This window comes from Pholis gunnellus (assembly GCF_910591455.1).
Source record: "Pholis gunnellus genome assembly, chromosome: 18".
NCBI lineage: Eukaryota > Metazoa > Chordata > Actinopteri > Perciformes > Pholidae > Pholis > Pholis gunnellus.
This window is the reverse complement of record NC_136545.1, coordinates 16339882-16411683: the sequence shown is the minus strand read 5'-3', so window position 1 is coordinate 16411683 and position 71802 is coordinate 16339882. Positions and strand designations below refer to the sequence as shown.

The 71802-nt window shown below is 44.8% G+C and overlaps 2 protein-coding genes across 8 annotated transcripts; one reads left to right on the top strand and one right to left on the bottom strand.

Moving 5' to 3' along the window:
• The first annotated feature begins 29478 nt into the window (after positions 1-29478).
• rapgef1b (Rap guanine nucleotide exchange factor (GEF) 1b) lies at positions 29479-66358 on the top strand. 7 transcript variants are annotated; one of them, XM_079179375.1, is made up of 27 exons: positions 29479-29721; positions 47266-47411; positions 48037-48215; positions 49757-49913; positions 50001-50089; positions 50168-50323; positions 50984-51034; positions 51585-51699; positions 51793-51979; positions 52482-53003; positions 53834-54036; positions 56256-56417; positions 58376-58528; positions 59052-59144; positions 60089-60174; positions 60600-60705; positions 61434-61509; positions 61899-61986; positions 62629-62718; positions 63264-63449; positions 63801-63885; positions 63980-64074; positions 64169-64247; positions 64340-64441; positions 64570-64667; positions 64757-64885; positions 65144-66358. In XM_079179375.1, the coding sequence occupies exons 1-27, from the start codon at positions 29694-29696 to the stop codon at positions 65292-65294; spliced, it is 3612 nt and encodes a 1203-aa protein (XP_079035501.1). In that variant the 5' UTR covers positions 29479-29693; the 3' UTR covers positions 65295-66358. The 7 variants fall into 7 exon arrangements, with proteins under 7 accessions (XP_079035501.1, XP_079035502.1, XP_079035500.1 ...); XM_079179376.1 differs by having other exon boundaries at positions 50165-50323; positions 51796-51979; XM_079179374.1 differs by having other exon boundaries at positions 50165-50323.
• Positions 66355-69083, bottom strand: uck1 (uridine-cytidine kinase 1). Its single transcript, XM_079179381.1, has 7 exons — positions 68912-69083; positions 68299-68458; positions 67840-67936; positions 67592-67734; positions 67419-67513; positions 67282-67330; positions 66355-67194 (listed from the first exon to the last, which is right to left on the bottom strand). The coding sequence occupies exons 1-7, from the start codon at positions 68999-69001 to the stop codon at positions 67001-67003; spliced, it is 828 nt and encodes a 275-aa protein (XP_079035507.1). The 5' UTR covers positions 69002-69083; the 3' UTR covers positions 66355-67000.
• Positions 69084-71802: the final 2719 nt, after the last annotated feature.

Here is a 71802-nt window from a genome sequence, read left to right as displayed (position 1 = left end):
TTGAACATCATTCAAAAGCAAAGCAGAGTTTGTCAAACCTGTCAAACACAAACGCACACTAAGGAGCTCTTGAGTAACATGTTTTTAATGAAGCAGAGGCCATTTAAGATTTATGAAAGAGTTTTACATCCCAACTACAATGGACTGTCATTACACTGGAATTCAAAATGGTTGCATCATCTCTTAGGAAATGATTTGGACTTGGAATTGTGGAGACGATGCATTGAATTCCCTGGTGATTATAAAGTGGAGGTTTTATACGTGCTCAGAACTATTGCAAAACTTTTAGATCTTGTGACATGAAAAGGAAGAAAACTTTAAAAGAAATTTGACATTTTACCGAAAAATAAAGAGTGTCAAGTGTGCTAAGTCCGGTGTACATTTACATAATGAGTCAATGTTGTGTGTTAGTGAGTCATGACCGTCTAGTCAGTGTAGTGCCCACTGGAAAATCCAGAGATTAGAACATAGATGGTCAAAGTGTCCTTGGAAGTATCGACTGGATTACAACGTATCACTGATCTAATCCCGCTGTTTCTCACTGGAGGGAGTCTGCCAATAACATAAGAAGAAATAATGGCCTGTTTAGCACATGAAACCAGCAACCTGTGGGCAGTTTCATTTGTACTATAAATATATCACGCTGGCTTTGAGAAATGCTTTTGTGGATGTCTTCTTTGGGTTGCCTTCGTTTGAGGCTAAAACAGCTGTTGATGCGTTTTTGCTCCGTAATTGTTTGCCTTATGCCGAAGAGTTGCTTTTTAACCACACGTTCACAGAGACAACGGGCTGCGTTGTGGAAAGAATTCTTCACATACTCGTGTATCAAACTACTATTGTGAGTATAGAACTTCCGGAGCATAGTTGTCACTGTGCATGCAATTATGCATTGTACAGATGTGTATAAGTGCGGAAGTTGCCTTGTAAATAGCAGTGGGAAAGACACAACAGAAACCTTCTTCAAAGTTGACATTGGAAGGTAAAGTATTGTATAAAGTGGACAGTGTGTTTTTATGTTCTCGGGCTCCTCTGCACCTGTTTCAGAGAATAGACAGTTGATTTTACCGGCTGTATGCTGAACAAAATTCTCCCTTCAGTTGTTCAGCTTATACATAATGCTTTTTTTCTTCCTCTCGTTTGTTGCAAGTAAAAATCTTGCTTTCTCTCTGTCAGCCCTAAACCAAATAACAACCATTTAACAAGTGGGCGTTTGTTGTCAGTTTTCCTAAGCAGATACGTCCTTGCATTAGCTGTCAGACTGTCTGATATATAGAGAGAGAGAGAGAGAAATAACTTGTGAGTGCCTTTACCCCTAAGATGTACTGAGGAGAGACCAGAGTAAACAGAAATGCTCCGTGACAGCTTATATTTGCGCACAAGGATGGCGAAGACTATGGCTAAGGGAACATTACATCATGCTCATGGACTTTCCATCTGTCATTCTTTGGGGAAAGAGGGAGCACGCTATGCTTCAGGCCCAGAGTTTGAATTACAGCAGTGCTAAAATCCTCATGCTGGCTGGTGGATCAAAACCAGATCCTTGTCTAAAGACTAAGGGGAGTGGTCTACCTCTTTTATTGTGATATGAAATACATAAATCCAAGCAAAACAGTTTTAAGGATCCCCCCTGCCCTTTTTCCTTTTAAAATGCTCCTGTCCATTTCCAGCTGGTGTCGTTTATCTCTGGATATAAGTGTTATAGTATGCGTGTATAATCCCACCATTGTGCAGATTAATGTTTGCAAGCTACATTGTGTGTAGAAAGAAGGGAAAAGCAAGTGAGAGAGAGAGAGAGAGAGAGGGAGAGAGATGCAGGGGGAGCACACAAAAAAACAACACTATCAAAGGAGGGCTTCAAAGACTATCAGCTGCGTCTCCTGGGTAATTTGGGATCCTGCATTCTTTCGACTTCAAAGGGCCGCTGTGTGTTGGAATACTGCAAGTGGGAGAGTGAGAGGGGGGGAGACGAAGGGGTTGAAGAAGGGGGGGGGGGGGGGAGAGAGAATCTGATTCCTCTAATAAATGCTGACACTAGGCCTGTTTGATATTAGATTCAGGGAACAGTTTGATTTGTTATCGCCTTTGAAACTCTACGGACGTCCTTCAGAGAGGCGGGCTGACTATCACCACACCCCGAGTGCAGGAGAGGAGACCAGGGAGCGCCAGGCTGATGGGACAATTGTCCAGCTATAAAGATGAGCATTAAGGAGCTATTGATTAGGAGTCTCTCTGTCTGACTCTTTGTCTGTCTCTCTGTTGAGACCCATTCGGCACACACCGATATGTCTACAACATCTCAAAACATTACAAGCAGCCGATAAATTTCATTAGAGGCTGATGTTGAAGCTGAAGCAACGTGGTTCTGTACAGTGTGACTCAGCAGTTCTAATTCACTTCTCTCATAGTTATGGCTCGAAAGACATATCAGTGAACTTATAGTTAAGATAAAACTTCAATAACCGAGCGATCTTCACATTTATGAAGACATACCGTCAGGTTGGGGGGAGAGAAATTGAGTTAAAATACGAAATATTCAGTGGTCTCGGGAGATTTTACTGACCACGCAGAGCTGTTAGTGAACAGCAGGGAGGAACATTTTGATACCCACCGCAGACTGCAGGTGAAGGGAGGAAGAGGAAACTCTCAGGGGTTGTCAGAATATCAGGATAGTTCACAGCTGCAGCTTTGCATATTGGCATACTTTTAGGAAGTTTTCTCGGAGTGGATCTATGCTTGCAGTTTGGAGGTACTTTGGTGCAATGGAAACTTACAGTCCACCATTCAGTATTCCTGACAAGACATTGAGTTGGGGAGGATGTGGAAATGTGTTTGTCGAGTAAGGGTTAAGACACATGACGTGTCCCAAGTGACCCGACATGAGCCCTTACAGTCTGATGGCTGACTGTGGAAATGGGTGGTTGTCCTCACAGGAAAAGATCATGTAAATTTTGGCTTTTATCCGTTAGGATCAAAGGTGGACGATGTTAGTAGTGCAGTCAAATCTGGCCGTTGGTGTGGAAGGATGGGGCAGCAAATTGTGTGAATCGGTTTCTTTAAACGACGACTATCGCACCCAAGATACCTTAACTAAGTTTTTTTTTCTTAGTCATTTTCGTGCCAAGACCGAACCAAACTATAATGACGAGGACTTGTTGGCCAAGATCTCTTCAATGCAACAAGCTACCAACATCTTATCCTTTCCAAACCGTACTGTTTTGGCTTTGGTTTGGCTTTTGATTTTAAGAACTGCACAGCAATCCTTTAACAGCTTCCATTACATCTGCCTTCATATTTGCTTACACCACCAATGTCAAACTACAGCATGCGCTCTCTGGGCTTCCTGCTTGTGTCTTTACCGAGGGTACACACAAGCTTGGTAGAAGGGCCTTTATGTGGGCAGCTCCATCTGCTTGGACTGAACTATAAAAAAAATATTTCAAACACAAAGTCACAGACGAGTGAAAAGTGTAAATGTATAGTTTTTTACTTCTTTTCCTCTCTTTTTCCTACTCTGTCAGACTAAATGTGAAATTAAAAAATGAATGTGTGTGTGTCTGTGTGTACACCTACTTAAAGTCTGTCAGAGGAATAAGAGCATTGTACTGGAAGCCAGTCTTCCCTAGTTGAGAGTTGATACGAGGAACTTTTAAAACCAACCAACCTGGCTGTTAGCTTTGAACTCAACTAAGGACATCAAGTAAACTCTGCAACTTAGATGCCTTATAAATGAAAAGACAGGTCTGTTGATGCCTTCTGGATTGTAGTGATGACCACCAAACCTAAAATCCCTCCCTCTAAAATGTCCTGGTTTTCAACTGTGCAGCTTTAGAATGTAATAACATGACAAAAGAAAACTTCTTTACTTTGTTTGTTAATACTAAACTTGAACATCAGAATCTCGTATCTCGATTCATGCGGTGATTTTAATCAGCTTGCAAAACACATTTGGAATAAATCAACTGTGTATGTGAATTAATAGATGTGGTTACACAACACACATCCATACCTTTTATTTCAACCTGCACTTTTTCACATATCTTCCCCTCCACACACACACACGCAAACTCACAGATGCACATCAAAGACACCTGCAGTGTCATATACTTTCCTCATATCCGCAGAATCCACTGACTCAGGGGAGGATCGTGGTATTTGATTATTCTGCAGGGTGATTGATGTATCGTACACCACCGTGGTTTGCACGCATATGAAAGCATGCATCGCCATTGATCTATTGATGCATGGGATCGTGTAATGAATATGCAAAACGTCGGTGCACTGCCGTGCATCCGAGCAATCGGCTCTGGAAGAGATCTCCAAGTCACAGGTGTTTTTGGTTCCCGCTGTCCAGTCCGGACACTCGAGGATGTAAATGAGATGTAATGAGTACATCAGTACTAGCACTCCTGTATCTGAGCCAGCTGAGAAACACCCCAGCACGCCACCCCCAAATCTTTTGCCCCTCCCCATCCTTTTCCATCTCTCTATCCGCTCATTAGTGCTGGGTTTGGAACAAAGAGCCATCTGGAAATGGCTACCTGCCAGCTCAGGTGGGCCTTTACACAGAAAAGACTCTTCAACATCTGTCTACCAGGATCAAAGACATTTCTGTTTACCCCCTAAACTCCCCCTCTCGCTTTCTCCCTCCTTCCCTCCTTCCCTCCTTCCCTATACCTCTCACTTAATTCTACTGCCAAAACTTCCCATACATTAGATAGGAAGCAGGCTAAATGCAGCACCCTCCTCCCCCTTCATGTCTCTCTCCGCCTCTTTGTCACTCCACGGCTCTTCTCTTTGCCCTCGGGGGGTCATGCATTCTCCCAGACTGCTTTGTTTTTGTTTGGAGCCTTTTTTAGATAATTGTTTCCCTGTATGTATAATGAGGGAGACATGAGTTCTGGAATTTATCCGTGCTTTGCATCTCAACAGACACTTGACAAATATATCCAACTTCTTTGTTTAATTAGGATCTACTCCTCCTGGCCTTGAGTTGCAGGTGCAAACACGTAGAGGAGAAACAATCTCTTCTGGATGCTCATAGAAAGTTTTCACTTCAGCAGCTAAAAGTAGTGCTGGCATTTTTTTATGGGTGGTTGTCCAAGGTATCACAATGTCCACTAAGATCAATAAACATGCTGAGCTATACGTGCAGACCGTAAAAAAAAAAGAAAAAAAAAGGGTCCGCTAGATTTACAGCTTGTAATCAGATGCAGATGGGTCCCCAGTCCCTCAGTGAGGACAGCTCATGGAAAGTATTGATGTATTTTTTTTTGTGTCATCCACTTTCAGAGAAATGATGCGGGCTGCTCTCGCCATAGGTAGCCCCCTCCGTGGTTATGAGATGGTGTATTCAGCTGGCCTGGCCCTGTAGATACAGGGGATCAGGGGAAGTGTTATCCTTTAAGCCAGGTGCCGCTGTTCAACACAGCCGCTTCCTGCTGACTGAAACACTTCCCTTGCACGCTTCTGTCTGCCTGTCTGACTGTGCTCTCGCAGGCTCAATGTGTGTGTGTGTGAAGAGGTTACTTACTCTGTCTAAGCTGTGAGTGTGTGTACAGTACGAATGTGGTGGGAGTGTTTGAGCAGACTTTCTGGAAGCCAGTTGAAAAACTGCTGGTGTTGCTGCGTTTCCGTTTGAAGCCCTTTGCACTCAGAACTAATAAAGATTGATCAGTCTTCCGTTCGAGATCAATGGCGACGCTATTTTAGTTATGCCTGTTTGCAAGGAGGCATTCTGATCAATGACGGAGCTATTTTTTCTGTCGAGGGCAGGGCCCACTTTACTTCAGGCAGAATGCTAAAAAAAATGTAAAAAAGGGTTGTCTGATGGAGCGTTCAAGGCCACAGAAGCTTCAGCAGCTCGGCTCGACTTCTCCCTCCTCTCCCCCGAATAGTCTCCTAGTGTTGATGGTGAATTCATTTTGAGAGATTTCGCATGCTCTGTGTCACATTACCAGCAGGGACAATTACATCACTGTCAGATTACAACGTGCCACCCGCTGTACTGCCAGATTATAAAAACACTTCCAGGAAACCCTAAGTGTTGCATGCGGCCCCTCTCCCATCCCGTTCTCGTCTCTTTCTTCTTCACCTCTCCCTACCCCTCACCCTCCTCCAGCAGAGCTTTTTCTCCTGCATGGACTTGGAGCTGGATGGGGGGGGGGGGGGGGGTTGGTCATTGTCCATTTTTCAAGCATCATGTTCAGCCCACTGGGGCGTAATAACAAGGCTGTAGACTGCAGGTAGCTACCGGCTGAGCTCACCCGCCGCTAGATTCACTCTGACAGGTGAGTTCACAGCCCCGTGGCGGGTCACGGCACCCAGCAGGGAGGCAAAAGGCGCGTGGGTGGAGCAGCTCAACCTCGTAGGAACTACCTCTGCACTGCAGCCCGAGTGGAGCAAGATGGTTAATGACAAAACATCTCATGGGTTACGGTGGGTCTTTCTGCCGGATAGAAATGAGAAGATGCGACCACTACGCTCAGCTGGTGCAAGCTGCAAAGGCCAGATAGTCACCGGAGCCACTATTAAGAGAGAGCTCATTTTGTTTTAATAATGATAATGACTCGCATTAAAGGTATGCCCTCATAACACAAGAATGAACCATACCATAAAAGAAGTGGGAGTCATCTAATGAGTTTGAACCATCCTGTGTGGGACCGTCATTCAGAGCATATTAGAATTATTAATCTAGCATGCTTTTTTTTTTTTCTTGATAGATCTACATTCTCATTTTAACTGATGTTCCTCTGCGTGCTGTAACTTCAATACAAGACATCACACATGAGGTACAAGCTGCTTTTACGTGTGTAAATATGATTTTGTCGGTTTAATTTGTACAGAAGGGGTCTTTAATCATTCATGACCCGGGGGAAGCCGAGGCCTTCTGGTCCTAACAAGCTACGGGTAGTACTAAAAGTAGGCTGGATTTTAGGGTCACATTAACATGTGTTTGCCAGCAGGAGCCCTGCAGTACAGTGACCGAGTTTCAGCTCATCGACGGAGCAGAAGAGTCGCGGCATCTCCCATCCTAGTTTTATCATCCTCTTTCCCCAGTGACAGTTGGGTTTTTCTCCATTTTTTTTATGGGATAGATGACTGAAATGAAACAGGAGTCAAGTCAAAAATGGCTTCCATTTAAACTTTGCAGGGATTCAATAGTGCTCTGCAGAACACTGTGTGTGCGTGTGTGCGTGTGTGTGTGCATGCGTGTGCGTGTGCGCGCCACGTTTTCCACCTTCAGAGTGCTTTTATTTGTTTCACTCAGGTGCAAAACACACCATGGGGAAACCACACCCCTACATGCACACACACACACACACACAAACCTCCCTACTCCAACTTATCCCAGCTCCACCGCTGCAACTCAGCAAATGTGGCGGGCAGGGTTTAATTTTCTGGCCCCCCGCCTCAGCCCCAGCCTCATGCATTTTTCATCACCGCCATCCTGTTCCCACCCAGCCACTGCTGCTGCACAATGGTATTGATTGGCGATTAAGCCATCAAACTGTTATAAAGAGGTTAATATTTTAAAGCTGTTACACTTTTCCACCGGCCTTACATTAATGCCTACCCTCTAGTACAGTTTCAGGGGGTTTTAAGAGTTTCCGCTCTTATGCCAGGTCAGGTTATGAATGTTTGATGTTATGCAGACTGCTGTGTACGCTTACTCCAGCTCTGAGGTGGTGTGTTCGATCAGCTGACTGTGCCAAAGGTCGAGAGGGAACAGTGTCAGTCAGCAGGGAGACTTGGTAGGGTCACACTCTGCTTACCCCACATATGGGATATGTCTAGTTGTTGACCAATTTGCTTATGGTAATTCTAATAGATCTCTGGAGGCCGCCTGGCAATATTGAGGGTTCAGCGTTAATTGTGACCACTGGGCAAAGAATCTGCAGTCTCATCCTATTCTAGCAACTGATGAGCATCTTGAGTTATTTTTAGGTGTTAATCCAGAGCTTTTTTTCCCCTCTCCTGTAACTAATCCATGTACATATCCCTAATACCTCTGGTATACCAGCGTTATGATTTCTTGGAACAAAATTGGTAAAAGTAACTATTTGATGGTGCTGAAAATCAGAAGTTCTGTAAATGTGAGAAAGGTGAAAATTAAAGGACCATATCAATATACATATATTTATATTTATATATATATATATATATATATATATATTTGAATTATGGTAGATACGGCGCTGGATACTTGCGTGCGGTAGTAAAAACACAAGCAGCAACCCAAGAAAAACACAGTGAAAAGAATAATGCATATTTTAGTATACACATTACAGTATGTACAGTTCAACAACTTCTCTGAACAGGAAGATTTTTTTAAACATGGTGCTACATTGCCACAGGGGGCGATAAAACAATCTGGTTTATTATGATGGAGTACATTTTTTAAACAAGACGGGAACACGCAGAACCACCAGCACAGCGTGGTCCTGTTGAGGGAGTGAAACAGGGGGTCTTGAGGGGGGACGTGAACAATGACAAGGGTGGAACGAGGTGAGAATGGACAGGAGGCGTCATGGGTGTTAGTCAGTCCAGCAGGATTCACACCCGCAGGTCTCAGGACGAGAGGGTAAGAATGTCAGCAAGGCAGGGACAAGGTCGCAGGATGTAGGGGAGTGTTGAAAGAAAGCAACTCTCTACTATTGTGCAGACGAAATGCTCAGAGCGCATTCTTTAACTTTGACTTAAAGCCAAGGTTGTGCACTGAAAGGCACAGATTTCACCTGTTACATGTCCCGGACTGACACAACGACTCAACGTCCACAAGCCCAACTCCAGTCGGTTACAGATATGCTATTGCTCCGCGCATCAATCATTTACTCGCTCCGCTCGACGGTGCAGACAAGTGACTCCTTTCATAAGAGAGGTCCTCTCCATTACTGCCAGTCAGTTTGCTCTGTTTAAGTCCTTATGGTGCTCTCCTCCAGGGCAGAGCTGAATAACACGCTTGAGCAGTGTCCCAATCACTGTGATCACCTGTGACAAACCGCACCGGGGCCCAATCAATACAGCGCTCTCCCGGGGGCCGAGGATTTAATGTAACTCTGCTACCCTGTGTGTGTGTGTGTGTGCGTGTGTGTGTGTGTGTGTTTGTGTGTGTGTGTGTGTGTGTCGCAGCACCAATACAGCTCTAGTTAAACGTTTGAAGCTCACAATATTAAAAAGGTGAACATCTGGCTGCTTATATGCGATGAGGAGGAAAGATATCACCCCTTACCTGAAAGACTAATCAGAGAGGAAGAAATAAAAATGATAGAATGAATGTGAAACAATGACTGAAGTAAAAAAAAGAGTCAAGTAGAGAAAGTTAGAGAGGCACAAATGAAGGCAGTGTGTGGGAGATACAGGCAGTGGGGGGGAAGCGCAGAGCTCAGTCGGTGTCTCCTGAGGGAGAGTGTTCACAGCTATATTAATAAAACACAGAGGGGGTAGTTAGAGAAGCTTTGTTTGTCTTGGGCTAAATTAACACCCCCTTACCATCATAATAGTCATGTCATTATAGGAGGATTGTAGAAGAGCCTGAAGAGTGTTCGTGTCATTGTTTTTCCTCCCACTTAATGAGCCGGGTTCAATCCCTGCAAATAAATGAGCGGATGAGACTATAGAGTCGTTAGTGAGGTACAGAGTTTGAGGTTTCACTGTTAATACTTTGGTATAAAAGTAAGTTACAGCCACAAATAACCACACAGACACACACACACACACACACACACACGTATAAATCGTACCAGCTGTTCAGTGTCTCCATTAATCAGTTGTGAGCTGTGTTTTTTTCTTTGACTCGTCCGCTGCATTTTGTTGCAGGTCTTTGTTCCCTTCTTTCTCTGCGTCTCCTCTTCCTCCACCTCCCTCCCGGCTCTTCTTGAACCTCCTGCTGCGGTTGCCTCCAAACACCATCCACCCACCGCCACTACCCCGATGCCTGCAAGAGTTCGTCCCTCATTATCGGTTCGTACCGCACCCCAACCAACCTTCCCACCCAGCGTGGTGTCATGGCTTCTGTACAGCATTGTCTCATTATCTCAGTAGACACCATGAGGCAGGGCATTATGAGACTTCAGACACTTCCCCTCGGTTTGAGGGCCGAGGGCTACGGTTGATTAAGACGGACCAAAGGTTTCCTGTGGCCACATCATTGCAGCCAAACTACACGCTGAACACTCTTTTCTGTTTTTGTTCATGCGTCCTTGTTCATACGTTTGTCATGAACCCTCATCTGCAACTTAGTATTAGTATAAAAAGAGCGAGCAGTCAAAATGAACAAACAGTTGTTCTTAGCAGTAAGCTCCGGTTCTGCCGAGTAAAGTCAGTGCGGAACTGTCTTAAAACGTGCATTATTTCTACTGACCAGCAGGGGGCGACTCCTCTGGTTGCAAAAAGAAGTTTGATTTTATGGAAGTCTTTGAGAAAATGACTCTACTTCCCACTTGATTTATTACCTCTGTAAACATTGTAAACATGAGTTTATGGTCTCAATCGCTAGTTTTGAGTCTTCTTCAATAAAACATGATGTTCATTTAGTAAATGCACATCCAGTTAAGAGTCAAATAGACCATGAGGCAGAGTATGCTTTAGGGCGGGCTTACATGTGATTGACCGGTCACTGTCGCTACCAGAGACGTATACGCCGTCTCTACGTCACCCCTTTGCATTCCAAATATTTTAATTTACAGCGACGACTGTAATCCAAGATGGCGACGGTGAAATCATCAAACTCACGGCTTCAAAACGGCAGTCCACAAACCAATTGGTGTTGTCACGACGACTACGTCCACTTCTTATGTATCTCATATCGGAAAGTCCATTACATTTAACAGCGTCACCTGCAGAATTCAGTGACCTACTCAGGCCAAGGAATGGGAAAAATAACGAGTGCCTTGTCACCTTAGGGTTGTATGGTCACCGAAATGAAGAAGAAATGTAAATATGAAAAATGTCAGTTATATTATTCTGTAATTTGAATAGAGTCAAACAGGATAATATCATCATAATTATGAAGTTTAATTTATATCGGGGTTTCAAACTCAAAATTGCTTTAAAGTAATGACATTTACAATCCATGAGTGAATAATTTAGGCTTGGATAACCGCAGACTAAGCACATCACTGATTTCTCACTTCTGAATTATTCGTGAATCGTGTTCGTATCTAAGAGAAAATTCAAAATACCAGAAAATGCGACGAGGTCTCCTAAATCTGTCGTACGAGCCACTTAAGAATGAATCTGTCCGTACGAATGGTTCTTGCATGAGGCCCGTCGTCTGAAAGTTCTATGACCAAAAGCACAAAGGACTCAAACAAGGACAATTAAACAAGAGGTAGAAGAAAGTCTAAATAGACATACATAGAAATAGATTTGATGCTTGAGTGGTTACATTGTTTTTACAAGAACTCCTGTAGTTGGCAATTTGCAAGCACTTTGCCACCATGTCATTTCTGTTTGTTTCAAAGCTCCAGTCACTACACAAATGGCTTTGCTTCAACATTAACATGAGGTAACACTGGCTTGATTTGCCCTGTGTTGTTAAAAGAAGCCCTGGGTTTTAAGCTGAACAAATGTCAAGGCAAATTGCTCATAAAGCTGACATCATCTTGCTTGCATCAGATGACATCTGTGACACTGAATGAATTCATTCATATTAACAGATGGTGCTTAGGTGACACCAATAAGCAATGTAACAGCGAGGTGTGCTGGACACAAATCTGAAATGAAATCCTCCATATTATCTAATTAGATTTTGTAATAACCTCTGGTTATTGATCAGGAAAAGTGTTTTTTCCCAGAATACTTTAACTTGTTTAAGTTCTTTCCTTCCCATCTCCTGTGCAAACTCTCTGAAAGATGCTGCGTGACCAAATTATCCAAAGATAATTGCGTGGAAGCAGGTTTGTCATAAATAAATCATCTCTCTCCATCTCCTTGATGTATGGGTTTAAATGCACTTGGCTCTCCATCTCCTCCTTGAGTCATCTCTCCAAATTCCTTCTGTCTTCCCGGAGCTCCAAAAAGCAACACGTGACGTCCGTGTAACTGTCGGGCCTGTTTTCTTGCTTTTAGGATGGGGGTGGCGCGGCGGAGGAGCGGGCCTGGCGAGGACACAGCGCTGAGAAGGAGGAGGAAGGAGGGGGGTTGTCTGTCCTAGGAGACAGATGGCGCGGGGGGCTGGTCCATGATGGGCTGGTGCTGGACGGGCTCCATGTGCTGTAGTGGGTAACTGGGGGCCCAGGGTGGAACGTAGGCGGCACTCTGATCCTAAGCGCCACAGTAGTCCTCAGGCACAGGAGTCCACTTCCCCCGCCCATCTGTTCCTTCCATCGCAGCTATGGCAAGCGTTTCTGTACACACACAAATATACGCAGGCGAACATACACATGCGTTCGCATGCACACACTTACGTCAGACACTGCCCCCCCCCCCCTGTTAATATGCAGCTTTGAGTTCAGTTACAGTGCACAGCCAGCTCTTCCCCCCCCCAACATTCCTCCTCCCCGTCTTATAAAATTAGCCCCAAGGTTTGACTGGATCCCACCAGCCTCCACTCCCATTTCATGTCACACCAAATCTGTTAAACTCTCCCACTTGACCATTTGTGTAATCCTACATAATATTATAATACTCCCACACATACTTGTCAATGGCCGATGACCTTTGCTAATCCTTGCACCGGGGATTTAATTGCTCCACTGTCACCTGTGTGGGGGGGTGTAAGGGTGGAGGAGAGCAGGTAGATCCACAGACTGGGAGCCAGAAGCCAGAAGGTGAAGAAAGATTGGCGACGTTGTAAACAGCAGAAAAACATGTTGCCATAAGGTCTGTAATGTATGCCGCAGGACGATGCGTTCCTGTGACTAACCCATGTCCCCGGAGATTTTATTTATTTTTTTTTCTCAAATCATAAATGTTTTCACAATCAGTCTGGTTATAAACATGCTAACACACGTGCAGCACCCGGAGCGATAATGACTTGAATGGGAAGGTGACATCAGAGTCACGGTCAAAAGGCTGTTGATGAGTCAAGGTCAGGTGGAGGCAGAGTACAAGATGCTTTTTTCCCCCCCCGTTTTCTTTTTGCCACCTGGAATACTTGTGATCATCAAATGATGCACCACGCTTTTAAACGTTTGTATCTGTCCTCTGAGAGGGGAAAATGTGCAATGATAGTAGATGTGAGAAGTGATCTTTTTTTTATTTTATTAATTGCCTTCCTCTGGTTCTTCCTGTTCCAGATTACACTGATTGGACGGCAGGGAAATCCCCCTCAACAGGTTTTCGCACTATTGAGGTTCAACAAAAACACAATCGTGTTCATTACTACAGTCCAGGCATGTGGCGTGTACATATGTCTCAAACTCCAAACAGAAGGGGCCAAGAAAGATTTTGCTGTGAAGTGACACGGAACGGCATTGCAGAAGAAGAGGGCGCAACAGGATGACATAGTTAAGAGTGCCAGTAAAACCTCAAATGGTGGAAAGCTATGTAGGAAACGCAATGGAAATATGGCATTTATGATTATTTCATGCGTTACAGTCTCCTCTTCGCTCCACTCAGGTCTGATGCGTTTGTCTGCCGCCATTTTTCATCGCTTCAGTGGAGTGCCAGCTAAAGCAATATTAATGTCACATGCATCATGCGCACCGTGTATTGTTAAATTGATCTGTTTCCATTGCACTTTGTCGCAATTTTACTTTTATTGATACACCAACTTTTTCACAGATTTTTCTCAAAATGTTTCATTTGTATGAGGGAGATTATGCTATTTCTTCTTGTTACATTCTGCACTTTAAGCAAACCAGACTGCATGAGATATGCCTAATTCTTTATAAATAGTAACATTATTTAAGATAAATGAACAACTAGTAACACATTTTACGCCAGTTTCAGTTCAGTAGAAGCATAAACGACCACCAAGACGATTGTGATCCGATCACTCAAACCTCTTTGTTGAGGTGGTCTGGACCTCATATCCTTTGCAGTGTAAACATTAATATACATCATGATGTGTCCCTGATAAGGACGTAACAGGAAAATATGCCATTGATGCCGCGTCTCTCTTTTTGTTTCTTGGATATAGACAATGGATAAACCCAATATGTAGTGTTTTTATTTCTTATTCTTCTTTTATTTTCCAGCAGAGTAGGCACGGGAAGTGCATTGCTGCCTCCCGACGGTTAAAAAATAACGCATTTAGTCTTTGCAAGCGGAAATCTATGTCTTTGTTTACACATAGAGTGGTGAGATCTGATCACAAGTGGTCGCTCGAGACGCATCCTAATGCCGAGTGTGAACTGACGTACTTAGAGCTGTCCACTCGTGATCGGATCACCCAAGACGCATGTTAATGCCCAGAGTAAACAGGGCATATGAAATTCCACTGAGCGCCGGGCTTGACATGCTTTTAGTGAGAGGCCCTTAGCCAGCTGTCTGAATGCCAGTTAGGGAAACATTAGACCTTAAATATTAATGCAGTAATATGGCATTGTTGGAATGCTTACTGAGCTGTGGGCTCCAGGCCTGCTGGGTTATTTGTCCCGCTCCAGAAAGCTCACAGAGCTTACACGGTGCAGAGTGTGGCCTCTTCAGCCGATAAGAAAGAAAAAGCACCACCTTTTTATAACATGGAAATGGGATCATGATGCTGGTGTATCCGTTTGTTTAGCCCAAGATAAGTCTCTAATGTTCTCTTTCTTCTGCAAAAAGCGTGTGGACTTCCAGCACATTATCTAGTTTTCTTTTGTAAGTGCTAAATTCTACCAAAACCCAAATGAAATGTGGCTATTTTCTCAGAATCCAATTGAGATTTGTACAATTAGAAACAGGTGCGAAATGCATGAAGCTCAGTAGTCAAAGCAGCCCTCCCCTCCTCTTTCTCTCTCTCTGTGTGAATCTTCCAGCAACAGATGGCCGATGGAGAAATCAGCAACACATTTATTTTCTCTGTCCTTTATTTGAACAAAACTGTGTCATAATTGGATGGCTACCCGAACACACATATTTTAGTATATATTGATTCTGTTCCAGCGGAGATATTTTCATCTTGCATCTTTTGGTGAACTGAATGTACGTGCCTTTGGGAATGAGTCGCTTTTTCGCCAGCAACAGTTTTTTTTTAAGATTTATTTTTTGTGTAACCGAAAGAAATATGCAAATGTGCGTAAAATGCGACCACGAACACACAAAACGTACAGATACACACAGCCTCTCAGTGCTCTGTGCTTTACTGCTTGTAGTGTATTAAGTTGACCTTGGAGACACCCAATGGTGCTTTAGCTAGAGCTGGCAATGATGGCTGAAACTCTGCAGGGAATAAGAAAATGAGAATACAGAAGGAAAAACTAAACGATATGCTAACAACTTGGAGTATAACTTCAATGTTTTTTGGTCAAATATGTGTGTGAATAAGTGTGTGAGTGTCTGTGTGTAAGGAGGTTGTGTTGGAGCTCGACATGAAGACTGCCTGTGAAGAAATGTAAATCTAAAATTGGTGATGGAACGCTGGCGCAGGCTCACAGCCGAGAAAGAGCTTCTGTGGGTAGAGTGGAAAGGTCGGGACACGGGGGGGCGAGGGTGGGGTTAGGGGGCGCATGCGGCGAGAGGGGGTCAATGATGTGAATTCCATCGATCGCAGGCTTCCTGACAAGTGTTCAGTGATTTCCTGTCCCTGGCAGAAATATTGTGCTTGTTAATCCATTTGAGTCAGGGCAGCAAGGGGGGCTCAGTCAAAGAGGCAGAGAGAGTCTGTGTGTTTGCCTGAGTGTGTGTGTGTGTAGGTAGGTGTGTGTGTGTGTGTGTGCTGCTGCTTGGAAATGGTGGAGAGGGGGGGTCAATGCAAACAGGATGCTAATGAGCCTGTGCTAATCAATGTGTGCTTAATCAGCTATTCAGCTCTTAGTGGCCACGGGAAGGATAGAGGAGGGGAGCGGAGGGAGCGGTGAGAGAGTGTTGGGAGAGTGTTGGGAGGAGTTCATGAGAAAGTGCAAGCCCAACCTCTGATTCACTCCCTTTCTTGAGAACATAGGTTCTCAGGAATTCCTTGGTGAATGCAGATTTACTTTCCTTCCAACAGTAGAGCAGCCAGTGTGTTGTTGGTTGCTCCGATCCTTCACTCCTTCGGAAAGTAGCTTAATGATATTCAGCGTAAAAGATGGTGACGTCGTGATTCGTGGCTGTTAAACGTACATATTATCTAATATATGTTTTAGAGAGGAAGCACTTATAAGCCCTTTTCCCACTCGACAAAAAAAATCCCTCTAGCATCTGGTTTTTGTAGGAATGCTTACAATCGACAGTCATTCCCCAGACAAATGGAGTGCTGGAGGGATGAGATGGAATGTAGGTTTGTTGGCCAATCCGGAAATTAGCTTTTTTTTACATAACGTTTGCAGCTGTGCATTGCTTTAGCGCGAAAAACTACTACATCTGTTCATTACACTTTTACTCATTTTGGTTTTGGTATCGCTCTTACTAAAGTCCCGTGCCCACCGCCTCGACATATATATATCTATCGTGTTTAGTGCGCGGATAATAAGAACCACATACGCCGTTCAGCCTCGCTCCCAGTTTTGTCCAGGGGCCGCTCGCAGTTTTGCAGCGAAAAAGAGTCGTCTGTAAAACTGTTAAAAGAATCATTGTAATGATCACTCATTCATTTTGGAAGGTTGTACTACACCTACACGACTTGTCAAAAGCCTGTTTCTTACCAACAGATCACACTTTTCTTTCATAAAGAATCAATGACATAGTACATAATGCTCTAGTTCATAAACTTTCATTATTTAATCCGCTCCCATAGGACATTTTCTCACTTTCTTTTTTTCTTTTTTCCAGCGTGTTGCTTTCGAGAGTTATGCATTAATCCTGTTCTTTACCCACTCAGAAAAAGGCCACAACTCAATCAGTCTCCCGTCCTCGAGAACAGCGGCCTTTAAAAAATGACTCCATACCCTGAGTTGACAGCCCAAAGATGGGAAGAGAGGAATTAATCTCACAGAAAGACCCAGAATAAAAAATGGGAGGCGGGGGGAGGGGGGGATAAACTAGAAAAGAAGGTTGGGTAGGGTGCGTAAACAAGCTGTGCGTTTGGCGAATGTGGGGGCAGCCGCTCACAAATTGTACACAAATGCTACAGCACAGGGTCCGCGCACACATACGCACACCCACACATCCGGTATGTGTGAAGATGAGGGGGGGAAGGGGAGCAGGGATCAATACACATTACGGTCTAATCTGTATCGCAGTTGCAGGGTTTTGGGGGACCTTATGAAGTGTCAACAAGTTGTGATTTCAACCGGAGCTGGCCCCGGGAAATGGGACCACTGCATTTGGTTGTTAACATTCTATAAACAGGCCAGGTCAGTTGCAGACACTGTGGCGTCTACTTCCAAACAGTTAACAAAGGGACACATTATTCGGCTACTTTTACTGGCTGACACGCATAGGATGGGACCTGAGGGCAGCAAACAGCTGTAGGGCGGGGAGATCCGTTGAAGTATAGTGAGAATCGGGAAAGCAAAGAGAGAGAGAAAGAGAAAAGTGTTAATTCCTGGCAGAGGTCCATATCGATGCGCCTATGGAGTGTGTTAGTGCATTTGCGTCGGTGTGTGTGAACTGTATCGGAATTTGGAAGAAGAACAGAAGCGGAGAGGGAGGCAGATTGAGGAGAAATAAAAAAGGAGAGACGTATAGATCGCAGAGGAGACCTATCTCTGAGGCCGTCCATTGTGAATCGCAACTGCCAGTAAATTCATCACATCACAGCGCACAACACTCCTCGTTTTACTTCATTGCTCCTCTTGATCATTCCCTCCATTCGTCCTGTGAGACAGCAGCATGTACAGGGCGAGGCCCAATTGATTTACTGTTCTGAAAAATACGCATTAACATGCCTTACAGTTGTCACATACTAAATCCGTGACTGTAATTTAAATGGCTCAAGTCTGATGTTGTGTCATTTGGCTTGTGTGGAGAATGTTTGATAAGGCTACATCATTACCCCCCCCCCCCCCCCCCCCCCCCCCCCCCCCCCCCCTCTATATCCATCCATATCTATCTATGCATCTATTCGGGTAAATGAGCAATGGCTCTCGTTTGAGCCGGAAAGCCGAGCTGTCATTAGTCCGTCTTCAAATACACCCACTAGCTCTAATGATGCAAAAACATGCCTGGCTATGCCTGAGCACGAGCTGTTTGAAGAGTATGAAAAAAAAAAGAATCAAATAAAAAAGATTTGAAGAAAGATGGCTGTAGCAGTGTGTATGTCTTAGGGTGGAAGTAGTATTTCACCACTGAGATATGGGGAAGGATGATGAGATCTTTCCGTGGGGCGGTGATACGCACGTCGGTGTGTGTGTGTGTGTGTGTGTGTGTGTGTGTGTGTGTTTTATTTTCATTTTAAAGAGGAATGGGCTTTTAACATGCAACTCAGAGTCTGTCTGTCTGTCATCCATGCTTTGATGTCCTGCTGCTTCTGTAGCCTTTGAGAGGGCTTGGGTATCATTAAGCACTTCCAATGAGTCCCACGTAGAAAGATGACTGGATCCCAAAAGTGTTTCATCATCAATAAAAAGGAGTCTGCCTCGCCTTCAACCGGGGACTTCAATCAGCTTTAATTCATTTGTTTGTCCATAAATAACCTGCCTGTGATTAGCAAAATGATATTCTTTTAGCATTGTTAGAAAACCGATCGCCGGCCTCTCCTGTTCTTCGGAGCTGCTTCACCACAGCAATGTCTGGCGTGTGGCCTGTAATGATGTGCACGTATTCGTCGTATGTGAGTGATATGAGGCTAATATGCGGAGAGCTAATATATGCCTGTCACCAGCAAAGGAGAGCATGAGCATTCCGGAGTGCACCGCGTGCTGAATTTTGAACGAGGGGGGAAGACATTAAATATTCTTTTTGATTGCATATCCAGCTGCATATTCTCAGAGAGGGGTTTTGCTTTTAACTGAATGTGCTGTGCTGTACACAAGCACTTTGCAGTTTAACAAATATTTTTCCCCTGGCAATGTCTCAGCCCAATGGTGGTTTAGTACTTAATCCTCCCCAACAAATTCAACTACTAGATTCACCCATGGGTGGGCGGGGGTCTGCCGCATCTACAAAGGGAATTATTGACATTATTAAGCTGTGTACAGTAGAAAAGGCTTTTTGTATCATAAACAAATGTATGGTTTTCAATCCCTTTAAAGCCCTCTGTAGGCTATAACTTAGCACATAATGATGAAAGTGACCTTGCTCCGGAGAGTTGGGTGGGCAGGTTTTACAAATGTAGCTGGGAATACTTCGGGGAATACTAATGTTAGTTGAGGCAACATCTTCTTATAGTAGTTCTTACCCCCACGTCTGCCCCAGAATCAAGGGTCTTTTTTGAAAAGGCCCATCTTCTCATCTCTGGCTGTGTTTTGAAAGCTCATTAATAAGACCAGATATCAAAGAGCGGGGCAGCCGGCCTGTGAGCTGGACACTGTGGGCTATTTCCATCTATTTATCACTCATATACGGCCGTTTTGGCTCTCACTGGAGGTGATCTGCATCCAGATCGCACCACCAACTTTCCTCTGTAATCCTGCCAGTTTGGTGACATCCATCAGCAGCCGTGCACTAAGAGTTCTCCGAAGTGAATGCCTGTTTCCAACAAATGCTGGCCTGCACATGAAAGGCTTGTTCACAAGTTTGTGTGAAACAAACAGCTTTAACCTTGTTGGACTAAAATGCAGAGGCAGTGCAAATTTCTTTACATGTGTGATACATTCAAAAGGACTTTCATAGTTTCAGATGTTATGAAATGTTGAAATGGCTTTAGGATTATTCTTTGATTTAGATTATTGTGTTTATATATTGTTATCACTTTGTCCCTTCTTTACTTTTTCTTACCGTGTATCTGCATTTCTCCAAGGCCAGTGGTTTTAAGGTTCTGATACGACATTATGCAACATTTGTGCCATTAATATAGCAACAATGGAGGAAAGTCAAACGAAAATGTTAAATCTGCCACGGAGAAGATTTATTTGAGCCTGTTCTGATTTGATAAACATAATTTAACATATTATTATTAATATGAATTTGAAGCATCGCCAGTTGCCCGTTTCTTGGGTGGTAATTTTGTGCCACTACTGTTGAACTGTATAGCATCTCCCAGAAAGGTGTTTCTGTTATTTAGCCTACCCTCATCGATATAAGTGGTGTGGACAAAATAATAGAAACACAATACAATTCAACAGCACCACAAACTGCAGCCTCCAAACTAATCATACAGTTTGTTTGTTGTTTGTAGATTGCATTAGTTTTAGCTCAGGGTACCTAATAAACAGGCAACTATATACACGTGTATACGGTGTAAACTCCACACCACCAGTTTCCTAATTTGCAGTCTTTATCCAAGACACGATAACATAAGCCTAAAGACATCAGTTATTTTTTGTCAGACCTGGCAAAGCACCTCCAGAGATAACAGTTGCATAAGACGTAATGCAACTGTTATCACAGGCTCGTAACTGGTAAACTCAATTTGATGTGTAAGATCAATGCAGGCCGCGTGGCTGTGTTTCCTGTCTGCGTTTTCACCTGGAGCAGCTTTGTGGATGATCGTTCCCTCGTCCCCGGGCAAGATGCCCGGGTGGGTACTTGATCAGCTGAGGGCAAAGAGAGCAGGACAAACAACACACTTCCCGTCTCAACCTTTTCCCTGCTTTTGTAGTCTACAGACAAACACACCTGCGTGGGTTCAAACACAAATGTTCATTCACTTGCATACAAAGGTTGACCTCGGAGAGCCCTGAGCGGGTGATGAGCGGGATGAGCAGGTGATCCGTCTCTCCGCTTTTACACTTTGACATTGCACAACCAAGTCGAACAATAAGACTGTGGATCCAAATCTCTTGGTGCAACTCTCTTCCTCCTCAATGCACAGACTGGCGAACACATGCAGCATTTATAAGCGTTAAAACCTTTCTACTCCTTGTGGCTTATAGTGTCCATATCACACAGGACAAGAGTAGTAGACAAGTGTGAGAACATGCACGAAGCGGACGTCTAAAGGGAGTCTGTGATGGATGAGCCATAAGGGACATTGTGTGACAGACAGCGTCACACTGTAGTGACCTCTCGACACATATACATTATACATGACACACCTGCACACCGCGTGCAGCCTTTTCACTCGTACATTCGTGTCATAAACATACCAGAACAGCGCAGTGACCCGTTCCCTGGAGCAAGCGTTTTTTTTTTTCAGCTCTCACAAGCGGTCCGAACATTTCTGCCTTTGAAGGCCTGTCTCAGCCTTTCCTTGCCTACGCTTGGTACCAGGCTTCTGTTGAAAGCATCACTCTAACTCACTGATTTATACTTCAGAGAGACTGAGTGGGAGAGGAAAAGGGGAGTGAGTATGTGTCTGATTCTGGTGTGTTATCGTGGGCATCGGCCGCCTGTGCGCTTTGCTGCAGGAGAGTGGGATGTTCCATTGCAGGTTGCAGTTTATTTTTTTTTTTGCCAATTAAACAGACACTAATATCTGCCACAGCGCCTGAGCTGAGCGGCTCAGGGGGTTCCAGGTTGCTATCTTCGCAGTGTGCAGAGCAAACTAGGTTACTCCGTCTACATAAAAAAAAAAGTTGATTTCAGCACATCAGAGCAAAAGCAGCCCGGAACACCCCAATAGCTGTCGTTGGAGCTCAACAGATGTAGCTTCCTTCGCTAAATCAGCTCCTGGAAAGTTGTCAACACAGCTCTGCCAGAACTGCTGCTTCTCTTCCTCTTGTTGTAGTTGTCTTTTTTCCTCTTCGCTTCGGCGTTTAGTGTTTGCTGACTGACTGTGGGGGAGATAATGAGGAGGGTGTTCTTTCTTTTTGTCCCCACGTTCTTCTTTTGCTCTGCCTCACACGTTCATACTTCACAGACTTACTATACAGTATGTTTGTGTAGCGTACGTGTCTGTGAGTGTGAATGTGTGTGCAGGTGTATAGGGCTGGGGGGGGTGTAGTATAAATAGTTTTTTGATGCACCGTAGTGTCATGATAATATTCAACATTTTGCATGAAGAAACTCTTTTTCATCTACTTTTAAGGACCCTGTTGAGATTATTAGATTTATTTCAAGGGATTTATTTATAAAATTGTAATTAAAAAAAGATATACTAATCTTAACACTGTTTGAAGTTTAAACACTTTCTTAAAACAGTATTCATAGTTGTTGTTTTTTTTTTGGTAGCAGCAGAACAAGCTGTACTTTTTAAAGCTGATACGATTAGCGTGTTTGTAAACTGTTGCTTATTTTCTAATCCAGTTGACACAGAACAACACAAGCAGTCATTTGAAGTCGTGTTTCTGTCGGACCAATGTATGTATGATCATTATTTACTCCTTTGGCTCCGTTCTGTCCTCCACCAACTCTAGAGTTGAATATCTGTCCCTCTATATGCTAAACGACAAGCAACACCTTTCACATTACACATGTGAACAACTAACTGTTCATATAAAGAGTTGAGATCAAATAACAGTACTTTATTCAACATGATATCAATATACTATAGATACATAAATAAAATATACACACAGCGAATGAAGTCAAAGCCTAAAAATAGTAATAAGACAAATAATGTTGCTCATGAGCATGGAGATATGAAGTATTACTGAAATATTAAAATAAAAACACTATTCTTATAATAATAATTAGCTTCTTCCTTTGATATGGTGTTGCAAACCTTTGAGTGTTCTTCTCTTATCAGCCAGCTTTTCTAATTACACATGAATCTTATGTTAAAATGTCCTTAACGGGTCGCATGTAAATAAATATGCATTTAAAGTAAATATTAGAGGTCAGATTGACAAGGTTGAGCTCAAGGTTAAAAGAGGTCATGTGAAAAGGTGATTTAACCTCGAGGAATCAATGACAGACTGTGACACTATTTAAGTCCCGTGCTACAAGGTTTGGTCCTCAGTGCATCCTGTTTGTTCTCCCTCTGTACATTTGGGTTTCTTCTCGATACCCTGGCTTCTTCCCACAGCCCACAGACATACAATCAGGTGGATTAGAGATTCTAAATTTCCCACAGGAACGAATGGGAGAGTGTGTGTGTGTTTATCTGTCAATCTGTGTTAGCTCTGTGGTAGACTGGCAACATGTCCAGGGCTTTCCCTGCCTTCTGCAGAGTGTGTGCTGGTTTTCGGATCCACCCCGTCCCCATTATTATTAGCCTGGAAAGAAATAGGCTAAGTTAGAGGAGACGGCACTACTTTTATTTCCTGAGGAGCGAAAATGTATGTCAAAGTAGTTTAGTGAAATGTTAAAATTGCCTGAGAGTCGTTCACTGCAAGCAATAAGTGTGTGTGTTTGCATGTGTGTGTGTAGGTAAGTAGGGCAGTTCTACATTAATAATGGGCTGTCACATTGAATTTTTTTTAGGCAGTGAGAGCAACAGGACCTGACTTAAACTGTGTCCTACTTCCGCTCTGTATACTAATACAATTTTCACTACGTATTAAACTTCATACTGTACTGTTTTGGCAGTTAATGCTCAAGGAATTCATGCACTTTGCTGTTTTGTGTTAACATTGATACAGAACCTGAGCCAACAAACATCAATCAAACAATGATTTTGGAACATTGCTGCCAATTTACATTTTGGAAACTTAACAAAGAGAAAGCAAAATGTTTTTTTTTACAAACAATTAATATGTATTTAATATTCATGGGGCCTTCTCACCACCATCCAGAATTTCAGTTTTTCCAGCTGATACTCGATAATGAAGCGTATTTAGCATTCATACTGACATCTTTCAGAATAATGCTGTCCTCTTACTGGTGTGAACGCACCACAAACTGAAGCCCGGTTAGAAGTGATATGAAGCGTGGAATTGGGGCACAGCTTTGCTCTCAGCATGCGACAGGCTGGGCTAGACCTGAAAAATGCAAAGAAAAAGTCCTGCTTTCATTTTCCATTGTAGCACCTCATGTATTTATGAATGAGCACACTCTCTGGACCATACTGTACATATACACCGACAAATTCCAGCAGCAATGCACATTAAAGACGCACCTACATTTGACTTTCAGTGTGTACGCTTTTTTTAAAGCGTCACAGTTTGATTAATCTGTAATCATTAGTTATGGGTAAAATAACGCGTGGGCTTCTGTCACCTCTTTCACTTTAACCACAAACTTCCTCATCTTCTTTTGGCCAAGTCGCTGTCAGGCAGCTTTAGCTTTGGGCCACACAATCCTAATTCAATTACTCACAGCCTCAATCACTGATCCTGTTAAACGGCCCTGGTGTGGATTGTATGTTGGAGCGCGAGGCAGCCGACTGCGGGACTTGTTAGGCCAGCAGTACAGTAACCCCCTCACCCAGGAGCTGGCATGAACTTAAGTGTGACACCCACGGACCAGACCAGTTCATAATGACATGCTGCTGTCAAAACTGGGCAGGACTAGTGTGAATAGACGATGACGCATCCCGGTCAGCTTCCATATCCACTGATCACACCTACCAGTACAACTGACCAGCCAAACACACTGAGATAGTGCGATGAGTTGTGTGAAGAGGAAGTCACCCAGAGGGCAGATTTCACAGAGTGGGATTTGAAACACACACAACAAAAAGGGTGCGTTGATGAAAATGTTAATGTTACTACATTAAAACCTAACCATGAAGCATGCACAGGGAAGCTCCTGAAGAAGAATAAACACATGAGTGATGTTAGACGAGGAAAAAAAACATTTAGGTGTCACTGAAGCCTCAAACACTCCTTAAATGCCTCAGACCTGCTGAGCAGAATAAAGGAAAGGATGAACACTGACATTTAGTCCTCTATAAATGGAAGTAGAAAGTGGAAAGGAAGCTGAGGCTTACTGCTAAAATGATAATCTAAAGAAGTGTAATTGTTCTCGGTGTCACTACATCACAGGGTTGGCCTATACACCCCGATGCTCTTTGCTACACCCAGAGCCTTGAGCTCACCTCTGCGACTGAGGGCGCCTGCAGACCCCATGGGACTCCGGCGGCTAATGGCGGTGGAGGTGCGAGATGGGGAGTGGTCGGGTCTCACTGTGCACCCCTGTGGCCAGTCTCATTTCATGCTCTTTGACCCTCTTTAGCCTGGCCCCGGAGTTAAATGTCAGTCGGGAGCACTGGAAGGACTGGCACAGTGGAGCGGAGGGTCCCACCACGAAGAGTGGCTGACCCCGCCGTTTGAAAAGCGCCTCGAGGAATAGAGAGGAGGGAGAAAGACGGAGACCGAGTTTAGAGAATGAGACCTTCACTGTCATGGTGATAGGACGGAGCGTTCTTGAAAGGCAAGCAGCTGTGCTTTCCTAAAAGCCAGGGCCGCCGCCCTGTAGCGCTCCAAAGAGCAGCACAACAATGCCTGTCTCAGCACATAAATAATTCCTACTGTATGTGTATGCATGCACAAATGTGTGCAGCAAGAGTGTGTGCACCCTCATACATAAAACCTACCTTATATACGTATATGGTGGTTTATATGTTTAAGATTTGTGTTTGTATATACACTTTTTTATTTCCTGTGTGTATTGGGAAGAGCATGCAGCTCTGTTTGTGTTTCCACAGCTCCTGTCAACGACCCCCTTGTCTAATTTCCCCGACCTTGTCAACACGTGTCTCCATGTGTTTGTTTGTGGCAGTGACAGAGTGCTCTATTCTCGTGCAGCATTGAGTAGGTTATGACCTAGACATCTTGTCCTCTTCGTCCAACGCCCATCTTCACTCCACACTGACTTGCGTCCGACCCCCGTATTGATACGTCCGGGCCGTCCATCTTAATTCCACCATGAAAAAGGCTCACTTGAAAAATCCCTCAATTGTAATGTTAACAAAAGGGGGCAAAGATAGAGGACCCCGATTGTTGTGGAGGTATTTTTTTCCCCTCCTTCTCAGATAAATGTATTCAGTCGTTTAAGCCCTGCTGATCCCCTCCCTCTTTCCCCAACTCAGATGTGAGACAGACGGAGTGGCCTGACCGCTGGCCAAGGTTAACAGAGCCTTAAACTGTGTTTGAGCTCTGCATCACACGCCCACCACCGCCCGAGATCAAACGCCGCTCTTCTCCCAGCTCCCACTGTCAACTCTCGGCTAACAAAACTGTCTCGCTTCTCCTCTCTCTGCCCTCTCCGCCGTGAACCGTGCCTGGCCCGCAGCAGACCAGACTCTAAGCCCAGTGTGAAACTTCCCAGTCCAAACCAGTATGAGGCTTCCCACATAAATTAAACATTTCGATCCTGAATATTTGAGCCTGGTGATTGATTGAAGCTTGTTTTTAAATAATCTCTGTCAATTTAGAATAGTTAGAACAGCAGTGTGAATATGTAGTCCATATGTCTGTTATTGACTTTCCTTGAAGACCTTGCCTCTCATCTAAATCCCTTTTCTCAGCTCAACTTTATTGTTTCAGTGAATGTCATCAAGAAAAACAGCAATTACATTACATTGGGCTCAAATTACATTTGATCAGCACTCCCTCTCCCCGCCCATACGTTTCGACAATAAACCACCACAGGGTGCATAAAGCCGAGCAGCAGGATACAAAAAACGATAAGTAGCTCATGAGCACCACTCTGTGGCACAAGGTATAATGGCAGCGGTTGCTCTGTGCTTTTCTATGCAGCCATTAGATAGCAGCATAGAGCTTCAGTGCATGACCATGATACCTGTGTGGCCTGAATGACACAATTTGATTAGCAAAAGTGATGGATGTCAATCTTTTTTTTCCCTTCTTTTTTTTTTTACAATCTTACAATTGTGTCAGTGACCTTTGAGTATAGGCTCATTCACATTGCACTACTGGCTCTCTGAATGTTGCCTATCGAGGAATGCTAAGAAACTCCAAACAGAGCTGCTCTGGATTCGTGGTGAGACTAATCCTGTCCTGACAAGTCTGCCGCTGCTCAGGAGCTCATTGTCTTCCCTGTGTGACTTTATCATAGCCTCAAGGAAGGTATTTCCACTCCTTCCCCTCCACCACTCACGCCCACACATTCTCACCAGTGCACACACACACACACACACAGACACATAGAGAAGGCACTTCGCACTTGTTATACGGGTGTGGCTTCTGCTGTGCAAGCACAAGGGCGCGGGCATAATGACAGCCAGTGCAAATATGAACCCTTGACTCCTGAGGCCTCGGATTGATAACTGATTAAATAAGGTTGATGATGAGGTAAGCTGCACCAGGCTCCAAAGAAGTATTCAACAACATATGCGATGAACCCCTTATCTCAGTATTTTCTTGATACCTCTGCTTTCGCGAGCGCATCTCAAGCGTACGAGCTGACCCAGATCACTCAGAGAATGTAGATCCTTTCAGTCAGATCAATTATTCATAAAAAGATGACAGGGCATGCTTGCTTCGTCTCGATATGCCTGAGACATAATCTAGACGGTTGCTCCTTAATGGCCCAGGATAATGTGCAGCACTAAACAGGCAAAAGCCGTAGTCAGCAGTTTACTGAAATCGGGGTTAAACCAGAAGCCATCCTCCCCCCTGCTCCTCTGCTTCACTCCTTTAAGTTTCCTGTCCTAACAACAAGTTGTAGTAGAGGAATGATGAATAGGAGAATAACTAAAAGATGGATGTAGCCAAGGGCTCAGTATGTCCAACAGGGGGCTCTGTGCTCCCATTTAAGAGTACATGGGCAAAGTCAAACTAGAAATGAACCATATATTTACAGATAAGATTATTTTTCATCGTAATAACAGTAAACGCAACTAACCTTTATTTAATCACAATGTTTAAGGTGTCCATAAGTTACAATAAGTGAAGGATTCACACCTCATTGAGCCGGTCTGTCTGTGGCAGATTATTTATCGCTGAACTCTTTCAGTTGATTTGTGGAGATCAGGTGGAGGAAAAATGAATAGAATATAGTTCTGCTTTCAATCACAACAGTTGGAGCTGATGCTAATATGGCCAATGATGATGCATCAAACACACATCAGGGGTTTCCTGCAGTGCTTTAGGAGGTGGTGGCTGGAGCTCAGGTATAGAGCCTTTAACCACAAGGTTGGTAGTTTGATCCCCGGGTCCTACTGTTTGTATGTCAAAGTGTTCGGGAGCGAGACATTAAACTCTGAGTTGCTCCCACAAAACACTCTTTGAGTAAAGACATTTTATGTTAAAAGAGCAGAGGTTTGCCTATTGTTCATGCATCTACTGACTAAACTGGTCACTGATCGCATCGAACACTTTCCTCAGGGAAACCCTGCACATACTGAGGATTATGATGGAGCACAACATTATGAGCCAACATGTTAGGGAAATGTCTAAGAGTCTCATGCTGTTTTATCAGGGTAAGTACTGAATGAAGAAATACCTTGACCTGACCTGACAAAGGAATACATTTGCACAAAAGTAGACTAGCCTTGATGCTAACCTGTGAAAGGCAGCCGTGAAGGACAAGAACAACTGTACGGACCAAAATACCCATTCTTAGAAAGAAGATGTCACTTAACGTTGCCAGGAAAATGTTACACAGACATTAGGCATTTTCTGTGGAAAGATGATGTTAGAAAGGAATATATACACCAACAGTACGGTCAGAGGAACAACCAAAGATACAGTGTGATTACAAACAAAAAACACGTTCTTTATTTAATCAGTCACAGACTGATACAAAATGTGTTTACTGTGAAGGATATTAATGCTTTAAGTTGCTGAAGTCACCTTTTCAAACCAGCATTGATGAGCATCCATTTAGTTTAAATATATTTAGAGTCTGTTACAGTTTATTTTCTGAACAGCCAACAGTTTCTGTCATTTCAGTGTTGCCTCGTGCTGCTGAGATCGATGACGAGGTCAGAAATGATCGTGTGATGTCATGGACTACAGCTTAACTGGGTCATACTATAACAGCCTCCCAAGCTTTCCTACAGTGGTTTCTACTTGTTTCTCCAAATATATGTATCTATCATCTGACAGTAGCTGAAGCACTCAAAATACTTTGATGTTGCTTACTGGTGCCTCTCTGCACCAATATATGTCAACATAGATAAATCAAGTCAGTTTCGATAGATAGATTAATGCTAGCACACGTTTTATTCCTAACTTGTCTAATGTATTTTATTACTATTATTGTTTTATTTTAGGACAGGATGTTTACCCTTTTTATTTATTTGATTGTCTGATTTTATTGCCTGAACTGTTTTAATGCCGGTTCTACCTTCTAATGGACTTTGAAAAGTGCTGGATAAATAAAGTTCATAATTATTATGTGCACAACTTGCCCCTGCAGGCTCCACGTTAATCCTCCACAAATGCACCGCACCGCCACTTAGCCCTGAAAACAGACCAACAACTCAAAGTTACATGCACATTGAAACACGCCCATCCTCTTGTTGACAGCTTGATGTGGCTAATTCCTCCCGCCAGGGGGCGCTGCGCTACTGGATGAGGGCTCCCTGCCCGACTCTAGGTTCAAGACATTACCAATGTGTGTGTATGGTGTGTATCCAGTGAAAAATACCCGGAGACGGACAGAGACCGTTTTTTAGACCGTACCAATGTGTGTGGCTTATAAATATGTTATATTAACCCCAGCGGAATCATCTCATGGACACAACAGTGTGTCGACAATGAGGGAATAATCGGAGGAGACAAAAACGGCGAGGCTCGTCTGTCGCTTAACGTTTTGTTGAACTGCGAGTGGGATCACAGCTGCTGGCTACGAAAATGTCGGGAAAAATAGAGAGCAAGCAAGGTAAGTCCTGTCCGGCTAGACTCCACCACACCGATGCACCTCGGGATATATATGTATAACGGTATTCCTCACGCGGGACGCGTATGTATCAAACGTGGGGGTCTATGGACCAACTAAACGGGGGTCCAGACAACGTTTGGACGTTGGGTGTAAATGGTGGTTTAATTGGGCCTCATGGATTGTTCTTTTCTCGGCTATCCAGTGAAAATAAAGCAGCACCGTATCTGCTAGCTGGTATTAGCTACAGTTTAGTCAATGGAACGAATGGCTCATGCTGAATAGAGATAACTAGCTGGTTAACTGGTCGGTTAATGGTCAATGGTGTTACTACAGCAATGTGGCGAGACAGATGTACCGTTTCAATGTGTTATCATCCTATAACGTTAGCTCACTTCACCGGCATTTCACAATCCTCTCTCTCAGCTCCTCGGTCGTAAATAAACCCTGGTTTGATTGTTTGGAAGCTAACATTCAAAGAAAAAATCTCGGCTTTTCACAAGGGAAGACATGTTTTAACATAATTTGTATTAATGAGGATATGGTGTTTTATAATTCCTTCTTTTTAGTTGCCAAATGGCTTACTAACATTTAAAAAAAACGGGGTTGTAACGGTAGCTAGCAATAGCTAGCCCAAATGTTAGCCTTTCACTAGCTACCGCTAGCTACGTTGTTACCTAGTACACTTGAGTTGAAACGCGTTCACGCCCAAGACTTTCGTGCGTATTTGTGTTTGTGTTGATTTCAACATTGTGCACGTGGCGGTTTTTTTCTTCTTCGTTGCTTTGGCCCATGTTGTGTATGTCTACACACGCCGTTAATTGTGTATGCAGCTTTAAAGACATAAAAAAAGAAGAGAGCAATGGATATGAGAGGAAATGGGGTGGTCTCGGGTATGCCTTTGGAAGGAAACTTTATACCGCGGGCTACACTTGCATCCCACTCCACCAGCTGTCTCTATGCTTTGCTCCACATACAGTCCTGTCCAGTGATGCCTGCAGTAAATGGACACACACACATACACACATACACACAGAGACAGACACACAGCTCCCAGTAACAGGCAGGGAGGGAGTGTCATCCACCACTAGCTCAGTCATTCTTCATAGGCGTAAAAGTTTCCGATTCCTTTCCTGTCTCGCAGACAGATGACTACATATGGTCACAGCTAAATGAAAACTCAGGGGGCAATGTAGCTTTTGTCGATAGTGGTTCAACAGTTAGTTAAAAGCGAAGGATAATAGTCACTGTGAGCCCAATCCATCACCTCTCTCTCACGCGGACCTGCCCCCCCCCCCAAGGCTTCCTAGTTGGGTTGACCAGGTCATTTTGTTGGCCTGCATTCTGCTCTCGTTCCACATGTTCCCATCGATCCCAAATATGTACCCAGAGGACGCGCTATGCTGGATGCCAGTGAAATGGAAAGAGGGGCCCAAGGCTGGGGACTCATGGTAGCACTGTAAAGCTGTGGCATAGCTTCAGTGTCAGCTTGTTAAGCCTCAGAGAGAGAGGGAGAGGGAGAATGTGTGTGAGGATTGGAGGAAAAAAAAAAAAAAGATGGTGTTAAAAGGAGGCTGTTGTCTATGTGGGCTTAGGCTGTGGAGACTCTCGACAGACAGGGGAACCAGTTTTAGACCGCGACAGAAGGAGATTAATTCCCTGGAGCTTCGAGGAGCAAATTTAAAAAAGGGAAAAGATTTGGCTGAAGTGAAATAAAGTTCAAGCCTGTAAGTAGGGATTCCTGCACATGGATATAGTCATGGGTTAAGGTTTAAATAGTTGGCGTTGTATGATGCAAATGGTTACCATAGGACGCAGAGCAAGCAGGACTATCAATGTGACACGGACGCCAAGCTCCAGCAGCAGGAGACTTATGGCCAGCATTTCTTCCAAAGCCCCCATGGAGACCGGGGGTCCTGCTGTCACCGACTTGTCCTCCTCTTTGGGGCGTAAACACTGTTGTTCACTTCCACTTGTGTGCAGCTTAGTTTAGGATGTCATCACCTGGAGGATCACGTGGGTGGTTCTCGTGTCTGTTTCGACACTGAACCCCCCAGTCCTTTCTGTACGCACCCACATGACCTCATCGCTCAGGCAGCCCAAACTGTAATCCATAAACAGATCCAGAGGCTGAGGGAGCTGGCGGGGAGACAGACAAAGCCATCCCATTTTGTTGTGCAAATTCACACTCGGTGCACTGTGGGGGACTTGCTTGAATGGACTCTTGGAAAAAGTGTCTGTGAAGTGAATTGGATTGTAAAAAGAATAGGATACAGGTACTCAAACCTGAGGTGTTAAACCTGCTTGTAAAACTGGTTTGGGTGTCCGTATTATTGTATATGAAAGACAAATACTTTCTGCTCATTATCTCTGATGTTCCATATCTTGTTGTAAATACTTTGCTTAACTCCCACCCGAGCCGCTATCCAAGTTCAGACTCTGCTCGGCTCTCGGGCTTTGTATTTCTGCAGTGGCTTGTGAATGCTTCCTGAAATGAGTAAAATAGCTCATTGTTTAGTATGTGTTTTTGTCCAACGTAATGCTTTTAATTGCCTAGACGCCCTGGAATGATTCCACCGTTGCTGTTATAAGTCGCAGTGAGTCATTTAATGCAACACCCCTGAAACGTGCTGCGACACAGAATCTAAGTTAAGCAAACACGGCGAGCTTCACGACGTAGGATAAGCCCTGAGTCCAGTCTTCAGGAAAACATCGCGGTGGAAGAATACAGTGGAGATGCACGTCTGATGTGACTTGACTTTTTAACGCTGTGTGTCCTGCGTATGAACTCTTCATTAACATGAATAATTCTAAAATGTAATGGCTTGACTGCAACTTTTAACAATTATAGCCAGAATATGTGCACTATATATAATATTATACACTATTAAATGTGTTGTATTCTGAAGATGGAAGCTCAGATTGGTGCCCTCTTCCATACTGTGTCGCAAAAAAAGTTACTGTGGCCCTATTATTTGGGATATTCATAAACCTGTGTGTTATGCATGGAGGTTGTGCTCACATTTGCCACTTGGTAGGAGGCTAGTGTTGTTTTTCTATCTCTGTCAAACTGTGACTGCAAGAAACCCCCCCATGAACACATTACTAACAGAATCGAGGCTTAATTGAGACTTTATGTTTGTATTATTGCACATTTTTGCAGTTGCAAAACGTGTGTGTGTCCTAATGTTCACCACAGAGACTGGGATTGTGACACCGCTCTGGCATGTTGGTAACAAAGTCGTGGGAGTATCACAATGTTTTATTATTAGCCTCCTCTCTCGCTGGACATTCAGTGGTAGTAGCCGGCCACAGCGGAACTGATCCATCAGTTCCTTATTTTAGACTCTCCCCCCCCCCCCCCCCCTGCATAGTGGAGGAGGGTGTATCTGTGTATTTTCCTTTGAAAGGGTTCAGCTGTAATAGTTTACTCTCAAGCATTCCTAGCGTTAACACTGGAGTGTAACTCATTTTGATGGCTTGGTGTTTGCTAAGTGGTGACTGCATCACTTCAGACTCTGCATATCTTCTTCTTCTTCTGATGGACAGAAATAGCCCCGCGTGCCTTATAGTCACCAGAACTCTGAGCAAGAGCTAATGTAGCCGTGATTACAAAAGGCTTCCCTGGATGATTAGGTTCACGCACATCGCTGATGAGTGATCCCGCTGTTGCACAGGGCGAGCTTTGCCTCTTGGGTTTGACGTGCTGCAATTTTGAGGTTTGATGGCAGAAAGCATTTCAACCTCCCTCTCCCACAGAATGAGAGGCTTGCTGTTCCCATATAGGTTTAGCTGTGTTGTAATTAGTGTGTGTGCTGTGCATGGGAAAGCAAAAGAGGGAGGGAGTAGAGCTTAGGGAGAGAAAGAAAGAGAGGAGGAGGAAGGTAAAGCATTGATGGGAATCGAATCTCTGCGCAGAGAGAATAAGGGGGAGAAGACCAAGGATATCAGTGAGCGATGGAAGGCCGTGTCTGTGAAGGCAATCGGGTTTTCGCTGCATGAATATTGTCACGGCCGTTGTGCCCTCAGCGTCTTCCCCCGCGGAGCTGAAGACGCCGGTACTCTGAGCTCTCATGTGTGATTCGATACGACTTCCAATCACGGGTCGTATCCGTCTCTCTCTACCTGCACGTGTGCTGAGCTCTTGAGACTTTTATGAGACGATGCTTCGCTTGATTTCTCCGCTGTGTGTCGGCCTTCGTGCCAGAGAGCGGCTCATTTACTCCCGCAGGTGGCCCGCTCGGTTCCTTGTAACACTTCAGTACATCTACCGCTCCAGATAACTGTGGGTCGGACCACCGAGGCCACCTCGCTCTGACGCTCTTTGAGGGGGATTATGTGATTCCAGACATATTTACAAAAAAAGTAATTATTTGATAAAAAACCGGCTCAGGAAAAGCAGAGCACTTTTTCAGTCCCGCTCGCCTTCTCTCCGTTTGCTATTTGTGGACGTTTCCTCTGGAGTGTGTCTGACTCAAGAGAGGCTGATCATGCGGGGTCAGTCAGTTTGTGACTAACTCTCAGCAGCGCTATTGAGCGATTTTGGTGTGAAAATGCCAGCCTGACCAGCAAGTCCTCACTGTACACAGAAAGTGTAACCACCAGTATCACCTCAGGACTAGTAGCTGTGTGTGGACTCGGGCCTCTTGGATGGGCAATATAAACTGGAGGAGCCAGGCCTCCTCGGAGGACACGGACTCCTCTCTACAGGGGGATCTAGACGAGGACTCAGGTAAAGACACACAAATATATATATATATATATATATATATATATATATATATATATATACCAAAAAGGTAAAAGATTTGGCATTTTGTTTGGCCATTTAAATGATATCAATGAAGAAACTGGATATATCTTTTTATATAATCTGTGTTTTTCCACATTTCACACAGCACAGAGCCTAAACAAGTCAGAAGAACAGGCTTTTTTTTTGTACAATGTAAATGAACAGGCCAGACAGAGAAGAGACTCTACTTCCTGCTATAAATTATTCTCCAGCACAGGGCTCTGTAACAGCAGTGGCTGCGTACAGAAGTTTCATTGCGTGCACACACTATGTATTTATTCAGCATTTTTCTTTTGTGTGAAATAAATGCATACTTGCATCGCTTGCTGGGGATGTGTACTCCTTTTGTTTTCAGGCCGCTGGAGCCCGTTTTTGTTTGGAGCTGTAATGTAAAATGGGCCTCGCTGGCAGGATGAAATGCAGGGGACATTCCTCGCTGTGCTTTTTGTGTCGTGTGGCTTTATAGAAGGTGCTCATTTGCTCCGCTCAAGTCTTGGGTGGACCCAGCCTGATGGAGGCTGCTCTGCAGGGGCCACATCCTTCCATCGCTGGCTGCCTCTCCGCCTTATCACCTCCACAGCTTGTTGACAGAAGCCATAGCTCCCTTAGTCTTCATGCCCAGGTGCTGCGGTCTTAATCCAGTTACACAATACTAAAAAAAAAAACTGGTATTGGTTAGACTGTGGGGCCGTAATCTTGGCATCTTAAATCCAACCTGCCTGCCTTGCTTCACCGTGGCAGCCGAGTCGAGGTTAGCGCCGTTTGATTGGCTAATAATAATAAATCTGTGCATTTCAGTCCAGAGTCGGCGTGCGTGTGTGTGTGCGTGTGTGCGTGTGTGTGCGTGTGCGTGTGTGTGTGTGTGTGTGTGTGTGTGTGTGTGTGTGTGTGTGTGTGTGTGTGTGTGTGTGTGTGTGTGTGTGTGTGTGTGTGTGTGTGTGTGTGTGTGTGTGTGTGTGTGTGTGTGTGTTATCCGTCTACCCTGACCTGCCCCGTCTCTGTAACTTACTGCACGGCGCTGCAGACGAGGAGGTCTCACTTAAGCCCCGGCTGAGCTGCCCGTGCTGCGGGGATGATACTTGAGGTTTTCAACCACACGCAGTGTGAGGATCACCAAGAGGATGAGTCCACTTTCCAATCTCACAGAAGCATAATCAGCTGATCCCAATCCCAGTGCAGATTTACACATTTTGTTAAACTGCAGAATATCTCAGGAAGCAGCTGCTTTAAACTAATCACACACTCTCCGGTGTCTCTTCATATAAATACATACTGCTTAGACATCCAAACCCAAAGGCTCCACAGCATGTGGTCCTTCTGATCCAGTTCAATAAATCTAAATGACCAATACGATATCGTAGTGATTTTAAGTCCTGGACATGTTGAGTGTGTTTGTCTTGTTTTCCCGTAACAACTTAATTGCATCACTTGAATGCACCACGTGGTAAAAGCTTAAAGTAATCCTTTTTTTCTAAAACTAGAACCACTAGTGAATCTCATGAGTCCTGTCACGTTTCCTCTCAGTTCTTGTTTCAATCGAGTTCATGTTTCAGCATCGGGTTTTCCCAACATTTCGCGCAGAGCTCCAATTTATCGGATACATCCATACATTATACAACAGAGCCCGTTATTGGAATTTCAAGTCTTGCCATTTAATGCACTTGCTGATGCCCATTTTCCAATTTCCTCCGAGGCCAAAGTGAGCAGCAGGGAGAGAATCGGCCAGAGTGGTCTCGGTGCGACTGAGATTAACTATCTCAATGGCTGGGCAGATCCTGGAAAGGGGGGGTTTATGTCAAGTCATTGCCTCTTGTGTGGAGTGCGTCAAATCATTCAGACCCCTTGGGTGGCATGGCATGGGTCAGGGAGCTGGCATACAATGAAGGGGATGTCACACAGTTACTGCCAGTTTCCGATGCCAGTCTAAATCAGGAGTGGAGAGACAGAAGTTGACATTGCTTGCAAACAAGTTGCTGTTGTTGTCCAGGCAGATGTGGGCACGTATGTGTGTATGTGCGCTTGTCTGGGTACATGAATGATGCTGAATCGTTGGTTTGATATATTTTTTAACAGTATATGACTTTCATGGAGACACACACAATGTTTATTCCGTCAGAAATTAGTGTATCTACCTTCACTGACCCACTTCTTCTTGGCTGTTCCTCCTCATGCAACCTTGAATGAGTGTTTTTGGTATAGTAATAATGCAACACTGTGGCTTTATGAGCTCCTGCTATCAGTAAACTTTGGTCTGAGGAGATCAAACAGAAGATATATCCTCTTAAGACTTCATTCATTCTCACTTTTTGCTCTGCACATATCTTGAATTTAAAGAATTAAAGAATTTCTGATGTTACCAAACGTGACTTAAGTCCGGTTGAGGAAACGCATGCTCGGGCTGTTTACTTGACATCTTTTCATTGTAACCAGCCACGACTGGTGTGAGCCCATCGCAAGATGGTCTCTGGTTCATTCTGTAAACTTCATTATTGTCTAAATATCTTTATTATTATAGTTGTGAGGCAACACATATCGGACATCTACTTGGCACAAGCCATTATAACCAACATATTGTATTCGGGCAAACAAATGACATAGGACGTTGCAAATACCCGATCATCAAAATGCGTTTCTTTATAGACCTGTCCTTAATGATCACTTCAGTAACGTCATGCAATCTGACTTTGTCTTCATTAAAACATAGAAGTGAGCCAGCTCCAACACACAGAGTTGATGATTTTATGTATTTTTGGATTGCATTAAGTTTAAATGTAGATTCACACACGTGTTGGAGTCTTTAAGCGTAAACTTTAAGCTGTAATATAAAGCTAAATGTTGTCGGGTCCATCGTTGTCGTTCAGTACGTCTGCTGCAGTGAGTGAGCACTCGGAGGACAAAACAGAGAACAATCAATATACAGCAGGAAGATGATATGCCATCTTTTTTTAAATTCATTTTTCCACAGTAAGAGTACGATGTCTATATTTGTATTCGTCTCAGATTTAGCTTTAAGGAGGTATTGTCGAGAGCTGGTCCCAACTGATCCTCGACAATAGAGCTCTTGCGGTCTTCGTCTTTTTAAACTCTCATGTCAAGTTCCTCCCGACTTCCTGTCCTGCTTCAACACACTGTTCCATGTCAAAACCACCAAAGGAACACAATCTTTTAGCCGCTTTGTGACCTTTTTCATAAACAATAGACTCCGCTCAGATGAGACATACCAGTGTTTTACATGACTACTGTAAATATAAAGATAGTAATACAGTGAAAAGTTTTTAATGAGACGTTTACAACAATCAGGATATGGAATATGAAATTCCAGACGTATTCCTACAACAGCAGAGAGTGAAACACTGTGTGCGTGATGAGTAAAATAATTCAAAAAAAGAAACTAAAGTTATTTTAGTGTGCGTTTGGATTAATCATCGCTGACGCAGCGTAAACAACCGCTGCCTAATTATAAGCGAACGTGCGAGTCTCCTCCTCCAGTGGTGGACACATCTGTCACCCGAGCCTATTTATAAAGAGGCCGTGAAACAATGCAAAGCGAGAATGAGTGTGTATCATTCAACATCTGTCCGTCAGTCTTGTCCGAACGCAGTGTGCGTGCACAAAGTGTCAAGAGGATGACAAGTGGCCCGCTGTATAGACAAGATGGGCTTTGTGCAGCACTCCAACGCGGGGGAGAGCGGTACCACTCCTCGCTGCTCGAGGCCCTTTACTGACAAGAACGCTGCTGCCGATGTGTCTCTGTGTCTGCGTCTGTCTCGTACTGTGTGGAAGTGATTGGTTCTCTTGTGGCTGTTTGTCTGCGTGTCGGATCATTCTCCCATCTCGAGTGCTTTTATAGTTTGCCGTTTGCGATGCACTCTCTTGCCAAACAGCTGCCGTTCACCGAGATCTCTGGATTCATCTTCAGTAGATCACAGTTGTTGTTTTGTTTTTTTAAAGCTGTCGCAGTGTGTCTCTGTTCTGGTGCCGCTTGATGTTACAGATACTGACAAGCAGGGTATTTATAGCACTTTTGTGGTTCTTCAGTCTATTGGTTTCACCCAAGGTGAACCTGCTGCCTGTCTGTCTCTGCTGAAACACTGTTGAGAAAGCGAGCTAAATGGAAGTCTACGAAACGCCGTAAACCAGGTCGACTGAAGGATCCGACTGCTTTGAGTTTCAGTCGGGCGGTTGCGTGGCGCAGTGAGCTTCTCTGTCTTGTTTGAGTTTCAGTGCACTGTGTTCTTAAGCCTTTGCCTATTTAGGTGAGGTGAGGTGTTAACAGTGGATTTGTAGAGGTTCTGAGTCCAGGCTGCTCTGGGCTGTGAAGTCCGTCCAGAAAACAGGGAGCGGCTCTCAACGAGGGAGGCGAGGGACGGGAAATAGTGTCGGTGGCCTCGGCGTCGGGGGGGAAGGAACAGGAGGGGTCCCCAGGACTGTGTGTGTGTGTGTGTGTGTGTGATTTCCCGCTTTCAACACTCTCATTCACATGTGCTTGCCCTGTCCTGTCCAATATAATGGTGCATATTTATTTCACTGTCTGCAGCCTCCTTCATTCCATACACCAGGAGCTTTCACAACCTCGGATTCCAAATATAGCTGAGAAAAAGGGGGTTACTCCTAACACTCATTTTCATTATTAATTAAGATTAGGATTATTTTCTCAATTACTGGATTGCATCTTCAAAACGTGTGGAAAAAAGCTTCTAGCCATCGGCTCAGCCGTCGCCATGTTGAGAGCCGTGTAGAGACATTCCCTCAATCAAAGATATCACCGAAATACGAATGTTTAGCTACTTAACTAATTGTTCCATCGCTCTATGGCTCTAATCACAATCATAAAAACATATGTATCCTGTAACCCCTGTTCTCTGATAACATGTGTGAATGTGTTTTTGTTAAAATTATTTTTAACAACCACAACTCTGCATGGGGCAGTGTGCTGAGGTCTGCTCTGGTCTTCACTCAAACATTTTATTATCACCTCAATGACGAGGATACTAATTCTTTTGGTGAACTATTTTAGAACCAAGATGCAGTAAATTAGCCTATGTCGGCTTCGGGGATGTGAGCATTATTTGCAGATATCGAGAGATTTCACACACTCAAGTTAATGTGTTTAAAAGCCTCCTGCTCGTGGGCCGTGGACTATTTTCTTTTTTTGTAGTCGATGTTGTTGAAAACCCGGCCCTGTGGCATCCCCTCCGCAACCTTTCACTTTTGGGTGAATAGTTTCGAGGCACTCTTTGTTGACTCATTTGTTACTGTTTGGGGATGCTGATGTGCATTGTGTGCTTGTCTGTTGTACATGTGTGTGTGTGTCTGTACACAGGACAATTGAGTGACCTAGACCTCGGGGCTCCCTCCACAGCTTTCAGTACAACACTGAACTGCTGTGCCAAGTGCTCCCATCAACTAGTTCCATTAGCTCGTCCAGTGCCCACTATGAGACCGCAACCCGTATTGAATCCATACAGAACAAGTTACATCTCCTGCCAGAGAGTGGGGATTATCTGAATACGGACAGTCACAGCCCACAGTCAATGCAGTGCGGTACAATGCAATAATGTAGGCCATGTGCTTATTGGAACACTGAAGCTGCCTCATACAGGATAACTAATATAATGCTCTTAATTTAGTTGCGATTACACACGCACTAACATAAAAGGAAGGGCGTGAAAGAGTGGCCATCAAAAATCAGTGAAGCAGAGGAATGGATGAGTAATAGTTAAAGTAGCTTGGGGGTGGGGCTTAATATGGGAACTGAGCCACCAGTTGTGAACACAGTGACGTGCAAATGTCATCAACCACATGAAAATTATATCTCTGCTCAGAGAGATCTGTGGAAGAAGATCGTTTGCTTCCGAGTAAAAGCGAGGGGGAACTGAGGCCTAGAGACTTGTAGATGTTTCTGCCGCCACACGATGCACGGGCCAAATGGTCCCATCCTCATCCAAAACACCCACACCATCTTCACAGCTTTGTCGCCGTACAGAGCTCTGCATCCGAGTCACACCGGGTGTCTTATGGGATTAAAAGAAAGGCACCGATCTGATCGAGCAGCTCCTATTCCAAAGAAAATGAAAGATCAGTAATTAAACTGTTTGACCAGAGCAGTTCATGGAATGACTCACTTTGGATCTAAGACTGCGATAATATTCCAAATGACTTCCTGGAAAGACAAAACCTTTGAACACAACCGCAGCAACCAAAGTCAGCTTCCCTGTTGTACTGCAGAGCGTCCTGTTTATTTCTACTGCCCGTGCATTAATACTTAACCTGTCCACTACTTGACAGTGTGCTGGAACACACACTTCCTTTAAAAAATAACAGATATATTATCGACACAGTTAACTATTTGCTTGTGTTTACAAGAGTTTCCTGGAATTTAAGATCCCCCTGTCTGTATTGGTGAACATAAAAAGCAGCGAATAATTCATCGAAAATTCACGATCAGCTGTGAGGAGACACCATTCCTCCTGCTGGAAAGGAAAATGTCAGTGAAAGAGACAGCTTCACTCTCATAGTGTTCTCACTGACCCACTACTGCACATCATCCATCGCATCTCTTCTGCAAGCTGTGTAGTTGTGGTTATAACCTCAGTAGCCTTGAGTTTATTTGAAGCTATGTTATGAATACAACACAGTATGTTTCTTTATTCCCCTCACTGTTCTGCCTCAAACCCTGTCATGTTGCTCCAAGAGTCTATAACCTTGTGACTTGGTGCTCGCAAAACATCGCTCTAAGGCACAGTTTTACTGCTGTACGTGACAGAAGATTCAGATAATAGATCGAGCATCGTCGGATCGCTGTGTGAAAACACACACTTCATTTCAGCGGGCCGCTTTAAACCGAAGCGAGGCTCATAAATGGTGCATTTGTCCCGTAAATGCCACTGAAGATGTGACGGACATATTGGGATGTGACGTGTCTGACTCCAGCCATTCATCCTGAGTAATAAGAACACAAATAGCCAGACTCAAGAAAGCAATGTGTGTCCCCAAGAGATGAGGCTGGATTGTGTTGCTATGGGCCTCTGCATGCTGCTTTAGTTATTATGTCTTAATGCAGATAATTCTAGTTTCTTTTTGAGATGCGTCACACAGTATTGAGAGAGGATACTTTGATGAGATTGGGAATCAGAAGTCATCGCATGTTGAATGTTATCCCCCCCCCTTTTTTTTTAATGAGCTTTCCAAAATGGTGAGAAAGTTGATTGAGGGTACTTTTTGATATTGTTTTTAATCTCCTGACTCATCGCGGGTAATGATGTCTTTTTCACAGAACCGGAGTTTCCCCGTATCAACGCTTTCTCAATCATCAGACTCTCGGTCTCACCTCTGTGGTGAGATCTGAGAGCAGATGTCGCGCTCAAAGAAAAGAGTCTTCACTGTCTTTCATTCACAGCTTTGAAGGATCTGGTTTTTCTGTTTTTTTCTCGTATGGATCCGGGTTATAGATCGCCTGTGTAGTGTTAGCCATGGTGGACCGTGGCCGTCTGTTCCCATGCAACCCAGCCCCACACATTGATATCTGCTCCGGATCGTTGACCCGTGGTCGGTGGGGCTGCTTTACCAGTCATTACCATACTGAAGGGACATGTTTGTGTAAGTTATTCATCGCGTAAAATATTGACCGAGATGGATTTCTATTCAAGCGGAGATCAGGAACAGACGAAAGGCCAGACGAGAATTTAAATAATGATAACAAACAAGCCAACGACAAAACTTTAAGTGTGAAAAGCAAATCTGTGTTTCTCATTTTGAAATGTAATTATATAATAGTGAGCTATTTTCTATTACTGCAGCAGCGCATTCATCTCAATCAGCCCCCTTCAGTTAGTAATGACTAATGTTTTATTGTAGTCCCTGATGTAATTACACAGAGTCAAAAATGATTTTGCCCATTATGTTTATTTTAGGACTTCAGAAGTCATCGGGAAGCGAGCGGCTGGAAGAAGTCCCGTATTCGTATGTGTCATTTTGCGTTGACAATTTGATTTGCCACATGAAATCCTTTCTTCTGCGTCTCCTCCGTTGAGTGAAACACAATAGACGGTAAGTGTGCCGAGCACTTAGCGTCCTTTACTGACTCGGTGAATAGACTGGAGGCTCTCGGTCTTGCTGTGGCTCGCAGCGGGAAGACCGTAAAAACCCACCGCTGGACTTCTTTCCTCCATTACTCCTGAAACCGAGCGTGAAGCAGGGGCCACGTTCCGTACCGGGGGCCTCCCTCTCCTCCCTGCCATCCTTTTGGCAGGAGTCTGGCTCCCTCAGCCCGCTGAGGGACACGGAGGAGGATTCCTATTGTAAAATGAACACACCCAGCAGGAAGCCAACCACTACAATGGGGGGGGGGGGATAAATAATTCACAGAGCACTTAACTATTTCCTGTTGAATTTTTCTCCATTTTCCTCCCCGCTGTTCATCTCGCCTGCCTCGGGCCTACATTCCACACTCTTGCTCTGCAGCAGGTCTCGCCTGTGGAGATAAGATACCTGGCGCTGCACCTTTTTTTTTGTTGCGGTTTTGTTTTACAGTGTAGCCGACAGTAATTCACTCACCGTGTTGTTGTTTTTATTGCCAAATAAGGCGTCATTGCAGGCAAGGTTGCTTATAAACAATGCACTGTCTATTTACATGCATCCTAGGGGAGGAGGAGGAGGAGGAGGAGGAGGGGGGGGGGGGGGGGGGTTCGCAATTTTTTTGGGAAGTTCTACTTCTAAGTGTGTCAAGAGTGGAGGGATTCTGTTTTAAAAAAGCACCGCTTATAGCCAATGCTTGGAATCAATCTGCACCCGTGTTAATCTCCATCCTATATACAGTATGTCTACATATTCATAGATTTTCATTCTCTCAGTCGAGAGCAGGAGCAGATTACATTTAATTTAGGTGGGGGGTTCATTCATTCTCCACACGTCAGCTCAACCAATGCTAACTGCTGTTGCCATCTTCTATCTTGCGCGTTGCTTGCACACTTTCATTGAGCAGTCCTCACTGAGTTCAGCGGGAGGTGACAGCTGTGTGTGTGTGTGTGTGTGTGTGTCACCTTACGCACAGCCTCCCCTGTATCCCTCCACCCAGTTCACATCCTATAGTGGGTTGTGTGGGGCGGGGGGGGGGGCTACGACCAGCTGTCCTGTATAGATCACACCTGTACTCAACAAGAAGCAGATCAATCTGCCCGCCTGTCAGCTCTTCAGACAGATCTGGACCAGCTCGTATGTCACCGGTCATCAGTTGTGCTGCAGGGGGATCCTGTTGTTTCCCACGGAAAATATTCAACTGTATGTGCTCTGTCCAATGTGTTTGAACAGGCAGCGTTGTGTTCATCTAATATGGGAAGCTAAATGTGTGGGTCATTGCATTGTTTAGGTACAAATCAGTTGAAGCAAAGCACACATGGAAATGTAGCTCCAACGAGTTGGCGTGTAAATCCAAGGTTTTGACTAAAACTACATGTATATGGATATTTTTGTCGATTAAACTACAACCAATCAGGCACCATCTATATCAACCTCATGCTCACAGAGGCTGTCCTATAAATAGAAGAGAACACACACTGTTTACACTAATAAAACATAGTTTATTAGAAGGCAGAAAGCCTCGAAGGTGTGCGAAAGCTTTATTTATTCATTACATCTTTTGAAAACACAATCAAATGTTTCTTATGCCAAAAGACATAATAAACATTTTTATAGTTAGTATTAATTTACTCTGGCAACCATGCTGAAGACCAGAGAGGCATACAAATCCCTGTAATATGACTTTATACTTCTTAGTGATACTGATTTAGAAGTATGAAACCCTGCATTGGTCGGATTTCTATGAAAGACACTAAATGTACTGCGATGGCTGTTATTGATATGTAACCCTTCTGCTCAACAGAATATTTTGGGGTCTGTGGGGGCCCACAGTTGATGAGAAACGATGTGTGTTATTGTGTGAAGACACTTTGAGCCTGAAGGCTCCTGGGGACTCCACCACACCACAGTTGTGAGAACCCTCCCAGGCTTTGTTCAAGAGTGTTTGTTTAAAATGTCCCCACGGCCTTTCAAAGCAGCAAATGTATTTAAGCAATTAAAAGTCTCCAAAAGATGTTTACTTGCTAAATCTTTCACTATTTATTGTCAACAATCTGATTTTAAAGATTCATAGCATCATGAAAAATGTCACTGACTTTTTTTTTTTTTTTGCCAATTTAAAACAAATACGAATTGTTTATCATGTGTTTTATTGCCTCATTAACTGCAGAACTATAAACCCATCAGACTGTACTCTGAGGTTGCAGTGTAACAAAGAGGCTCATGAGAAATGTGTGTGCGTGTGCGTGTGTGTGTGTGTGTGTGTGTGTTCAGTTCTCTTGGGAGTGAAATCTAACCCTTTATGGAAGTGTAACCACACTCAGCTGTTCATCAGGCCGGCTCTGCTGCTGTATTGTGTTTTAAATGGAGCGGGGAAGAAATGTAGGAGGCACGAGCAGGAATCAACAAGGGAAGAAAGTTATGAATGATCTGGTCCATTCTGGTAATATTGTATCAGAAGTACCAATCTTCCTCTATGTACTACTACTACTCTAAAAGCAGTTTCAAGGCAGTACGAACCCAGATATTGGCTCTGGAGAATAAAAATGTGTATGAAACTGTTTAGGAGGCAGAAAGGGATGTTGTTGGCTGGGCATGATGTTTTCACTGTGAGGTTTCTTTCAGTCTCCTTCGACTAGTGAGATCCAGTGGAATAGACATTACAAGCAATGACATCACCGCGTCGTAAAGGGTGGACGTCGAGAGGCGTACGTGACTACAACAGAGGAATTCACTGTGTTTTCTCTCTCTTTCACCGTGTTCATTTCTTTCTGTGGATGATGTCATTTCCATGCTGAACCAGACTTCCAGTGAACTCTCGAGGAGGAGGAGGAGGGTGGCTGCTTTCTGTTCTCAGAACTGAAGAGAGAGAGAGGAAGGGAGGTGGTAAAAAAAAATGAATAGGGAGCAGAGGAGACCTGGAACCGGTCCAGCGTGCATGATAAACAGCCGAGCCGTGGCGGGGTGCTGCGATGGCGTCTCGGGGACCAGCTGTATCGATCTTGGCGGTGACTCATTGTGCTGATGTCACGCTGCTCCTCAACTCTGGGGCTGCAGCTGTAAACTCACACATGGTCCTTCTGGGCCCGTTCAAGCTGGGATTGAGCGAGCGGGTCGGAGCGTATCGTGACGTCGGCCACAGGCCTTGCACTCGTGCCAGGAATAGGACAGGCAAACAAGGTCAAACGGATTGGATTATGTGAGCCTAAATTCATACAGAGGCTGCTGTGCGATCGGAGAGCACGCGGCCCAATACCACACTCTGCAGTAAAAAGTGAAACCTGGCCAGGATAGCATCCTGACTTGTGGCAAAACTGGCTAACACAGGTATGTGTGTAGCCTCAGGGTGCAAAAAAAAAATAAAAAATCACACACTGTCAGCCCTAGCTGTGCTATTCAGGCTCTATCACTGTGTCTAGTCACTTGTCTGACTCTGATAAACTCAAAACACTTCTGCCATCTCCCACAATCCTCCCTGGCTGACTAGCTGATGTTTTATCTGGTTACAGATACCTTGAATGAAGAGGACCATGTCTGTTACATGGCGGCTCTGCCTTTTGTAGTGACATAACTGGGCTACGGATGAAATTCACAAAAACTCGATATTTGTCTAACATTTAGAGTTATCTTTTACTGTAACAAAGCTGACATTTAGGCCTATGTCATGCTTGTGTAAGTGCTCTGACTTGTTGGAATGTTAGGAAGGAGGTCAGTAAATGCAGATTAAAGGTGACACGGCACGGGTAATGCGATCCACGTCCAGTAACTCGGTACTTTATTGAATCAGCCGTGCACCATCGGTGACTTACCAACGCCCGCTGAACGGCCAGCTTTGATTAAGTTTTGCCCAGCATAAGATTTTTTTTTGTGGACACCGTGTAAAGCAGCAGCCTGAGGGGGTCAAAGCCTGCCTCATCCACATGCATTTGCATCGGAAGGAAACGCCACTGGAAGCGTTCTCATCAACATTTTTAATGAGACACACACCATCCTCGTCCTTGGCTGCCTCAGCAAACTTTGGCTTTTGCTCGGAGTAAGGGATGATGGGGATTAGGGGCGGAGGGGGGGGGGGGGGGGGAGAGATAGCGGTAGGGTGGATGTGTGCGCCGCATGCGGATCGATGGTGCAGATGAAAGCGCCGAGCGGCTGGAAGTCTAGTTGGTGGTGTTTTGGCCGCTGCCGCTTGCTATTCGTCATTCAGTGTTTTTACGCTGATGGCCGTGGAATGTTGGATCCCGCTGTAGTCGAGCTGAGGGGAGATCACACCAGATAGAGGTGTCATTTAGTCACCGATAACCCTCTCTGCAGTGAACAAGTGGAAACCTGCCAGATTGCGCTGCTTTCATGACTCTTCTCTCAACGATGTACCATAAAGCACTTTTCCCCTCAACCCTAACTAAAGTGTTTTATTGTGACCCCGCTCTTTGGCTCTGTCCTTGTCTCCCTTTGCGTGCTCTCACATGTGTGTGTGCACGCATCCGTGCACATAATTGACTGCTGGAAGAGGCTCTATGACTGCGCCTGTCCAGCAGATTTATTGTTGGCAGCAGGAAGAGCAGATGAAATGCTCCGTTAGTAATATTTCTCTCCTTTTTTTTAAAGATAAAGACACAGCATCTTGCAACCTCTCCTCCTCGACTGACCACTCAACTTTCTCTTGCTCTCCCTCTTGTCCGTAGACTCGCAGCGGTCCCATTTGTCCTCGTTCACCATGAAGCTGATGGACAAGTTCCACTCTCCCAAGATCAAGAGGACTCCATCCAAGAAGGGCAAGCAACTGCAGCCCGAGCCAGCAGCCAAGAGTGCCGAGAAACCTGCAAACAAGGTGTGTGTGTGTGTGTTCAGGTGCCAGAAAAAATGTGTGTATTGTGGGAAATGCATCTCTTTCCCACCTTTTTTTCCCGTGTGTTTGTTTGTGAAACGATTTGTTTCCTGCTTAATGTTTTGTGCTCTCCATACTCCATTGTGTCTTGTGTGTCTGCGCGGGTTTCCCTGCTGGTTCCCACAGCTTCCCAGTCGCTGTGGCGGCTGGCTGCGCTTCAGCAGGTGTCTAAACCTATAAAGACATGAATGGAACTGGGCCGCTTCCTGAATGAACTCCTCCACTCCCTCTTAAGGCTTTCGGTGTAAAGAGTATATTCCCTAGCAGCCCTGCTGCGAAAAGAATAGAGAAGCTGAAAGAGCCCGTTGCTGTAGTACCAAAAAATGGCTCCAAGCCACATCACTTGATAGATGGTTCTTTGAACAGCATGCAAACTATGGTAATAATAGAACCACGGTATGAAGACCAGACTGTGGTGACGGTCCAAATAATAGATAGGTTAAGTATTTCACTGCGTACTCCATTTTATGTTTTAAAAAGCTTGTAAAATGTTCAGCGTCATCATGAAGTATCTGTGTAGTGCAATTCTGAAATAGTGTTCTGTGTTATTGCTTCTCTTTGTTTGTAGAAGGTCAGCCGGCTGGAGGAGCATGAGAAGGAGGTGGTCAGTGCCCTGCGCTACTTCAAGACAATCGTGGACAAGATGGTCGTGGAGAAGAAGGTGCTTGAGATGCTTCCAGGCTCGGCCAGCAAGGTGCTCGAAGCCATCCTGCCTCTGGTTCAGGTAGACACCCGGATACAGCACAGGTGAGTTTGTTTGTTTTTATAGAAAAAAACCTCTTGCTTCCTGACTGCTACCCTTTTCCTGCTATCGATCTTCGCAATGCACCATTTCTCAATGAATTCTTGTCATTGCTGCCTGTTGACGTAACTCATAACGTAGTTGGTATGCATGCAGGACACGTTAGAACCGGCATGATGTAGACTACCACTGGCCTAGCAGCTCGTGAAGATTGACGGCATGTTGACATCAAAGCTTCCCGGACTTGATGCCTGAAGCCTTTAAAATTACGCTCATGTATCGCTCAGTGTTCATGTGGCACGCTATCAGAAGTGTTACCTTCAGATATATTAACCGATAGTGATAGTGTTAGTTTTACTCTCTGCGTTTAGTAAACCCTTTCTGCGAAACGTAACCTTAGCTGCAGTTCTTTTTGGGATTGTCAAGACATGTTAGAACTTCTTTGTCTTTGTGCCTTTCCCCATCCGTCAGTGTGGAGGTCAGAGGTGACAGATTTTGTCTCTCGCAGCCCTGTGTTTAGAAGCGATTGATGGATTGTTGCTGCAACATTGAGAAGCAGCCGTCTCTGGGGATTTGACCTCAGTCTAATGGAGTCAGATCGCAGGAGAAGTTCAGCAGATTGTTTGTTTTGGCAAATAAACTACTGTACATCAAGTCACTATTGAGTGACGAAGAAGAGTCTTACCCTCACATGCTAATAATGCCAACAATGTCTTGCCATCTGTTAAACATCCACAGTGTTACAGTGTGTCTGCAGTGATTTAAATCAATATCGGTCAAATAAGTAGGTCAACAGTGGGTGTGACTCCTACCCACGGTTGTGGCTCACAGTGCTAAGTTGATTAAAGTGCTTATTTGCCGAAAGGTTTGTGTGTCAAACACACGCTGACTAGTTACTCATAGCTGTGGACTTAATTATAATTAACTGTTCCTGCTTAGTTACAGTATAACTTACAGCCCTTTAGTCTTTCTGGGTCAAACCTCTCCACCCTTCCAACTGCATCACCGTCCTCTAAATCCTCCTGCCAACCCCGTCGTGTCCCGCTCACCGTCGAGCTAAGCCGCACAGAGACAGCGGATGGGTATTCCCGCACTGTGAATCAGCGTCAGCATGTTGGTACAGGCCGGGGCCACACCTCAGTGTTGCGTCTACATGTACCGTTCACTACAGGCAGAAACAACACCCCACTTCCCTGTGTGGTTGTACATTCTTCCCTTCCCGCTTATTCCAACCTCTAAGCTTGTAGTCAGGCATACCTCCTCAACAAATGCCCCATGAATATGTAGTTTAATAGCTGGTAGACAGATGGAAGTGTATGTTATGTGTGATTTTTGTCACCATTGCATTAAGTTTTTCTCAACCGTCTGTTGTGCTGTCTTGAATCAATCTCCTTTCTGCACCTCTGGTTTCCATACCGTCTCCCACCTCCTGTACATCGTCTCTTTATCTGTTCCATATGCCGCGTTTCTGTCTATCCTTCTTGAATTTCTCCCCTGAAATGCTGTGCTCTACTCTTACGCTCACCCAACCCGTATTCTCCAACAGTTCGGCGCTGTCTTCCTGCCACAACCGCGTGTATCAAAGCCTCGCCAACCTCATCCGTTGGGCGGACCAGGTGATGCTGGATGGCATCGACTTGGAGGACAAGGAAAACGTGGCGTCCGTCACCAGCGTCATCAAAGCGGTCCTGGATGGAGTAAAGGTAGACCCTTTGCTGATAGAGGAAATGCTGTGGGGAGTGTTGTGTGTGTTTATTGTAGCAGCCACTGAAAGCTCTTTCTATGAACAGGAATTGGTGAAGCTGACTATAGAGAAACAGGAGCAGCCGTCGCCCACCAGCCCGAACAAACCAGCACCACCTGCTACCACAGCAGAGAGGTGAGTGTGCTCTGCGGAATACAAACCACACACTCTAAAGTAGTTTGTTCACTCAGACGGCTTTTCTGTGTGTAGCAGCGTATCGTCAGAGATGCCCTCGATAGATCGGGAGCAGGAGGTCTCGAATAAGACGGCTCCGGCAGCTACTCCCGCAGAGGCTGCCTCCGACATACCAGATGAGGACGTGGCCCCCCCCAAACCCCCCCTTCCTGAAGCCAAAATGGCAGAGCTCAGGTGGGGACGACACACACACGCACTTCAGCACCTTGGATTTCAGGGTTCGATCTCTATATAGGGAGGATGCAGAATGTTACGACGGCGGTACAAGATGTCTCATTTAGCTGTATTTGTTGACGTGATGAAGTCAGAAAGCTTTTACAAGACCAAGTATGAAATTCCGTCTCAGTTCAAGGTTCCTTTTTTTCCTGTTCCAATGAGAAGCAGTGACGACGACGATGTGGCCACAGAAATGTTGTGACCTTTTGCAACGGTCTCATAAAAGCGAAGCCCATTGTGGATTTCTTCATCACAGCCGTTTCACTTTAGATTGAACTTATTTTTAGAACTAAAATGATTCAGAGCTATCAAATGAGGAATAAAGAAGGTTTTTAGGATGTGGGTATGGGAGGGAAAGGGGAGTTCCTTATTTCATTTTCACTGATTTCTTTTGACCTTTTTTGAGTCTGAAAATCAAAGATTTCTTTTCCCATGCGAGCCAGCCACAGCTCCATCGAGCCAAATGCTCAAAATACCAGACTCCTTAGGATCTTTCATCACTTTCACACTCCGGGCTTTAAATATGGCGCACTTTGGTTTGTCTGTTGCTCTGTCTCTTCCTTTCTTACTCTTTCTACTTGTTTCATCTTTGGTTTCCCTTTTGGATTCTGGGAACAGAGCACAGTTGAGTGCTGACGCCGGCAAAAGGAGACCCTCTCAGAAGGAGAAGTATGTTAGCCCATAGGATCACCTGTCTCCGTTATAACATCCCACCCCAGACCCCCATAAAGCTTCTGGATTGGATGAAAGTGTTTTTGACTTGCATGGTTGCATTCTCCCAAACCTTTTGTTTTATCCTGAGCATTTCCCGAAGAAGTCCTCATCCAATCAGAGGGCCGTGCAGTGCATGAGCGTGTGTGACTGACCTGTGCCGTGTCTTTTTTGCTGGCCTCCATATCATGGTGCCTTGTGTTCCGCTCTCCGCCCCATTTTGACCCGGTTTTAACGCACTGAATTTAGGTCTGACAAGCAGCACAGCATCATGTCACAGCTGAGAGAGGCTAACATGAAACACCCTCACTTTCATCCTGCTATAGGAGGGATGACAATGTGTGTGTGTTCATGTATTCATACATGGATTTGTGTGTGCATACATGCCTGAGAAAGCGTGTTTTGCGTGCTTGCCTCGTTGTCTGTGTTGACTTTGCTTCTTGTACAAAAACATCCAACGTACGTGTTGTTTCATTCTGCCGTTTCTGTTTGCGTTTCTTATCTGCAGCCCTCCGCCGGCTCTTCCCCCTAAGAAGCGTCAGTCAGCCCCTTCGCCTACGCGGGTTGCGGTGGTTGCCCCGATGAGCCGCGGCTCCAGCTTGCCTTGCAGCGTCCACAGACAGGTGGAGGAAGCATTGTTGTGTAACTAACAGATTCACTAATCTGACCATTAAGGGAAAAAAAGGAGTGCTAAAGGTATTTCTCTGTGTGTGCAGCAGCAGGACTATGAGCAGGAGTTCCTCCAGAGGCGTTTCTCTGGGGGGAGCCAGTCCTATGGGGGGGACTCCCCCCGCCTGTCTCCGTGCAGCAGCATGGGGAAACTCAGCAAGTCCGACGAACAGCTTTCCTCCATGGAGCAGGACAGCGGTCAGTGTTCTCGTAACACCAGCTGTGAGACGCTAGGTAGGACTACGAAGGCAAAGCTGCGGTTGGGGTTCGATGGAGTTTTATCAATCTGAATCTAATGCAAATCCTTTTGAATTCTCACACACACACACATTGGCTTACAAAGAGCACATTGACCAGACAACACCCAAAAGTTTTTGCATACTGTAACCGTAAGACAATTACAGTCAATCAGCTCCAGCCAATATGGTCTATTACTGGTAACGTGTCATTTTCACGCAGTATTCCCTGCTTGTTTTCGTTTCCTAAATATTTTCTACACTCCTCTTTCAATAAGAGTTTTGTTATTTCGGGTATTTGGCAAATAGGGAACCAGATCAAAAATGGAACCAACTTACCGAACCCGTGACAAACTTTTGCTCATGTCTCCTTTGTTTTTCAGCTCATTTGTTGTGATGGTGTTACAGTTGAAAGCTACATTCTGGTTGTGTGTGTTCAGTCTGAATTTTATGATGATTCAAATGCAATTTGTACCTTTTAGTTTTTTTTACCTTTTCAGACAACACGGAGACTTACGACCCGGATTATGACTTCCTCCACCAGGACTTGTCAGCTGGGGAAAACTTACCCCCGATACCAGTAGGAGGGTGCCTGAGCCCCCTGCCCGAGTCTCACAGCGAGTCCTCTTCCCCGGTCCCCGGACAGCATCCCTCACATCCCCGCTTCAGCCCCCCCCCCCCACACCAGCAGCCAGAGTACTGGACCCCGCAGCCTAATCAAACCAATCCCTTACATTCCTTCCGCGTCAGCGCGCCCCCCGCCCTTCCCCAGAAGAAGCGGCGCAGCACCCAGTCGCCCTTCCCTGACGCGGGCTCCAGGGTGCTGTATGAGCGCTACCCCTCCCAATATGACAACTTGTCAGAAGAGGAGCTGCACCCTACGCCGCCATTCCCCCTGTTCACACCCATCTCACCCATGCCGCAGACCAACGGGGGCGTGTTCGTCGCCCAGTACATAGCCGGCGAGCATGCAGATGTCCCCGCCAGCCCACCTCCATTGCCGGAAAAGAAAAGCAGACACAGTAAGTGGGGGGGATGGGAGTGTAATGAGGGAGCGATGAAGGCAGGGAAGAAGAACAAGCTTTAATTGAGATGAATGCGTAGCGGGCACTGAGGCAAAGGAAGGGACAAAGAGTCTAATATTGGGAGGAATACAGTAAGGGTTGAGGGTGATTTTAGGAGGAGTCAGTGGGACATTGGCTGCACTTTGTCATCAGTTCGTTGAGGCACAGCTGATGTCAAGGAAATACTCCACTGTGAATAGAGGCAGGAAGCGAAAACCAGGATGTGCTACAATGGGGCCGGGGCACCGAGGGCAACGTTTGGTCATTTGGTCATGACACACCTGCTACATCACTTCCTCTCAAGCTACTGTATTATGTCATTCCAAACGGCCAGCCCTTCCTGCTGCCATAGTGTGTGACTACATGCATGTGAGATTTTAGGTGGAGTCAGTTTAAAGGGACACTACGGATTTTACTAAGAAGTTGCAAAATATCTTCTGTGGCTCTGGAGGAGTTTAGTCAATTCTGAGAAATAACTGGTGATGTCATCAGGATGATCTCATGTTGGGCTTGGAGACATTTTTAGCGGAAAACCTTCTTGTCAAGATATCTCAGCCTTTGCTGCTTTTGATTCTTTTTTATATGTCTCTTAAAGTCTTAAAGTCTCCCAACTTTGTGGAAGTGCAATAGTAAATCATTGGAGTGCCCCCTTTATGAAAAGTGAGGCTTGATTTAAATCCAAAATGCGCTATACGGACACAATTTAGTGGCAGTATTCTTGACTTTGTTGAATTTAAAGTCACAGCAAAATAAACTATACATGTTTTGTTAATCTAATCCACCTCCAGTCCTCCAGTACATGCAGTTTGTGGAAGACTACTCCGAGCCGCAGCCCTCGGTGTTCTACCAGATGCCCCAGAGTGAGAGCATCTACGAGCAGCGCAACAAGCGCTTCCAGGAGGTCTACGGCTTCAACGACTCCTTCAGCAGCACTGACTCAGTCCACGAGCCGCTGCTGCCTCCAGCATTGCCCCCGAAACAAAGGCAGCTGGTAAGAAAAACCTCTCCGTGTGTGCAAGTATGATGACAATAACCCTTCTGAAGCACTTTGATAATGTGCTGGTTCTTATAAACTACCAGGGTTAAATTGAATGTCTTTTTTTTTTTTGCACGTGGGTAGAAATGAAAAGTTGGTTTAACTAATTTGGACTGTGTGAGCAAAACTGTAATTTACATTCCTTCAACTGTTCAGTTCCTCTTCCTCAAATTCAAACTACACCCCTCTGTGGTAGCGCTCTGTGCTGGTTTAAAAGTCTTCATGCCTTATGCTGGCTGGGAAGCAAAGAGCAGGGAAAGAATGCAGCAGGATGCATTCCAGTGGTAACCATCATTATTTTTCAGTGGAGTCTCCTCCTATCTTGTTATCTCTCTCACCTATTCAGCCCCCCCCCCCCCCCCCCCCCCCCCCCCCCCCCCCCCCTCCGTCCTTACTCTCTCCATCTCCCCTCTCTGAAACCAAAGCAGACTTTTGTATGCACACACACAGAGGTGTTTGGTTGTCAGTGGGAGATAAGACCAGCCTTTATCAGCCACGCATCAGATCCAGTCCACTTATCTTAATCTGGGTCGGCGTCTGGGTTAATTGAGACAACTGTCTGGCAGCGAGTCAGTGAGAGGAGAGAGGAGGAGACACGATTGGATGGATCAAAGCAGGAGAAGGCACGTTGGGAGAGCCATGCGAGTCTGAAATAAAACCTTTTTTTAAAGGGCCGGCTAATGATTCTTCTTACTACCGTATGAGCGGTGGGGTCCGACATGATCACGCTATTTTCTGCCAAAGTTAGAACAATTTTGGTTGTTATTAAAAAAAAATTTTACTCAATGCTCTTCTCACTGGTTTGATGTGGGAGGGGATCAGTTAGAAAAAGGTGACACTACTTTCACGCATCAATCAGGTTTTGAGATTAAAACTCTTCATGATTTCACTTTAATTAATGCTGATTTAGAGATTCAGGGAAACGAGAACCTCCACAAAACATCCTAAATTGGAGCAAGTCGCGTGCGTCTCCTGCCGCTTTCCAAATAAACATTTTTAAAAGCCCCCTGGATTAACCCATAGAAATATACCAGAACCTCACCGCTATAGAGCCACAAAACCAGAAAACCATTGCATGTTCAGACGGCCCGTGGTTTGCCAGAGGGTCACAAATGAGACGATGAGAGTTCTCACAAAGAAACACGCTTGCGTATTTTCCCCCACTAATGCCTTCTATACATATTTGAAGGTGACAAATTGATCTGTGGTTGTCCTAAAGCTGTGTAGTAATGATGACGGTACATTTGTGGACAGTAAACCGTTGGTGCTGTCCTGCAGGGCATAGCTGGATGTACAGTATCGGAGCCCCAGCAATGAAAATAGACTCTGTGGCTGAGTGGCAGTCTACCCGGGCCACCTCAGAGAGTCTTTCTTCTCTCTCTTTGTCCATTGTCCTCTCTCCGCCACCACAACTCTGTATTTAGAGCTTTTATTTTTATCGTTCTTTTGTCTGAGCGCACAGTCCAACTGCACTCATCTCTGCTCCGGCCACGAGGCCTAATCTGGCCTCATGTTTTGGACTTGATGAGCTCGTGGCCCAGTGGAATAAGCCGGTTTGCTCCCTCCATAAACCCATGTTCCAGGCTTACACGCATTGGCGACTTTACACGGCTTTGCTAAAAAAAAAAAAAAAGTAATTTCAGCTGCTGCGTGGATAACGAAATGTGTGCAAAAATCAAACGGATCCCATTGGTCCTGTTCAGGACGTGTTGTAGTTGGCCTGGTTTCTGGAAAAGCCTCTAAAGCTGGAGATACTGAAAGAAAGTCTATACGTAACAGTGTGTAACCTGTACACGTCACATGACCTTTTAGTAATTACGGCTTCCTAGAAAGAACTCTAAATTAAACAGTACACACATATTCAGTAGCACTTCAACAGCGCTCGTCTGTTAAGTATTTACTTCTACCGGCAGTAAGCTGATGCTTCTCAGCCAAACTACCAGAATCCTCCGCAGCTTTCACCGCTTCACTTCTGCTGATCTTTGATTAAATCTGCTCTAATTCAGTCTCGCTTACTAGTGTAATCAACTGTCCCCTTTTTTCTTCTTCTTTTTTCTCCTCTAACACCATGTTTTCTCCCTCTTTGCCGTCCTTAACCCCCATTACTGTCACTCAATTTCTTTTCTATCTTTTCTACCTTCTTCTTTTTCTTCCTCTTTGTTTCCTTCTCTCAGGCCTCCCACTCTTCCTCCCCCTCTTCCTCCTCCTCCTCTTCTCTCTCCTGCCACCTCCAGCCGTCTGTGGCGGCCATGGAGGAGGCGGGCTCTGGGCTGGGCCTCAGCATGTCCGTTTCTAACTCCTACCTGATTGGCCAGGCTTCTTTGATCACACCCACGGTGAGTCCCCCCCCCCCATCGCTCCACCTCCATGTCTCCACTCCGGTGTGGGTGCTGTGTGGTCCTGGACTGGTCCAGGGGCGGCTTAACCTGTGTGCGTGTGCGTGTGCGTGTGCGTGTGCGTGTGCGTGTGCGTGTGCTCCATATGCGATGCAGTCTATCTATTTTCCTTTTTGATGGGGTCATCCCTCAAGAGTTGTGGTTTGTTCACCCACCCATCCATGTGTGCATTTGCTTCGACCGTGTGAATTTGTTTTGCTGTGTGTGTGTGTTTTTTTTAGCTGAAGTATTCTATATACGATGTTATTAATGTGTACTTTGCAGTGTTGTGAGTGTGTGTGCAGTTATTTGTTGCCTGTGGCTCGCCAAGTTCTGTGTGTTGCACTGAAGCATTCCTCCACATGTAATTCTTTGACCCGTTCCCTCTCCTCTGTTTGCCTCAGAGACACAGAAAGGGAGTTGTGTGTGTCTGGAGCGGCCCATCCAAATATCACAGGAGACCGTTAGGCCTTTGGTTGGGGATTATAAACAGCCACATAGCCCTTTGTGTGTCCCACTGGAATGTTTCAACCATCAACAGGTTGTTGTTAATGAATTTAGCTCGTGGTTAATCAGTGCTATATTCCAGCTACTTATGGCCTGACCCTGGCTCTGTCTTACAGTGGTTGGGTCAGTATTTTGAGGGGGGTTGACCCACGGTGACCCCATAGTGTGCGAGCATGGTGTGGATCTCCCTCAGGGTATCTGCAGTGGAATGCAGCACCAGATGGACCTGATGGAAAACACATTCCTGCTGTTTCTGCTCCTCTTCTCTCCTCTCCTCCTCGTCCTCCAGCGTCGGTCGCTGTCCACACACTTTTCTCCTATCTGTGCAGTCTCCTCTTCACCGCCACCCCCCTCCCACCACGAATGCACACGCACCTCCACACCTCCCATTTGTCCGTTTCTGTGGAATGTTTGCATTCCTCAACTCCTTAGGGGCGTGATGTTTTTAGGGGGGTGTTTTTTTTTTTTTTTTTAAGGCGTGGTAAGGCATGCCAGGAAAAGATGCTCTGCATATGTCGAGTGGAAAGGGGAAGAAATATCCAGTATTTTAGTTTCAATGGAGAAGTGTCTCCCCCTGTGTGCTTTGCTGATGTTAGAACAGACTGTTGTTGTGAAAAGGAGGCGAGTGAGCTGCCTTGATTTCCTGCCGGTCCTGCGTGTCTGTGCATGAACGCGTGAACGCGTCTGTGTGTGTGTGTGTGTGTTGGTGTCAGCCGAGTGTGTGTGTGTGATGTTTATCAGTGATCTGTGCATGCACCGCTCCACGCCGGTATGCTGAAAAAGGGGGCTGATATTTGCAACGTGTTAAAACAGGTTACCACTACCTCCCTGCAGACAGGCATCTCCTCAGCTGGCCACACACACACACACACACTCACTCACACTCTCATGCACATTGTGAAGACATCTCTTGCCTAAACACATATTCACACTCAGAGGTGGTGTTTCCATCGTTTTAAACATTTCCGTCTTGCCATCTTCCATGTTATCTCACAGGAGATGCGTCCATTGACACTGGTCCCAGTCTGGCATTCTTTTTGTGTGTGTGTGTGTGTGTGTGTGTGTGTGTGTGTGTGTGTGTGTGTGTGTGTGTGTGTGTGTGTGTGTGTGTGTGTGTGTGTGTGTGTGTGTGTGTGTGTGTGTGTGTGTGTGTGTGTGTGTGTGTGTGTGTGTGTGTGTGTGTGTGTGTGCGGTGCAATTTATTTCATTTCATGTTCAGGCACATCATTCTGAAAGTCCAGGCTTAATGGAGTTGTAGGAGAATGAGGTGAACACGTCTCCTTAGCACTGCTTCCTATTGTTCAGCTTCCTTTCCTCTCTGCTCTGTCTTCACCTCTCTGATCCTCTTATTGCTCTCTTTTATTTTATTTTTCCTTTCTTTTCTTGCTTTCCTTTCTTTCCACCAATCGCAGAGCTTGGACCAGGTTGCCTTGACCAATGCCACCATTCTGGATGGCGGCGGCGGCGGCGGTGGGCCCAACGGTTCCCTGGCGGGCTCACTGGGCTCTGTGGCTGTCTGTCTTCCTTCCGAGTCTTCTCTCACTGACTCTCTCCACACCTCAGCGGTGAGCTTACACAGGATAGACGTCTGAAGCACGAGCGGAACACTTCAGTGAACCAGCTCTCGGGAAGACGGACGATAAATTGTGATGTTGGACCCCTTCCTCTGGCAGATTGGTGTTGGATGACAGCAGTGTGGTGCTCAGTGTTGTTGCTCACATGATAATACAGTGACTCATTCAGTTAGTTGTGTCTTGTTGTCATCATCACTGCCCACAAACTGTCTGCTGTCTGATTATTGGTCTTAAAAGAATCCCAGTAGAGCATGTTGCACTGCATGTTTCTATTTTTTTTGCCAGTAAAGAGTATTCCCTTTTACAAATGATGCTCTCCAGTGCCACCCGGTGGTCATGATGATACTGAGCTGGAAAAAACACGCCGCTCACTGTACCAAAACCAAACCCCCAGCTAGCCGCTTCCCCCCTCCTCCTTAGCCACATATTCACACTTTGCCGTCTGTTAGCAAACACTCTGTGCCCCTCTCCGCACCCTCACGCCTGGGTTTGTGTGCCTCCTCTTCTCCCGTAGAGCGAGAGCGCAAACGACGAGGGCGGAGAGGGGGAGTACGTCAACTTGTACTCGTCCAGCCAGGCCAATGGGGAGCTGCCTCTCTCCCTCAGAGTAAGTAGCTCACCGCCACGGGTGAAAGGTCAATTCCATTTGCACGTCCCGTCACTTCAAGGAGTATGAATCGATTCGAAAATGCGGCGGGGTGGGGTTTGACGCGAGGAGGCCCGTTTGACCGGCAGACGTCACTCGCCGCGAGCTGCTCGTATCGATTCATCCCTCGAACTGATGGCACTGAAATGGAATGTGAATGTAGCCAAATCTGACTGAGCATGACTTCAGGTTCCACGGGTTTTTGCCTGCGAGGGACTCATGTGCTGTGGTTGGTGTCTGTGGGAAAACGTCTGTATGTTGCTCTGGCTGCACTGGCTGGTGATTGCTGTCTCTGTGGCTGCGCTTTTACTGTAACCAGCATTTAACCTTGTTCAGAACTAACACCTGACATGTCGCCGCTCCTAACGGGATTCTCAACGGTCCGCTGGTTTTCAATTTTTTTTCCAATAACATTTCCCATAACCGCTTATGTGCACCTGTGCATGTTTTTACAGCGTGTGTGTGTGTGTGTGTGGTTGTGCGCTTGTATTCCCGTGGGCCGGCGTGTACGTTCAGGGTGTATTTAAGGTGTGTTTGGGTTGTGAGCAAATGTACGGTAAGCGAGAGCAAACAATGTGTAGGTGTGTGTGTGATTGCATTTGTAGTTTTACATGTGGTGCGGTTCCCGTGTGTATGAGTTCTACACTCTAGTGTCTCATCTGTTAGGTTTTTCCTCGTTCATACTCAAGAAAATCTGTATTTTAACCATCAACACAATTGATTTCTAGTGGTGTAGATGTTTGTACAAAGCATCCTTCCTCCCTTCCACCAACAGTGTTGCATGCACTGGTGGTTCATCCCTCATCAGCAGCCAGCCGTCTGTCACTGCACGGCACCATTCATCCGTGCTGTTCCATGTAACTTGCAGGTCACGTGTTGATTATTGCTTTTCCCCTCATGATTAGGAAACGATCACGGCTGACGACGTACTTCAAGACCCCGCCCCTCAAATGCCATCCGCCAACAGCAAAGAGGCTTTGGACAAGGAGAGGTAAGGGTCGTAATGTTAATATGATCCTGTAGGGGATATACTCTGTGTCCCACTTCATGTGTACAGTATGTACTGTACTACTAGTGTTCTGTTAATATACAAGAAATAAACATACTAGAAATTAAGCAAGAAGTGCAAACTGAAATCACATTTAGTCGTCTAATCGTTTTTCTCTAAAATGTTGTAAATTTATGAAAAATACCCATTATTATTCTACAGACCCCAAGATGATAAATTCAGAAACGGTATTAAATGTGCTATTAAACAACAAAGAAAAACATTAAGTCCTCACATTTGAGAAGCTGAAACTGACGACTGCAGCAACATTTCAGCTCCTGTATGCAGTATGACTGCTGCAGTGATTGGTGTGTCAGATATGTGTGAGTGTTTCTGTGCTGATGACGTGTGTGTGCGTTTGTTTTTAGGAGGCAGAAGTCAACAGAGTCGGCTGGGAGCGATGAGGAAGACGTAGACGAGCTCTCCCTCATAGACCACAAGGAGATCATGAGCAGGATAACACTAAAACAAGAAGTAAGACACACACCGCTGCTGAGGCCAAGTACTGTTTTTAGAATTCTGCCGTGACACAAGTGTGCAGCACCGGTATACAAAGCACATTTTATCCTGTTAGTCCAGCACAGGCTAAAGGTCACTGTGAGTCACTCCCATGTGAAATCAGACCCTGAGATGTACCAGTGACGGCCGTTGCTGCCCCCTGCTGTTAGATATCTAAAATTGCAGAGCTGAAATTGACAAAGCACCCTCCTCCTCCTCCTCCTCCGCCTACTCCTCCTTTGTCCTGTGTGGTGCAGTCTGACAGACAGATGTGTGAAAACGCTCCACTCTGCAAGGTTAGGGGCAATGTGGCAGCAATGATTCACTAAAAAGGGATGCTGAGGGCTCAGAAATGAGAGGAGGGAGGATTCATAGCCTGCGGTGACATGTAGAGTTGTTATAGAAGACATATTGCAGTGGTTGGGCTTTTATCATACACAAGTCTGAGTTTTTCTTCGTCATCAGGGGAGCTGGTGCAGGACAGGGAGAGGTGGGGGCTGTTCAGAAGGGGGAGCAAAGCAAGAAAAACAGGCAGAAGAAGGAAAGGTGCAGGCTACATTTTGGGCTAGAGTGCATCATCGCTCATCATTTCTAACCACTCGTTTCCTCTCATCTCATCCATCTCTCTCCATCTCTCTGTCTGTCGTTCATTTTCTCCAATTCTTTACGCCTCGCTTGCTCTCTTTTTTTCAATTTCCCCCCAGAGCGATGATGGCCCTGACGTTCGTGCAGGATCAGGAGATATTCTATTAGTCCACGCTACCGAAACGGACCGCAAAGGTACAGTACAGAACACGTTCCGACTCACTCTCACCCCGTGTGTTTGTTATGTTCAGCTCAGTATGTTACTGGGCTTCTGGGTCACTGGGACAACTTCTGCTACCTTGACAGACCTGCAATCATTTCAATTCAAAGACAGATTTATTTGGTTTTTTTCGTTGTAAAGTGTGGTTCTGTAGTTTGACAGATGTGTTATTGCTTTTCTAATCTCCTCACGTGAGCAGCATTCTAAATAGTGTCTCTGTGGTTCAGTTATCGGCGATGTGTCAGTATGTATGTCGGCTGTGCAGCCTTCACATGTGATGTGTTTTCAGCTCGAGACATTTAATTGGGAGCTCTGGCTGCACTTCAATTGAAATATGTTGCTTTTTTTTCTCTTTTCTTGACAGATCTTGTTTTGTACTGTGAAGCCTTTCTGACTACTTATAGGACGTTTATAACCCCCGAGGACCTCATTAAGAAGCTACACTACAGATATCCTTTTCAAATCACTCAACGTGTCACTCTGAGCGTAATCACTGTTCTGTTGGCTGAAGGCTGTTTTTCTTTTAATAAATCCTTATTTACAGAGAAAAAGACTTGTTTGCTCATATTCAGCGCTCTCAGTTACAAACATTCATAGATGGAGACCCCCCGAGCCACGGTCCAAAAAATGCTGCCTCTCTGGTAGCAAACGTCCACGTGGAATGCTGTGTCACTGTTTTCAGCTAGCGGCTGGCTGACGGAGCAGCTAGCACCGCTGTAGACTTTTATTCCTCCACAGCGCTGACGGTGATGGCCATGTGATGATGTACGTTTCCATATAATAAGGCTAATATGATAACTACATGGCTGAAAAGAAACCACAGTTTTGGTGCCATGCCCAGTGTTCCCTAAATTGGCATCTATTTTAAACCCTAATATTGAAATGTGTTGTTTTACATTAATAAAGTAAAGCAAAAATAATCATTGAATTGATTTGTAGAACCACAAGATGTTCTTCTAGTGGAGGGATGCAAGCAAAACTCCACACACCTTGATGAAGCATCATATAAAGGAGCTTTTAAGCTCAATGTGTTACTGTATTTTGTGTTCCACGTGTAGTATTGTTTTATAGTGTCCTTGACCACTAAGCACATACACCAGGTTCTGCCACAGTCCGGACACCTTCAAGAAGCGAGTCAGCAAGAACACATTCTTTGTGCTGGTCCGTGTGGTTGATGAGCTGTGGTGAGTAGCGGTGCACCTCCTCAGCAACATGTCTCCAAGCATATTGAGAGGAATTAATCATCGTTAATGAATGAAAGCGTGTGTAAGTTTAGGAACACGGATGTTGCTGGTGCTTTAAATAGGATTGTGTATGCCAATGTCATTTTGTTAGAGACAAAAACAATGCAGTGTGCTAAGAGAAGCTGGTTATTGACACCTGTAGGCATCGTGTAAACTCGTGCGTGAGAGATTTGAAGCTGGGATGTAACGCTAAAAGTCATTCTTCAGTCATATTACTTTACCAACAATGGATTGCAGCCGTATAAAATGTTTTTTCGAATCCAATCATCCTAAGAACTTCACTTTATTGTTCTGCCGACAGCTATAACCAGAAAATATGTCTGTTTCTGCAACAGCATCTGCAGATCTCCCTCTTTTTGTTCCAAATCTTCCTCTAATTGATGCGTTATGGTCATAAACTAAACGTCTGATCATCAATAACCAGTTGAATTGATTTCTTTCTTTCCTCCTCCTCCATGTTTGCCCCATCACAACTCTTCCTCCAGCTTGGTGGAGCTGACGGAGGACATCTTGAAACAGCTGATGGACCTGGTGTTCACGCTGGTGTGCAATGGCGAGCTCAGCCTCGCCCGCGTGCTCCGCAAGAACATCCTGGATAAGGTGGAGCAGAGGAAGCTGCTGCGCTACACCAACTCACTCAAGCCGCTCGCTGCCCGGGGGGTCTCCGCAAGGTACATTGGGGTCAAGGGTCGGCATGTGTGGATAGCAGGTGTAATGTAACCTTACTCTTAAAGCTCCGCACCCTTGAGGAAAGCGGACAGTGTTACAATGACTCCTCTCAATTGTTTAATGCTTCACTTGAATATCCAAAATACATTCTCAAATCTCTTCCAGCTATTAATATTTATGTAGAATAGATAATTAGTTAGGTTTCATAACCAAATGAGAGTCAAACCCGTAGGTTCATTTTTATGTTACAACAAGACCAGACTTCCTGTAAAAGCATTCGACTGCACCAAAAGGAATCACTGTAGAAGACTGTAATTTGAAGACATCACCTAATCGTTGGTGTGTCCCGACAGGCCTGGAACTCTCCACGACTTCCGCAGTCATGAGATTGCGGATCAGCTCACTCTTCTTGATGCCGAGCTCTTCTATAAAATCGAGGTACGGCGGTGTGTTTGTGTCACTCCTTGTTCATTGTGTTGGTGAGCGCCACAGAGTCGACCTCAACTTTTAACTCTTTCCCGTTCTCCTTCAGATCCCTGAGGTCCTGCTCTGGGCCAAGGAGCAGAACGAGGAGAAGAGTCCGAACCTGACTCAGTTCACAGAGCACTTTAACAACATGAGCTATTGGTAAGACCAACACACAAACTTCATGCCGTCACATCTCCATATCTGTCATTGGCTTCCCTCTTATACCATCCGTTTGTTTCTCTTTACCCTTTAGGGTCCGCTCTTTGATAATTCAGCAGGAGAAAGCTCAAGACAGAGAGAAGCTGCTTCTCAAGTTCATAAAGATAATGAAGGTAAGTCACCTTTAGACTTAAATATCCTAATTGTCGCGTTAATATTCCTTGTTGTTTAATGCTGTAACATGTATTCAAATCTGTTATTACAGCACTTAAGAAAGTTGAATAATTTCAACTCCTACCTGGCAATACTGTCCGCTCTGGACTCCGCCCCCATCAGGAGATTGGAGTGGCAGAAACAGACCTCAGAGGTGAGGTTACCACACGTATCAGCTTGTAAAAAAAGGAGAGATGTAGTCTCTGAATACACACATCTACTCTCACCGATTACAGTATCTGTGTTCAACACTTCTCACATCGCTCCTTCTTCTTTTCTCAGGGATTGGAGGAATATTGCACGTTGATTGACAGCTCCTCCTCCTTCAGAGCGTACAGAGCGGCTCTGGCTGAGGTTGAGCCTCCGTGTATCCCGTACCTGTAAGTGAATCAAATGTTCGATCTCATACCGATGTTGTTGTTTTTTTTATCCGAGAGCCACGACTTGACATGACTCGTCGTTCTTCCAGGGGTCTCATTCTGCAGGACTTGACCTTCGTCCACCTGGGGAACCCCGACCTCATCGACGGGAAGGTCAATTTCTCCAAACGCTGGCAGCAGTTCAACATTCTGGACAGCATGCGGCGCTTCCAGCAAGTGTAAGTCCACTGGGATGAATTTACATTATGATGAAAAGATGCAGGTACTCTTGATCTATCATTAGAACGCTTTGTTGACATCAATCAGAGTAATAAATGTCATCATTTCATTGCCACTGGCAGGAAATACAGTGGATGCCTACTTTGTTTTTCATTAAATTTTAATATAAAGCATCACGGCCATCTCCACACGGGCTGTTTTGTTTCCCCACTAATGAATTACCGCATCAATCAAACCTCCACCTCTTCTCATCCCAGGCACTATGAGCTGAAGCGCAACGACGACATCGTCTGTTTCTTCAACGACTTCAGCGACCACCTGGCAGAGGAGGCGCTGTGGGAGCTGTCGCTAAAGATCAAGCCCAGGAACATCACCCGGCGCAAGACGGAGCGCGAGGAGAAGACCTAGGGCCCCGTGGGCCTCCGAGACTGACCTCCAACTGTGCTTCATGACACTAACTCCACTTTACTACAGACTGAGAGAATAGACGAATGGAAGCTTATCCGCTGGAGCTAATGGAAGACTCTTTGGATGCAGAACAAAACTACAGAAGCGTGGCTGAGGTTCACGAGGAGCTCCGCCGCTCTGGGAGATTATATTTGGGATTACTGTGGCTCCGGCGTTTAGACGGGTAGAGATTCTGTGACTTTGGTGAAGCGAGAAGAAGCCCGGCCCCGAGGATGAGTGAAGAATCACACAGAGCGGACGGGGAGACGCTACGGAAATAACCAAAGTCTACTCCCTGGGCTCTCTGTTTTAGAGTGGAGCTGTTGCGTGCGTGTGTGAGATTGAGCCGAATGGTCCGTTACTTTCCAAGTTGCTCCTTCCTCTTTCTTTTATGTATGTGCCATTTGTTGGTCTCCTTCTGCGACCCTCTCCTTGACTCATGACATCCCCTAAAAACAGAACCACAAGAGCGGCCCGCCCTGAACTGAGACGTCAACGCGAAGCTGCTGGGGGGGGGCCGTGAGGGGATTTGGACTCGGAAGAGAGGATGACCATTACAGACTGGAATTCGATGAGTTTTGAAACATTTTGTGTAAGAATCATGTATGGTTATGAAATGTATTATATACAGTGCTCCTTTTGTTCTTAAAAAGGATGTTTATGCTTACGAGAAGAGCTTAGCTTCTCCCAAAGTGCCATACACGTGTGTGCACTAAAAAAAAGCAAAGCAAAAAACACAAAAAGATAAATTACTAAAGATGCTGTGATCTATGTATGTCATACTGAATAATTGTGTGCCGTGTTCAAGTGTAGAGAACCACCAGGCAATCGCAATCACGTCCCAGTCATGTCGGTGTGTGAAAGAGTGTTTTGTGTGACTGAAGTCCTCAGTGACTTGTGTGTTTGTCATTCCAAACTGTGCTGTAGTAAATCATTTTGATTCCCTCTCGGGATAATAGTCCAAACCAACACATCACACTGTGCTCTCAAACTCCCAATAAAACAAACAGCTCTGTTTCTATACACCTCGTGTTGGTCAGAAGCTTCATTTTCATTGTCAAATAACACTTACACTTTTCTATTTATTGTCATTGGAAAATGAACTTTAAAAAAAACAAACGCATGTACTAAAAGGAAGCACTAATTAACAAAGTGTGACACCACACAGCCACCTGGCCGAATATTAGACTTAAATAAGTTAAAACAAACTGGGAAAGCAGCGAGATAAAAGGTTAGTGTAATTTAAATATAATCTTCTTATAATAAACAAATAAGCAGGTATATATATGTGTATATATATATAAAGGTCAAAGTGCAAAAGCATGACTGAAATGAAACATTTAAATAACGCTTCCTACCCTCATGTCATTACCATACAGCTCAGTAACAGGTCATGTGACCACAGTCAAGCACTATCTTGGAAGACTTTTACATGTGACAAGCATCTATTATATTGGTTATGCACCAATAATTAAAGTGAAATCATGAAGAGGTTGCAGCACTGGATGTGGATACTTAATGAACAAAAAACGTGCTGCAGAAGGTGAGAGCGCCATCACAGTTACTGACCCGTCCCACACAAATCAGTCGCAGCGATTCCCAACTCCAAAGCTCATATTTACAGTCCGGACACAGCCGCCCACCCCACCCCACGCGTCCACACAGTCTCAATGAGGCCGACAACTGGGCTCCAGCAGGATCCTCTTTCCTGAAGGATTTGAGGCTCCGCTCTGCAGGTCGCCCGGGTCAGAAATGGCCCGTTTGAAGCCTCGCACGTGGCCATATATGGCCGCACCCCGCCATTTGCAGATGTCACCGTTCAGGATGTCTTGGATGTGCTGTACGATGAGGTTGATGGCCACTGGTGAGAGTGAGAGAGAGGATTTGTCAAGCACTCATGCTGGAGAAATTAGCAGAAAAGCATCTTAGTTAGGAAAAAAACACTTACCCATATTGTCAACTCCCCTTGGAATGATGACGTCTACATACTTCTTTGTCTGAGAGAGAATTAAATTACTTAAGATTAGTTTGCAGAGTAAGGCACTGGAAAACAGGCACAGAATTTGTGATAAAAATCATACTTACAGGCAAACAAAACTCTTCAAAAGCAGGCTTGACAAATGTTGTATACTGCGTGAGAATCTGCTCCAGGTCTCTCCCTCTCGTCATGTCCCGCAGAACTACAGGAAAATTAAGTTTCATGGTTTATATATTGTGGCAACATCTGGATTATTGTGTGTGATGTGAGACTTCAATACCTCTGCGAGACAGTCTGACGTCTGAATCTGTGTCCACAAAGAGCTTCATGTGAAACATATCGCGCACTGTCTGGGGGTAGAAGACCAGGATCCCCTCAAAGAGGACCACGTCTGCTGGGTAAACTGTGATCCTGTCCTCCAACCTGGAAATATGCACATATTCTTCATACAGAGGCAATGTCGATGACTATGATTAGTTTTATTTAACAAGAAGATTCCTGAATCACGGTGAAATCCTTCCTTCCTACCTGGAATGAGTGACAAAGTCATATGTTGGAACTTCAACCACCTTTCCCTCCACGATGTCCTTCAAGGTTTTGTACATTAACTCGGTGTCAAACGCCTCTGCAAGACATTAAACAGTAACAGTATTTAAATGCAGTGCATGTAAACAATGTACACACACTACACCAGTTGTGACATTTAATAATGTTTAACAAAAATAAATGGTGCTGGTTGGATATTACAGGAGGGAAAAAACTGATAGTTATAAGTCTAACAACACATCAGTGCACCTCTTTTGAATAAAGGTGTGTGTGTGTGTGTGTGTGTGTGTGTGTGTGTGTGTGTGTGTGTGTGTGTGTGTGTGTGTGTGTGTGTGTGTGTGTGTGTGTGTGTGTGTGTGTGTGTGTGTGTGTGTGTGTGTGTGTGAGTGAGAGAGAGAGAGAGAGAGAGAGAAGAAAGAGGTTTCTGTGGCCCGGGCCTACCTGGGTGATCAAAGTTGTACTGGCCCTTCAGCGCCTTCGCCTTCTGCTCTGGAGTCAGGACCCTGTAGAAGCAGTCCTGGCTGATGATCGCCACCTTCCTCTGCCGGTGGTCCACCTTGTTTTGGCCCAGGAGCTCCATGATCTTGGCGCAAACTGTTGACTGTGGCACACAACTTCTGATGCTCAGTTATTGGTAATGTATGACTTATCGGAATGCGTAATTTACTCGGTTAAACTAGCTAGGACACGTTAACATGTATGGAAGTGTGGAACAAAACATTGTACCGTTACTATCAGTGACCTTCTCAATGTAGCGTTCGTGTTAATCAGCTGACTCCAGGTCAGGTATTAAAGGTATTGACTAAGTCTTGACAGCGGCTAGTTAGCTGTATGGAGCTTTGTAGTGCTAAAAGGTGATACGTGTTGGTGAACATAGTACATATTAGCTAAAGTTCTACTGTCTTAATGAGAAAATGTTAACTGAGCAAGGGGGGCGTGCCACCTGATGTGACCGTTTGATAAAGCTAGTGTTTTCGCTGCTAGCAAACTAAGCTAAGCTACTTAGGTGGCTAATTTCCGTAGTCGGGAGATCATCCGGTTAAAACGGACTGACCTTGCCGCTGGCGGTTCCTCCGCTGACCCCTATTAGGAAGGGATGATGCCGTGGCCTGTCTGCCTCGTCTAGGGCTCCGGATACATCCATCGCACTCCCAACAGTTCAGAAAGACTACGGATATCACGATAGCTTGGCCGAGTGCTAGCTATGCTAACCTGTAGCAATAACAACGCTCTGCTCTCGCGAGAACAGGAGCGTTGGTTCTCGCGAGAACTAACGCGCTCTCGGCCCAAAATGTCAACACAGGACAGTTTGGAGCGGAACTGCATTCAATGTTTAAATATTACATGTTAAAGTATATATATTATCGGAAATTCACGTTTGCTATCTAATGTTTCTGAATACCTTTGGTTATCTGCCTTTGATTGTTTCATTTGCAATCAGTTAGCTGGGATTAAAGTTATATCCCCTCTGTTAAGAACTGGTCTCACACAATTCTCTATTCAACAAATCCAATAGCAAAACATTTTTGTTTATTATATCATTAAATATAAACATCTTAAAATATACAGTGTAAATGCAGCATCATTATTTTTCTGGGTTGTTGTCCGATTTCTCTGTGTTTTCACCACGTGGAGACTTGTCTTTGATGGATTCATCCACCAATATCTCCAAAGCAGCACTTCCTGCAATCCTCTTCACAGTCTCTCCTTTGGCAGCAAGGATTTCCTCAATGTTCCTACAAGTGTAAATTCACAAGCGCGATTAATGATAACAGTTATTGGTTAAATCAAAATATCACAATTCTTTCTAGTGCATGTTGAACTGCAGTTGCAGAGGTGTTCATTATCCATTTAACCAGTATTATGTGATTTCCATTTACTATTTACTTGAAAACTTGCATGTTCTACTCTGCTTCTCACTTGTCTCTACTAAAATAATCTTTTGAATGATATGTGGCTGCTATATTAAACACTAGCTATATATATATATATATATATATATATATATATATATATATATATATATATATATATATATATATGTGTGTGTGTGTGTGTGTGTCAGCCAATAATAAGCAACAACAAAATGTGGACCAGAAATCCCAATATATTCGAGGTAATTTACAAACAATCGCCATTACATGATTTGTCTACCAGTGTATTAACAAGTTAATTTAATTTAAGATATGTCTCAGTCCACATCTTGGTCACCATTCTATATTAACCAAATTTTAGGGCTACCACATGACATTTAATGGTTCAGTTTTGAATGTTGTTATGAATCAATGACATATTCTGGTTTATGATCAGAAGACCAATCACCACCGACCTCTTTCCTTCCAGGTCAGAGAACCATTTGAGGTTATCAGCGATGATATGGTGATTCTCACATCCAGGACATGTCACTATCACAACCCCTTTGTGATAAGCCTGCTTGGATATCTTCTCTGTGGACCTGGTCGAGCAAACCTGCAGAAGTGACACAGCCAGCATGTCAGCTATAGGACACAACAACACACAAACAAACCAATACAAACAAAACATTTAAAATAAAATCTGTTTAGACGCAAAAGCAATGTCCCAGACACTGGTACTGGTACCTTGCATGTGTAAACGAGTTGATAATGCTTTGCCTCGATCTTCCCAATAGCGTCACTTCTGGTGCTCGGTGTAGTAGAGAATCCTCTGGAACTACCAAGACGAGCTGCACATCCGTCAGCAGGTGACAAGATATGCAAACCACGCCGGTTTCGCGAGGGGGGAAAGCCGGACCTGACTGTGGTGGTCGTCGGTCCTGGAGGACGACAGTCGAGTCCAGACGGTGCTGCACGACCGTGAAAACACCGAAGCAACCGGCCGACAGTCAGCATCGTCCTCGAAGAACCGGATGGACGAACAATGTCAAAACATTTGTGTAAAACCAACATGACGGGTGTGTATAAGGATATCAGCGTCCCCTTTTCTCAATTTCATCAACATGCACATTTGGCGTGGACTGATGACGTCAAACGCGTTGTCGTTTTCAAAATAAACTTTATTAACAAATTGATCTGTCAACAAATTAAAAGCATTTCAGCGGGCCATGCGTGTATGGTGAAATTAGAAAAAGTTTGCATAAAACTGATATCCTCCTAAACAGACAAATAACAGAGAAAATATGAATTATGTGATAGAGTTTCTATAGAGATTCTGACCTCTTTCACAGAATAACAAAGGCTATACATTTACTTTTTTGATTCTGTGAATGTATTATCTACCAATAGTTGTTTCACTTGTTGAGAATAACATGCATGTTCTCAAGTACTGTAATTAAGTAGCCTAGAAATTAGAGGTGCTATTTAGTAGGCTATTTCCCTTTTTATGCTACGTTCAGGAACTTTAGGACAGTTATTTGTTACTTTTTTTAAATACAAACACATGATCAACAAAACAGAAAGCCGTGTGGCCAGAATGAAGGGAACCATGGAGAATATGAAAGGAAAAAGTCCAAGGATCTGAACCAGAAACTGGGCATTTGCCAGTTGCAATCCGTCCCAACAAAACATCACAAGAGCCTGGTCAATATTTTGTTAAGCAATCTCAAAAATATATGACTCTGTTTTTGGTCGGTTATCATGAATTTCTTAATCAGTCAAAAGATTTGTGTTCACTGTTAAAACACTTCAGGAAAAGGACATCATGATTGCATCCATTCCCTCTAATCAGTATAAGATAAGATTCTGTATTGTCCCTAAAGATAAATTATGCCCGGGCAATAGTGCTGCTAGTTGCCCTCATTGATGGATGCCATGTCAGCAGCAGAATACATTTCAGGTCAACCACAGTTTATAGACTTGTTTTGGAGGTGAAACAAAGGCTAGGACGAAACAGAACAGCTAGTCCTGTATCAATGTCAGCTAAGACAATACTCTATTTATTCACAAATGAGGATAGTTAAGTCTTGTT

Excerpts from the sequence above, each read along its gene's own strand:
- rapgef1b (XM_079179374.1), top strand. The coding sequence starts at position 29,694 with ATGTCGGGAAAAATAGAGAGCAAGCAAG. Across the intron at positions 51,700-51,792 it reads CTTGCAGCGTCCACAGACAG|CAGCAGGACTATGAGCAGGA; the intron begins GTGGAGGAAGCA and ends CTGTGTGTGCAG. Across the intron at positions 64,886-65,143 it reads ATGCGGCGCTTCCAGCAAGT|GCACTATGAGCTGAAGCGCA; the intron begins GTAAGTCCACTG and ends TTCTCATCCCAG.
- uck1 (XM_079179381.1), bottom strand. The coding sequence starts at position 69,001 with ATGGATGTATCCGGAGCCCTAGACGAGGCAGACAGGCCACGGCATCAT. Across the intron at positions 67,937-68,298 it reads GTACAACTTTGATCACCCAG|AGGCGTTTGACACCGAGTTA; the intron begins GTAGGCCCGGGC and ends AATGTCTTGCAG. Across the intron at positions 67,195-67,281 it reads AAGGGGAGTTGACAATATGG|TGGCCATCAACCTCATCGTA; the intron begins GTAAGTGTTTTT and ends CACTCTCACCAG.